Genomic DNA, 72,089 nt, shown 5'->3' with positions numbered 1-72,089 from the left:
ATGTGGCACGCTGAAATTGAAAATGATTTTTGTTTTTGAGACAAAATAACCTCACTTTTAGCTTATCATCCCGGTCTATATTTCACTCAGTGCAGAATGCTGTATCTCAAAGCTGCAATGGAGTAGTGGTTTGTGGGGTTTGATGGTTTCGAAAAATGATATGATAAAATAGACGAGTTGTCCAGTGAGGCATGTGATGCAAATTAAATTCCTCTCACAGAGAACCTGATTGAAGTCAGAGAGGGAACTGACCAAGCTGAACACAGAACTTCCACAAGCTCATCATCCTTGACTCCAGCTCCTTGGTGTCTGACTCTGTCACCGTGGAAGCAACCACACGCAGATGTGGCAAAGCTCATTTGAATTGTCAAGTCCACGGGAGCGCATCTTTGTCTCCTGCATGGCCAATCAAAATGGTGAATGGCAATCCAGTTTCACTCCATGGGACGATCTCTGATGACTCCCTTCCGTTTTTCATCTTGATGAGCAAAAACATGTTTTATTTTCAGGACAGCCCACCAGGCAGGCCCTTCTGAGGGTCATTGCTACATTCAGGTGGTCTGCGCATTCCAGCCATGTTATGATGTCCCACTGCGCATAAAACAAAAAGAGAGATGAGCAAATGGTGTTGGCAAAAAAAGATGCTTAAGTACATAACATCTATAATGGTCGTATTCTAATCCAGAGTTATATTTGTTAAGATTATTTGAACATGCTGAAGAGCCCATGCTTAAGTGGTATGTACTGCTTTACCCCCGTTGTCTCCTCACTGTCACTGCATATAGATAACACAATTCTCTCTGGCATTAATGTGAATAATTTGTGGGACTAGAGATCATGTGAAGAGCATAGTGTTCTCAAGGCAGAGGGACAGCAACATGTAAACAAGTAAACTCTTTGAACTTTTTTTTTCTGATATGACACTTTCAACAAAAGCAGATCTTCTTTTATTAAACACTCATCATAGCTTTGAACAATGTGAAATACAAAAGATTAATGTAGGATTCACAGAAGAGATGGAAACAGTAAGGAGCAAGACAGGAGATGAAGCAGCTCAGAGCATAATACCATTAGCTTTCCACTCGAAATTAGGAGCAAATCTGTCGCATAACACAGGGAAACAGTCAGGTTAAAGGCAGGCCTATGGAATTAATTCCTTCAAAAAAGAAAATAAGAAGTCATTTTATTCTACTTGTGTCCTTTGACTTTTGGATATCAAAGTAAAATTAAACCAGATAAATATTATTAAATTATTGATAAATTATTGATTAAAATGAGAGGGGTAATACAGTTTTCTACTACTGTATCAAGGCCACATTTCGTTCAGTATCAAAAGCAAGGGAACATATCTTAGGTTTATTTTCCAAATTATATGAGCGACTTAGATGGGTGTGTTCTGTATTTTTTGTGCTCGAGATAGTGACCTTCATTCTGCCCCAAAGTTCCATTTGTCAGAAAAACAGGTCAAGGGTAAAAAACAGCCACAGAGGGATATTTTATAATCTGTACAATATGCTTATGCAACGTTTATGAAAGGTCATTGAATAGGCTGACGTTTCATTATATTTAAGGGGAAGTAGTACAGCATTGTTGACATATGGGCTCAATTTAAAAGTGACCTCATAGTAATGCATTTTTTTCTGCTGACAGGTAGGCCAATATTTACCGGTGATTTTGTTTATATATCAGTGGTCAACTTTCATGGTCTGATTGAACAAAAATAATTTTGAGATCAATAATAAAAGACCCTGTTTCATTCGGAATGGAGCTAGAAGCATTTTAAGAGGAGCTCCTCTCTAAACATCAAGAAAACAGTATTGATAGTCTCTTGTTATTCACATTCACATCGCTTGTGGCTAAGTCATCAATTATTAAGGCAAAACACATTCACAGAAATGTACTGCAATGAAAGGATGACCTAAAACTGTTTTCCACACATACATAGCAACTCCCAGCTTTTATTACTGCCAAGATGAAAACACAATCTCCAGATATTAGGACACAAAATGTCATGGTCTGTAGTGCCTCAAAACAACGAGGTCTTAACCGAGATACTAAAAGTTTTTCTTTTTTCTTTTCTTTTTTTCTTTCTTTCTTTTATTTATTTATTTATTTTTTTAATTGAAGAAACCTAACCTCTCAAATGATCTTCGTGGATATATTTTCTCTCAAAAGCTCCACGACCGCTGGCAAAAATTTCCCTGGCTTTTACAATTACACAGGCACTCAAGCTACTTAAAATAGAGAGGGGCAAAAAAAATAATGTTCCCATTAACTGAATCGTTCACTTCTCCTTCAAAAGTGCAATTATTCCACAAGTGTACATTAAATATTTATTTTATGTTTTTTTATGTTTCTATTTATTTATTTACTTATTTTAATATATTTTATCTCCTCATGCTCCACCATATGTTTTGTATTGCATCTGCATTACCACACGGCATTGTTTACTCAAAATTATAAAAGCACTCCCAAATCACACAGTTTTTCTGTGATTGCAAATACATGCCTTGCACTTAAAAACCACACTTTAAAATGTAGATGAGGTTTACACATAAATCTTAGAGCAAGGATGTTTCTGTTTTAAAAGCATTAGCTGTAGTAGTCCTTGGTGGCCCCTATTCTTGGCTGTCCTAGAATGGCAAAAGGGGCAACAGTGCATTCCACAACTCATTACTGATCACCAACAGTCACCTTCTATGAGGAAGATGAAAAGGCAGAAGGATTAAAAAATGATAGAAAGCATGTTTTATTCTCTCAGGTTTTACACTTAAGGAATAAAGCAATGTGAACGTTTTGTGAACGTTTTATGAAACAGCACTCCCCCATAGTAGAAAATCTGGATGAGTTTGAACACATTTTAATGCAGCAGTTTTAAAACAATCCAAAAACAAAGAAAAAAGCAAAACACAAAAACAAACAAATAGACAAGAAATGGTGAATTGCTTCCTATTCAAGTGATGTGCTGCTTACATTTGAACAAAGAAAAGAAGCAAAATATTAGGTAATAATAAGAGAGTGAAGAACATCCTAGCTTTCTGTATCATTTTTTCTGTATGTTAAGTATTTGCAACTGCTTTAAGTATTGCAAGTATTCCTGTTAGAATGAGTCAGTGCAACCATGACAGTCACTGATTACACTGAAAATGAAAAACAGAGAAGTGAGAGTTCTGGTGTATCTACATTTAGCATATCTACATTTACATCTACATTTTACTTAGCTCAACATTACTATGTATTTTTTATTCATGAATGGAGAAATATTATGCAATCTTTCTATAGCTAAATGAGAATTATTGTTTACCATTCACGTACAATTTGCCTTGGAAACGATGTCACCTGAAAGAGAAACATGACCCATTCACATGAGCTAAACTTTAGAAGGTTAGGTGCAGGAGTGAGTTCATCTGGTTTAATCACTGTTCCTGCCACACTAACTGGTATATTAAATCCCTCTGTAGGAGGTCCAACAATGGGCAGAGAGGCCTGATATGCCCCTGCAGAAAAGCTAAATATCATCCCCCGTGTAGCCGCTGTTGTCATGGCAGGCCCTGGCTTGAATATTTACTGTAACCATGGTGGCTGTCTTAGCCTGTCACTTCCCATTAGGAAAAAAAACTGCATGTGAACAGTACAAAGACTCCACTTGCAGTGAGTGAGAAACACCGCTTGTCTCGTCCCATAGGATATCCCTGCTGAGCTCTTGATAGACTTCCAATCATCAGAGCAATTACATGGTATTGAGAAATGCATATAACATTGAACACACCTCAAAAGATCCACTAAGTGTATGATAAAAGGCTAGGACTGATAGAAAACCCTGTATTTGCCTGAGGTCTAGTGGAATAAAATTCCTCCTGTTCTGTCCATACCTTCAGTTCAGCTCATCTTAGCCTTATTAATGCAGTGGTGGTATCATGGGATATTTTCTTGCTGTTTGCACTTAGAGCATTTACATTTTATTGCCTTACCGCCATGGATGACAAACTCAAGCTGGAGTTATCTGTCAGCTCAAGGTGCTTATTTATTTTGTTATGTATGTATAGGCGTTTTGAGTGTTTGTGTTGGTGTGAATGTGTGTGAGTTATGTGTTAAGCGTGCTAAATGTCATATTTGGGGTCAGGATAACAAATGGGGAATCTCTGCCTGCTGGCCTGCAGCTAGCAAGGACCATGTTTCTGCGGCGATACTGACACTTCCATAGGGAGGCTGTTAAACTGCCCTGAATGGAGTTCTCATTTTCAAAGGGAATGGCTTGCTGGCATGATGCACTTTGTCTTACGAATACATCCCCCTCTCTCTCCCTCTCTCTCTCTCTCTTGCTCTCTCTTGCTTTCTCTTTCTATCTCCCTGCTCGGGGCGATGGACATGGCTGGCTGGCTCAGGGGAAACAGATGGCGGCCGGCAGCGAGGATGACAGGCGATGAGAGCCTGTGATGAGTCAATGACGGAGGCGGCCAGAGGAGTACTCTGTATGGGTGATGGGTGGGTAGGACCCCTGCACTAAGCCTGTCACCAGGGCCTCACAACAGCTCACACAGGGGGTCGTCCAACAGGCAAGATCCCAGCAGGACAATGAGGGGAAATGACCCAAGTCTAACTACCTACAGAGAGGGCCTCCTGAGGAATGATAACCCAGAGTGAATTGCACTACACGGAGAAGATAACTTTAGGGACCATAATACAGGCTTAACAACGAGCACACCAGAGAGAGAAGGAGCCAGCCCATGAGAAACCACAGCCTCCACAGAGAATTGTTTTGGGAGATTCTTCTCAAAAGACACATGTCTTATTGTTAAATATGGTCCCAGTGAGGACAGTTATCTAGCCTACAAGCAGCCTGCAGAATCTGAAGGTTACCTGAAAGACTTTCACTTTTACTATGCTCCGGTTATAAATCCTTATCTCTGTGATTTAAATGGATATCATGGATGGCAGTGCCTTTGGAGAATCCAGCTCTGTGTTCTCTACGAGGCGGGTCTATAAGCAAACCAGAATAAGGTAATGTAACTGTCAGCCCGTCCCAGGGCTGGGCAACTGAGTGAGGATGATACCTGACTTGTTTGATGAAGGCTTTGCTCATGGTCTCTCCATGATCAAGTACATGTACATCGTGGGCAGATTTAACACCGTGGAGAATTCCAGCCTGTTGTATTCAGCAACAATTTTATATTTCACACACAGCGATGATAGAAGGAAGAGGAGTGTTGGCCAGCTCAAAGTCAGTTAAGCAAGACAATAAGATCACTCTGTGGGGACCAATTAACTCTTTGAGTTGTAACATCTATCTTTTGGAACAGCCAGAAATAGTAACAGACCCCATCACGTCAAATGTGTTGAGGTTGTATGATGCAGTCTGAACCCCGAAAACAGAAGCAAGTAAATAATTAAAAAAACTTAATATGCAAATGCTCTTATCAATAAGTATAGATTTTTTTATTTTTTTCGTCTCTCATCCTTTTCATCAAATAAGAGTTAATCTAGCTTGAAAGCTCTCTTATATCACTGTTTAAAAAATTCAGCTAAGTGAGGAGGGTTACACATGAGAGATTAATATGCTTTCAGTAGATAAATATGCAGACAATATACGTTCATATGTTGTCCACCTGAAGGTCATAGTGAGGATGATGGAGCGGCATGAGTGATATGTCTGTGGTGCAAAGTAAAAAGACATGTAACCCAGAGCTACCAAGAATGAGTCAGTGCTTCATATGTGTGTCCAAAGTTTGTGTCTGTGCGTGTGTGCATGTGTGTGTGTGTGTGTGTGTGTGAGCGTGTGTGTGTGTGTGTGTGTGTGTGTGTGTGTGTGTGTGTTTGTATGTTAGACTGATGTTTGCAGAAGAACATAACTCTATTTTACACCATTCTATATCACTACTGAAATGTTGTTTGTGATCAATGCTTTTTCAGCAGAGGAACTGCTACCTAACTCATGGGTGTATATGGGCAGTCATGCTGTGGGCTGTAGACCAGCTTTAGGACTTTTGACTTATCTATTAGCTACTGCAATGTATTATTTAGTCCTAATAATATTCCAGGCTGTGGTTTTCCACCCTTGAGCTTTGTGTGTGTCGGTAACCCAGCCTGTGAATATCTAGCACATAATGCATTACACATGCATTCATAAGACACTGTAAAACCTTCTTAAAATCTTATAAGGTATGCATAGCCATTATATAGTTTGTGGTAGGACCCAGTAAGTAGTCAGGCTGTCCCATTACTACACAATGTATTACAACTGAATCTGTATGAATCATTATGAAATGCATATTTAGTGCATTACAACAATATTGCGGCCATGCAATTCCATGTCTTTCATGTGTTAATTACATTCATAAAATGCTTTTACAAGGCTAGGTTAACTATAGAGATGTTAATATGGTAGGTTAAAATCAATTATGTGTGCCACTTAATTGTAAAAGCCATATAATACACAAACTGAATGTGATATATATCAGCAATTCATTATCAGAATATATGGTAACTGCTTACAAAATTACTTAAACAGCAATCACCCCACGTGCTTAGCATGGAACTGAGCTATATTTTCAATATAGCAAAGCTAATGGAATCTACAACTTCCATTTTACCCCCAAAAACCAAAGATCATCTCACAAACTACATTGGAAGACTCATGGCCAAACATTTCCCATGTAACACCTAATGTCTTGACTTCAGATTGAGTGACATGTGACTGAATAGCCAGTTAAGCCAAGGATGGCCAGGATGAAATTGCTCTGCCATAGTGTCTTGGTATCAGAGTGTCACTTGCAGTGGGGTTGTGATATACTTTCTTTCTTATTGTGCATCTGCTGAATTGCTAAGTAGCAACGTGATAACCAAAGCGAATTTAGGACTTTGGGCCATGCATTTCCACTGTTTCATAGTACTTTAAAAAATGGAAAACCCACAATGGTCGGTTTCTCTCATACAGTTTGAGAGATGAAAGGGTTAATGTGAGAGAATATGTAATGACTATCTGTTTCATGTATTTTAAGAGAAATTTTCCTTAATTATTGAGTTAATACTGTAAGCACTTTCCATGTTTTCTAATAATGTAGCACATAATTCTGTTTGTGTATTTTCTTTGCATTAAAATGCACATCACATTTGCAGCACGTGCTGGTTTTAGTATATTTTAATCATACATTTAGCAAAGACAAATTGCTATGTGTTAAATGGTATTTGATGAATGTAACTGAGAATACAAAAGATGTTGAATAACCCGGTTCTCAAATTTATTTTTGAGCTCATTTGCAGTTTTACAGCTTTCACACCCTAAATTTGCTCCAGCAACATGTCAGAACCTTACAATGATGTGCTTCTTTCTTTGAGCTGTTTGTTTTTTGTTTAGTAACAGCAATTGGAATGTGATGAAAGCAGAATACTTTTCAAATCAACAGTCTGGATTTTGATGTTTTGTTAATGTGTTTAATTTAATGTGTAGGTTATGTACGGAAGGAAAAGTACAGCATTACATCTACTGACTCATGTTATAACAGCATATAACTTAGGGTATAACTTGCCAAATATCATTGCTTCATTTAAAGCCTGAAAAAGCATTTATAATGAGATGTGCATCGAGCCCACTTCAGTCAGTCATAATCAATGACAGTCCCTGACAACGCCCATATTTATGCCTAATGTCTACAGGATAACATATCAAAATGAAGCCATCATAATACATCCGTACTGTCGTACAATGATTTCTACGTACTTTGCTATAAGATGGAATGACATATCGAGCTGTGTATGTCTTATTCATGTTTACTTGCGTACACAGCACATAACACACTATAAAACTTCTGTTGTATTACCTCATGTATATTGTAAATAGAGTATTATATAAGAAATCATTCCTGGGTCAAACGGTGTTACGAACTCTGAGTATCCCAATAATGCATAAGGTATATGCAGAAGGTACTTATAGTAGTGTTTTTCTATGTTATAAAAAGATTTCCTAGAGCAAAGTGGTATATCTAAGAGATATAGCAGATACTTTCATAATATTTTGTGTTGGTGCACATATCCAAAATATCAATTCTCCCAAATCTGTAAGCTTAACGTATTCATAGATTGTTCAGACAAATGATCCAACCAAAGATTAATCTTAGTTAGCGCTGCTCATAAGAATATTTATTTATTTATCTGTGAGTTCTCTCAAGATTTTGGTGGTTTATAATAAGCACCATGGGATGGAACTTTTGCACTTACCAAGAAAAAAAAAAAAAAAAAAGAAGAACCCTGTAGTATTTTCTCAGAATTTTGAAACTTGGAATCCAATTTTTATTCTTCTTAATCATATATTAAGATCCCAGAGAGAGCTGCATAATTTATGCCACATTTCTCTGATCCTGATGCATATTCATCTTTTTAGTGACAGACTAGTCAGACCTCCTCAGCATAATCCTTTCTTTTGCTTTCCTAGCGCACCTTCCACTTGAAACCCCAGGAACATCTGCATCAAGTAATGACTCCTCTTGAGGAATCAAAAACTCATCATTAACAGGCATATGAAGGCCATATTTAATGTGCCAGAGGAATTTCTTAGTGTCCAGAGAGAGAGAAGAGAATGCTCACAACTACAGCTCTATAATCTTTTTCTTTTATGGTCAGCATGTCTGATCTTACACTCATAAATACATGCATGTCATGCTTATGCGAATTAACCAGAAAGGGTCAGATGTAAAAGGCCATTGGGGGATTCCGTTTTATTAAAAACTGAGACAAGCTTGTTGATTTGGAATGATGAATGATATATTTATTAAAAACCTTTGAAAAATTTGGAGGTCTGGTCGCAAAATTAACCAGCATAAAGGAAAAAAGGTGATGCACCCTTCATACAAGTCCCAAAATGGTCCTCATTCAATTTCTGTGATGATAAGTAAATGATATCTACTCTGATCCTTTAATCATCGTTATTAACACAAATGAACAACCAAATCATGTTCAGTTCTAGAAGGAGCCCTTCCATTCTTTGAAGTGAATTTAAAGTCCGTTTTCAGTCGACATCATCGCAACTTTAATTTTAATGTGTGCTATGTATGTGTAGTGATTTTGACATGTCTCACTGCTTTTTCATTTCAGGCTTATATTTTGAGGTAAACTTAATTTCATGCCACAGTAGGAAACTCCTACCAATAACAAGAAGAAATGACAGAAGTGATGTAGCAAGGAGTAAACAACACTTTATATCACTGGAGTATAATGATTCACTGAATGATGATCAGAACCATGATCACTTAATCTGGATGGCAGAACGCAGCACTAATTTGATAAATTACAAGAACCTGCCATTTTGGCAGATTCTCCATTTATATTTCATGATTTTGTTAATATTTAGAGCACTGGGATTTTATTAGACTCAGTCTTCCACATCTTAAAATGAATGTGTATCTATATCAGCGTTATAAACACAGGGATGCAGATTCAAGTTACAAAATAACCACAAAAAACTCTAATAAGCAGTGTTCGTTTAAACTCACGCACCCAAATTTGTGCTGATGAACTAGTCTAAACATAGCTAGGTGGCTGAAATGATCATATTTACTCATCTGTCTTTAGCTACTGTGCTGTAATATGTGTAATGCTGTGAGCTAACCTAGACTTGTGTAAGTCTAGCGTTTCTTGAGTACTAGTTAGCAAGTGACTAAAAACAAAGGTATATTTTTACAATTCAGACTTATGAAAGGGTTGAGTTTAACCTTTCAGAAAGAATGGCTCACTGACCTTTTTCAAACAGCTACAGCCAATGTTCAAGGTATGTTTGATTCATGAGACATAATCAGCTACTCATAAGCTAATGGCGTTGTGTGCAAAGTGTGTTTCTAAGTCAATGTGGGGGGAAGCTTAGTACTGGGTAGAATGCATAAAGAATGAAATTGTGCCTCTAACCTGATAAATGCTTCTTAAAATATAGAGGACATAGAGATGCAGTGAAAACAATGTATTATTAAAAACATGATATGAACAAGTTCTTGTCCAGTCTCGAGTACTGCAAGAAGATCCCTGAACAACCCAAGGATGGAATGTTACTCAATGTCAGCAATAAAAGGTAAACTAATATATTTATTATTTAGGTATAGTATTTCCTGTAAAAAACTTCAGGCCATTGACTGATGAAGTCTGTCACTAGAAAAAAAAAAAAATAGCCAGGTCTAAATCCACAATTGGTTATCGCTAACGAGTTCTGTTTGTATACTGGTACATAACAGTAATGAATATGTTGATGGTGAATTTGCTCAATGCTTAAAAATTGTTATAGGGAATGGTAACAACTGTTATTGTGGTTTGTTAGATTTGTATTGTGTATGCAGTAAAACATACTGTCATTTCAGCATGCTGTTAGAGTATTGTGAAAATTTGCACTCTTTTACCTCATCTCAAGAGTGTCTGCAGCCATTTTGTGAGACTGATGATATGCTAGTGTCCTGAAAGTTGCAAGCAAGTGTATTAGCAGTTTAGCTGCTCGGATGCTCAGATACATAGCAGAGTAGTTCTTGGTCTGTGGTTAGCCTGCACTAAGGTAAATGGAACAGATGATGCTTCAAATACATGACCTCACACAAAATTGGCCACAAAGCAAAACTTATCATTGCAGAGAGTGAGACAAACTGGAATACTGGCAGTCAGATGAAGCATAAAGTCTCAGAACCTGCCCAAAATGTCCCTCACAAACAAACAAGCAAAAAAAAGGTTTTCTCTTATAGTAGCAAATAAATACTCTGCATCTACAAAAAAGCATCTAATTCTTCACTGTTTTAATATCTTCAAAGGACAGAGTCTGCTGATGGTTCATCAAGAGCCATTGACATACCCACTTATTTTAACACAGTGGTCATACCACACAGCTAATCTGTCTATCATGGGAGAGAGGAGGTGTTGAAGCTGTTGAATACCAGGGAGAGCGAGAGAGCAGAGAGGGAAGAGTGAGAACAGATATGACCCATATTGGTGCCACTCTTGCTGAATGCACAATGAGGTAGTTTGGCTTGTGAGCACTCAGCTGGGGAGCCAGAGGTGATTGGAGATGCAAAGGCAGCTATCTCTGCTAACCCCTATTCTATTCTATTATACTTGTTTATAGCTCTTGGCAAATTGTACACTAAAGATACTTTAGCATTTTAGAGGGGAGGTGGTGTTGATGGAAAGCTTCTACTTGGCATCCCACAAGGAGTGAGAGGGTAGAAAGTGAAAATGAGGGAGCATTGGCACCGAAGCAAGGGAAGAAGGATAATAGGACACAAGACATGCAGTGAATGATTGGCTTAACTGCTTCCCTGACTTACCTTATTCTGACAGAAAGGAGTGGAGAATATGATTATTGAGACAGAACATGTGAACAGACAGACATGTGCACACGTGCGTGCGCGCACATACACGCAGACACACACACACACACTCACACACTTATAGTCATACTTGTACACCGGGTTAAAATAAACACTCTCTGTATTCCGTTACTGTACCTCAGTGACCTCCGTTATTAAAAAAGGGCTCAGAAAGAGATGGGCAGAAAGACGACGGTAGGCTTCCATTTTTATCTGGCCTTAAAATAAGCGAGGCATGCCTGCAGGGAGAAAACCCCTGATGTAGAACTAGAAATGATCCATCACAGCTCGCTCTGTCTGGGCAGTGCTGCTGATCCAACACACACACACACACACACACACACACACACACTCTCTCTCTCTCACACACACACATACATACACACACACAATGCAATCCACACAGCAGACTAACTGTGAAAGGTCAGGAGGAGGCATAAGCTTAGTGAGTACTGAGGACAGAGAGGGACTTTGAGGTTCTGTCCCCTCAGACGTTATTGGCTATAGAAATGTATAGGATGCTCTAAACAGGTCAAGTGTTTCAAAAAATTTAGTTTGTGTGATTCAATTCCCAGTGCTTCTTTTTTTACATGTGTTGTTTTAATGGAAGGCACACACAAGTGTGAGCGCTAAATCAAATCAGTTCTAATCTCTGTAGTTATTGATTTCTTAAGTTAGCTAATACCTAGATTTAAACAGAATCCACTAAATGAATTTCTGATGTTTTCATAAAATAATCTAGATTCCGTCCATCCCTTTGACTAAATCATCTCTCTGCTGTAATTAAAATACTGCCTCATTCATTCTTCAAAACAATAAAGAAGGCTTTTATAGAGGTATGTAATGACTCTGTTCTATTCTGCTGTTTTCTGCAATACAGTGCCCTTAACCCTTTAACCCTTGTTAAAGATGATTGAAAAGGCTTATAAAAAATCACTTTATCAGTTATTATCTTAATATTATGTTGAATATAAAGGAAAAAAATCTTACCTTTATCTGAGGTAATTTTAGTCTGAGAATAAAGCAACCATTAGGGAAAAATAAATTTATAAAACAAAATCACATCTGTCGCAATTATTGGCACCCCAAGAAATTTGAATTAAGGAAATGTACATGAATCTTAAGCAGTCATCAATGATTTCCTGTTTCACTGGGGTATAAAAATGAGATGACACAGGGCCCAAATCCCGTAGTCATCCATCACCACGGGAAAGATTCAAGAGCATTGCATTGCGAGAAGGCAAAAGTATGTTGACTTGCACAAATCAGGGAATGGATACAAGAATATAGCTGCTCGACTTAAAATGCCCATATCAACAGTTAGGGTAATCATTAAGAAGTTCAAGAAAATCAAAAACTATCATGAACCAGCCTGGAAGAGGATGCAAGGCTATTTTGTCATCAGCCACAGTGAGGAGGTTGGTCAGAGAAGTAAAAAAAAATCTCCAAAGACCACAATTTCAGAATTACAGATTTTGGTAGCATCTTGGGGTCACCATGTCTCCAAATCCTCCATAAGACGTCACCCCCATGCCAACAAACTGAGGTATGCCAGAAAGAAGCCTTGTCTATCTTTTCACCACAAGCAAAAGTGCTTGGAGTTTGCCAGATGCCACTGGAACTTTACCTGGGACAGGGTGCTGTGGTCAGATGAAACAAAAATTGAGCTCTTTGACTCTAAACGCTGAAGTTGGGTTTGGCATAGAAAGAAAGATGACTACAGAGAAAAGGGTAAGTACGACAAATATGTTTTTCAGAATAAAATTTATTTTGTAATCAGCTGTGAACTAATGGGCTCATATGGAATGTATATATTGTCTCTATTTGCTGAGTAAAGACAATATTTGATAAACAGTAAGGGGAACTTTCATCAGCCTTTTTCACTCATATTACATAAGGGTGCCAATAATTCTGGAGAGCAGTGTATGTCTATTTGTTTGGCCTTGTTTAGTACAAAGACCTTGGAATAAAGCTGTATAAGCACTGTTTTGTTAGTATATGGCTTTTTGGTTGGTCCTGATGTATGATGTTCATTTTGAGTGTATGGTTGTCATTCTGGAATCTGTGAAGTAATGGTTAGATTGTGCCTTATTTGACATAATTTTACAAGTGACCGCATTTTGATTCACTACCACACCACAGTGCCACCCTGTGGATACCAATGGAAAAACACCCATGTTCAATTACTGCTCAGTTTCTCTACAAACCATTTTACAGGCTTTCACTCCTGTATATACAGCACTTATTGCAGTAAAGTACAAGGGTGGTTGGTAATGAGAAGTGTTCTGTGACACACACAAATCTGTTAAAGAGAAAATTTGAGATTTGATGTTCATTAAACTCCACGAATTGACACAGATGAACAGAGAGAGGATGGACTACTTTAATTGATTGGCTGTGTCTACTTCGCACAGGTTTATTTGAAAAAATAAATCTTACCTTTACCTTGAGCCAGGGCGCCTGAGAAACTGCCTGCAACGCTATAGGGAAGGCAGCCAAACTCGGAAACAGTAATAAAAAAAAAAAAAAAAAAAAATCCTCAATCTAGAAGTATCAAATAACCGAGCTATGATTGCTTAGCGGTGAGTAAACAAACCCAGTCAAAATAAAGGGCCTCAGCTAGCGCAGGCTTATGGTCCCACATTAATGGAGCGATTTCCTCCTGAGGTACACCTGTGAAGGCATGTGCATGTGCCCTGCTAGAAAAATATTGCATTCTATAAAACTTCTCCATAAATGGCCAGGCACAATAAATCCCTGGCAGAAATATTAAGTGAGGCCGATATTTCCCTGGCTTCTCTCCAGCTTCCTAGTAAAAACCACCAGTCAGAATGACCTTACAGTTAAAGATATATGTTACTGTGAGAAAATGCAGAGGATTACTGCAAAAGCTTTGAAATGAGAGCATCCTGGTAAGAGGCTATCCAAATTTACATATGGTCCAACCAATCTAGGTCGGTTGGCTAGTTAATGTCAGATGGATTTTTGTAATCACTTGAGAAACTATTCCAATACTGTCATCACGCTTCATCATATATGAAATTATGCAAAACGTGTTTGTGAAGATAATTCATTCCAATAATTCATTCCTTATAAATGACTGTCTAGGTTGCAACTCAAAGACATTTTCAAGGACAGCTGAAGAAGATCTCTGGTCTTTTTGATGGGAGATACTTGTAAAAGCCATCTCTGCTAAATGCTACATAGAAGCACATTTGAATAGGCTCGATTCAGCCTCCCCCCCCCACCACACACACACACACGCTTCACACTCTTCTCACATCCTGTCGTGCTCTCACTAATATGGACGAGCTTGCCTCACAGAACACTAGAACACACAGCTATTGGGACAAAGCATCCCTTTGTAAAATGGAGAATCCACCCAGGAGACAGCGTACTGCACTAAATCAATATATTCCTAATTAACAGACACACAAACAGAATTCATATGGAAACAAGTTGTTGTGTACAATTTAAATATATTTTTGATATAATGCACTTCTAAGTATTTTATGTGGAAGAAAAAAAATCTCATTGCATGTATTATTAATCAAAGAAGAGAAATACAACAGGGAATACATTATGTAGCATCCTTTTCTCAATTAGCTTCATAGGCTCATAAACTGTATGATTCTTCAAAGTAACCATACTGCTGATAACCCCAAGCTGCTGATTTTTGTTTGTTTGTTTGTTTGTTTGTTTGTTTTTTTTGTTTTTTTTAATAGATTTGCCTCATGATTAGATCAAAAACATCCAGAAACTGTAGCAATGTTATTTTTAGTTGTTCAATTCAATTAAGGTCATCAGTAAATCGCTTTCATCACATTAACACTGGAACTGATAGGATGAGTTTCAGACATATTGTGTCTGACATTTGTACACATATAGTGGAAAGGCAAAAACCTGAAGCAGAGAGAGATGGAAAGGGTAAAAGACAGAGAGAGAGAGAGCGAGAGCGAGAGAGAGAGAGAATGAATGGGAAAAGAGACAGATAGATAGAAAAGGATGAGGAAAGAAAAACAGAGTGAATCTCAGAATGAGAGAGGGAGGGTTTTTCAGGGGGAGACATAAAAAGTGTTTCTGGGGAGTCAGTATGCTGGATAGGACACTGTGACTTTAAGCAGCTTGGCCCCTCCTCCATAGAGCGAACGAGCGGTTGCTGGCAGGAGCCTGAGCCCCCCGATAAACTCCAGCATCAGCCTCCCTCTAGCCGGCAGTCAGAGAGGACGCTACAGCGCGCAGGGGAAGAAAGGAGGGGACAGAGAGAGAGGGAAAGAGAGAGAGAGAGAGAAAGAGAGCTTTTGAATGAGATTGTGAGAGAGTTGATGAGAGAGTGAGCTCAGTCAATAGGAGCAGCTTACACAGAGTCAGCTTGCAGCAAAAGCCTGCAATCTCCCATTTCAGACAGAGGCTGTCGTCATTGACGACGGGAGGTGTCTCTTCTTCAGCGTCACCAGAGACTGGACTGGAGAGGCAGCAACAGCCTTGGCACCAGCAGCATCAGCAGCAGTATCCACGGAGGAGCAAGTATCAGAGCACTGTTTTCGCCTACTCCCCTCCTCCTTGCCTTTTCCTCCCTGGCTCCTGTCAGAGGGTGATTGGGGCCATTCTTCCTCCTGCCCACCCTCTTGCTGTTGCCTCCTCCTCCTCCTCCTCCACATCTTCATCCTTCACATGCTGAGCGACAGTACTGAATGAATTCTCTCCTCTGACTAAAGCAGCTTTAAGTAAGCGAGAGAGAGAAAGAAAGGGAGAGAGAGTCAGAACAAGAGAGAGAGAGGGAGAGACAGAGAGAGAGAGCGATAGAGAGGGAGAGAGAGAGAGAGACAGAGAGAGAGAGACAGAGAGAGAGAGAGAGAGAGAGAGAGAGAGAAGCGGAAGGAGGGGAAAAGAGTTTGTGTGTATGACACTGAGTGAGAATCAGTGTGTGTTTGGATGAGGGGATAGAGGCTGCAACAGCAATAGCAGGATGTGCCTGGCAGGGCTGAAATTGTCTCTGGATTCAGAATCTATGGGAGATTAAACATCCAGTCCTGGACACTGCCATTGCCTCTGACATGGGGATAGGTAAGTGAATGTTTATGTGGCATGAGGAAAGAGAGGATGTTGTTTATTGATATGTAGAAGCTGCTTTGAGGTCACTTAGACAGGAAATTTACATGTGTCTGTTAGGATGCTTAGGAGATATCCTCTCTGTCTCTTACAATATAGCTGGTGTGGTCTCTTTGCAGTACTGCTAAACCAAACTAGAAGCAAAAAAGGAGGGTGAAAGTGAGATAGAGCGAGAGAGAGAGAGAGAGAGAGAGAGAGAGAGAGAGAGAGAAAGACAGAGAAGAACTGCTTTCCTTCCTGTCTTTGCAGGTGCCATGCGAGATTCTCCACGGTGCCCTCTGGCAGCATCACCTTGGGTTGGACGTGTGTGTGTTTCCTTGGCATGTTCTTTTGTCCTCTTTAAGGGAACGGACATGGAATTTACGTCCTTCGGCCACGTATGAAAAAACACTCCATCGCTGAAGGGAGCATTATCCTGGAAGACCGGATTGTCCTGAATAGCTGTCATAGGAAATTGAATTGTACTTTTTTCCTACCCTACCTGGTATCTATTTATCTGGGCAACCCTCTGTTGATCTGGGTACAATAAGGAGAGACACAGCTCTGGCCGACAAATCAACCCAGTTACCCTAGAACCAAGCAGGGGACCGTACTCTTCCTCCTGCCTGCAGCCTTCATCTTCCTCCTCCTCAGGAGAGTCACTGTGAGTCAGGCTTGACTGCTCTCTTTGCAACCTGGAATATGTGCTGTTGATCTATCTCTCTCTCTCACGCATACATACGCACAAGCACACACATAAACACACACGCACGCACACGCACACACTTTTCTCGTCTCCTCTCTCTCTCTCCTTGTGGAGAGGAAAACGAAGGACATATCTGTCGTCCTTTCAGAATGGTCGTATCCAGGAGATGCTTTTGATGTGGACTAAATTTGTTTTTCCCTCCTTCAACTTCTTCTGTTGCATTTGAGAAAAAGAGAACGCAGTGCAGGGCACTGGGAATATCTCATTTTTTTTGGAATTTGTTTTTTTTTTATCTTGTCGTTCACCTCTCAAACACCAAAAAAAAAAAACAAAAAAAAACAAAAAAGAGAGACAAAAGTCTAAAGAGGGAGTACATACAGAAAGCGTCAGCTCTTTCTCCATTGACCACCATTGTCGTTTGACAAGACTTCACATTTCACACGTTTAGTCTCTGCTGGGACATCTGGAGTCTTTTATGTAGCTTGGATATTATGCTGTACAGGAGGGGTCAAATTAAACATTTATTCAGGCAATCTCTGACAATCTTTGCTTCTATCTTTTTGGCTGTACATCATTAAACTGAACATGATCGTAAGAGACACACACATGTGGAATTACGTAAGTTCAGTCTATAGAGAGATGATTTCAAATCAAACAATTCCTTAGAGACTCACATAAACACGCATCTTCACACAGACACAAAGCAATGAGTGAGCCTCCCACCCTCTCATCTCTTATCTTTTGATCACCAATTTTTTCTCTTGATTTCTGTCATCTGCTTGGATCCTTTGTTCTTAGAGTGCAGGGTTTTTTTTTTTCTTCTTTTTGCCTTTTCTTGTTTTTGTTTTTTGGTTTTGGTCTGTTTTTGTTTTGTTTTTTCAATGATTCCTTCACTCTTTTTTTCAACGTTGTCCGTGGAAGGCCATGGATGTCCTACATTAAGACCGAGGAGAACCCCCAGATCCGTGGAGGTCTCCTGGCTGCCCAGGTGCTTTTAAGATGTTGACATCTCCCTGCGTGGCCGGGGCCCCTGTTCGGATCAGTAGCACTGCGGCTCCTCGCGGCCATAGACATGGACCCCGGATTGGCTCGCCCCCACCCACAGCCCGCCGCCCCCTGGCTCCACCACACCCTGTGAAGGATGTCCCTCAGTGGAGCTCCGGCCCGGGACAACTCTGAGACCCCCAGTCAGAGAGAACGCATCCGCAGCCACATGAAGATGGTGATTGAGCAACTGGAAGGCATTCTAAAAGAGCTGAAGGATGTGGCCAAGGAGTTGCGGGAGGTAAGGCTCTGGTTTTGGAGGGAGGAAGGGAGAGAGGGAGGGAGGGAGGGGAGAGGAGGTGGATGTGGAAATTTGGGGGAGGAATTGTGGAAAGCTGCCTTGATGTGCTAGTGTGGCTGAGGGTAGGGGTGGACTGAGGAGATTCTATTATCGGTGACATGTTATCCCCGCTGTTTCAAAAGTCATTTACAGCCATGTACAGTGGGTTGACAGGAGGAAAATGGAGTGGATCTGCAGACAGACAGAGAAAGAGATAGAGAGAGGAGAAGGGAGAAATGGAGAGAGAAGATTCAGGCTGAAACTCAGAGGTGTGCTGGGTAGGAGTCAGGACTTGGCACTGCAATTGTTATGTAACCACTTTGTTATCAGCTGGATTCCTACTGTATTCTACCAACTACCATGGTAACAAGATGAAAAGATTTCAGCATGAATGTGCGTGCATCTCTGTGTGTGCCACTGCGTGTTTAGGAGTGAATTGGCAGAAGTTAAAAAAAGAAATCACACACAAATATGTGTGTCTGTGTCAGTGTCAGACAAACAGCTGAAAAGCTTAATGTTTGTTGCGAAGTCATGTGTTTGTGTGTATGAAATAGTAAGAGCATGTATACGTGCGTCTGTGTGTGTGTGTGTGTGTGTGTGTGTGTGTATGTGTGTGTGTGTGTATGTGTGTATGTTAGGGAGAGCCAGAGGGAGAGAGAGAATTTTAAAGGACAAAGAAGCAAAAAATAAATGTAGATATCCATATGTCCATCAATATTGAATGCAAAGACACTGGAAAGGTGTGTAGATAGTTTTGTATAAGAGAAAACATCACCAATCATCAACCTACAGTAGGATCTTTTTGTTCCTGGCAGGACTCTGTCCTTTGCAATAAGTCCTTGTGAAGCTTAATGAAATGGATTGACATAAAAAAGAAAACTGAATAGAGCCAAAGAGCGACAGAGGTGTGTGTGTGTGTGTGTGTGTGTGTGTAGGGTGTTCTAATTAAGCCTCTCTCCCTGGAGGATGTCCTTTCTCTGAGAGAATCTTTGGCTACTTTGCCCATCACGTCCACCCTTTTCATCTTTTTCGTCCGATCAAGGGGAGGATTAGGGGCTGTGCGTGCAGCCCTCAAGCAGGAACTGGGGGCTGGAGGGATGTGTGTGTGTGTGTGTGTGTGTGTGTGTATGTGTGTGTGTGGTGGGGAGGGGGTACACGCGCCTGTCTGTAACTCACTCTATCACTACAGACCCCTCCCTCCTCAAAACTCCATCCCTCTCACCTCTCAGCCTTCCAGGCAGTGTTTTGGGAAGTAGAGTGGGGCAAGGGCAGGTTTCAGTACGCTTTACTGTCCTACTGAGACTTACGCTCTCTCTCCAGGCACAGCAATGATTGATGATCATGGGACGCCAGCGCTGAGAATAATGCTACCTCCTGCTATTTATAAATACCGAAAACCATTGTTGCCCTAACAAAAAAGCTATTACACTCACACTACATGTGCATAGTACAATAAATATCAATACAGGGGCACAGTGATGCTTCTAAAAGCACAACAATACATAATGTTCGCTTGAATACAAAGAGTACTACTGATAAATCCTAATGATTTACTGGTGACAAGTATTAAGTCTTTGTTTAGGGTAACAGCGGTATCCTGTTGTTTGGCAGAAGGATTTCTGTGTTCAATGTGCCGTCAAATGCATGTGTGGCTAATGTCCCATAAAATCTTTAATTTTTTGCCATATTAGATGAATAGAATGATCAATGACGAATGTCAGATAAATCAATGATTAATAATCCCACGTACTCAAAGAGATGCTTCAGTTCTACGAGACTGAAGTGATGCTAATGAATGCAGTGAGATGGAGTTGTTTCAGGGAGCTGTGTGTGAATGAGGTACGATTTAGAACAGACTGTAGCTCTGGCAGGACCATGTCTTCACAGAGAGGTACAATGGATACAATATGATCTGCTGATCTGGAGTCAGTTAGATAAGATCTTCTTGTAACATTGTTACTATGACCCAAAATTAACCAAAAATGGTTTCCTTTTTTTTTTTTTTACTAGTAATTGTTTGAGCCAGAGTGTAATGGTACGTGTCAGCAGGCGTGTGTATGTTTGTGTGTACAACTGTGTTTCCCATTTGATTTTTTGAGGAGATGTGAACACAAGCAGGATAAAGGAAGTAAGAGGGAGAGAGAGAGAGAGAGAGAGAGAGAGAGACTATTATGCAATGATGCTGTTTACTTACATAAAACAAAACAAACCCTGGCAAGTAAGTCATCTTGTCATACTGTGATTATGTCAGACAGGAGAAAGGCCTTGCTGGCAGTTTTTCTAAAATGTGTGTTCCAGCTTAATATGTCTGATGTAGAAAGCCACATGTATTGGACAGCAATTGAAATTTACATTAATGTAATCAGGTTGATTGACATGACTGGCAGTCCCTATGGAGAGAAGTAGTGGTCACACTGAATTAAATAATCAATAGATTTCATTAAGTGAGGACTGCTTTCTTCTTTTGAATATTCTCTCAGGTCCCCTCGGTACCTCTTTTGTGGTATTGTGTAAGAGCTACTTGAGATTCTAAAGATTTTTTTGGTCAGAAGTGATTTCCGATTCATAAGCAGCCATTTTCAAAAAGCAGAATTGTCACAAAATGTACACTCATGTTGAGTTTAGAGCAAGATACAAGACTGGTAAATTGAAAACAGTAAATGACACGGGGAAATTGTAAAAACCGGGCAGTCGGGGGCGAAGTCAGAGTGTAGAGAGGTAAAGTGCTACATCTTTTAGATGGAGACAAAAAGGGACATGGGAAGCATAATTACATGGAAGCACTCATTATGTGGAGACATGAGAGAGAAGGTGAGAGGAAAATGAGGCTGCACTCTATCAGAATACTTGTATCAGTGCAAGAGAGAGAGAGAGGGAGAGAGAGAATGAAGCAGCAATAAGAAGGATGGATGCAGGGTGGACTGAACGCAATTATCTTTGCTGCAGTACCATGTGTGTGTTTTAAGCAGCTCTGGCCTCAATAAGGGTAGCTGTATCACTGACAAACATAACTGTGCTAGTATGACTGAGAATGTTCTGTTTTAAACAAATATGTATGTAGTACTCCTCCAAGAGATTTTCTTAGATGTACATAGAGTACAGCTACATCAAGCTGTCCATAAAATCTGTAATGTTTGGCCAATTTGTATAATCATGATCTCCTTTACTATTGAAAATACAAGAGTACCAGAAAGAACAGCATGTGACATAATCAGCTGTAGTAGAAAACAGTGATGGGGGAGGAGGGGGGGGGGGGTGCAGAGTAAGCTTCTTAAATTTGAATGAACATATTTTCCTCTTAAACACTGAACAGTCACCACAAAAACAGTGGCTCATTAGCTATATGTATAATCAGAAATGTGATTTTCAGTACAGACATTTGGTTAAGGTCAATTCACTGATGTAAGCATGCTGATTTTTTTTTTCTTTTTTTTTTGGATTATGGCAAACAAGACTCCTAGCAGAAGTGTGAATTCAACCCACTAGCCTCTTCCACAGTTCTGTACCATAATCTGGGCAGGATTGCATCAGCAGCAGAAGTCAGTGCCTTTTCTCCCGACCTGTGCCTCTTTCAGTAGACACTGTTCCATTTGCAGTGCTAGTCAACAAACAGTATACCAGACCTACATATCGACATGTAGCCATTTAATCAAACATAAGCTATGCATGGCTATGCCATACTGTGTGCACAGTCACAGTTAAAAGTGTTTTAATTTTCAGTATTTACATCAGACAAGCAATGCATGTTAACAACGTTAACATGTTCCCAAGTGTCTTAACGATACAACACCATGTTATTGTCAGGCAACAGAAAGTTTACTTACAACTGCGACTTTTAAGTGATGATGGTGTTAATGGTAATTTTGGTAACCTAGATAACCTCTAGGTTAGTTAGTGCAGCTGTACTTAAACATGGTAAGACACACATGAACACACGCATCACAGACGTCACTGGCGTCTGACCGCAAATGAGTTCCAGCTAATAGACCGGAACTATCCATTTTATAAAATTAAATCAGTCTTCTACACCATTACTCACTAAAGCTACAGCAGACAAAAATTATCGTCATTCCAAAGCACAGGAATATTTTAGAATCACAATAAAAGACCTGTAGCACATCTCTGGTGATGGGTATGAGTGGATACACGGCTGGCACTGGTTACATAAACAATGAGTGGTATGTTCTTACTGTCGTAGGAAGGCAAACATCTGGAGTCAGATCACAGTATATTCTGTAGCCCACCTGTCTGCTCTGGATGGAACTCCAGCCTATCAGCAGGGAGCTTTTCCTCCGTGTTCCCACAGCGGGGCTCAGCGCAGAGAAATCGGCTCGTGACACGCAGAAAGCCGCAGGGAGCCTTAAACCCCAAATCAAAGGCTGTTGCTCCTGCAGGGACTGTTTACTCTCTCCTCTCCTCTGCTGAGCTGGGCACTGGCCCACCTGACCACAGCTGCAGAGTGTAGGTTCTCCATAGGGGGCGCCACTGTGCGATGTCGGTTGTTATAGAGAGGGGAAAAAAAAAAAAAAAAAACATGAGGTTCACAGCCTACTGGTGCCATTGAGGCTGAATTATGAATACATACAAAATTCAACCTTCTTATATTTGCCAGGGGAGGTGTTAAACGTGTAATATTTTATAATAATATGTGCTGACTGTACTTAGGATTCTTGTGGTTTAAGAAATATTCTTTTTCTTTATTTTTTTTAATCTAAAGGAAGCAGATAGTTGTCTAGATCTTGCTGAAATCACTTTCCCTCCTTAAAGATATATTCTACACACCCCTTAAGGTGACACAGAGAGAAAAGAAAATATCCTATGGCCATGAAATACTACCTCAAGGCCACAAATTCACATGCTGTGGGAATGACTTTTTAAATCACGAGTACAAGATGCGGCATTCCCACATTTTAAAATCACAGCTATGACAGGACAGTGTCAGTAAAGATTTCTGGAAATGGTTGATTGGCCAAAGATTTTTTTTTTCTTCATAAAAGTCTTTCTGAGGGAACTGGATTTATTGGTAGCCACTCATTGAAAATAAATCAATCGTTAAATAACAAGTTGCTCAGTGTAGTTTGTCATGCCTTCGTTGAGTGAATTCTCATTAAATCAATAGGAAATTACAATGCAGTTGTGATTAATGGCTGTTGTGTAAAAACTATGCAAGTTATTAGTGGATATCATTGGAAGCCATTGTAGTTTACTAAAATGTCATAATGCAATTTTCATTAAAGAACGATAATATTTCATTTACATCTTCCTGATTTATTTATTTATTATATCATTTCTGATTCTACTACTGTAGTGAAACCCCTGCAGCCCCCAATGGAAAGTGAATCATTCAGAAATAAGATAAGAGTCTCAAATAGACAGATAAATAATTGTCTATATTATAATAGCGTCTATTACACCAATTTTACTGAAATCTGTCATGTAATATCACTGAATTACTGTTGATTATCTACAAAATGAAACTATAATCAAGTCCTTTATCTACAGAAATTGTTTTCATCTATATTTTTTATCTATTTTATTTTTATATATATTATGTCTATTGCTGTCGCCGGGTCACCTTGGAGCTTTGTATAAAACACACTTTTTATAGAAGTGAATTTAAATAGTGAGTGTTCTATTGATTTTTTTTTAGTCACTTATATCGTTTTTCCTTTTTTATAATATTTTCACATTTTTTTTCTTAATATGGAATGTCCAGTCGCCCATGATCTATGCTAAGATTCTCCTTCACAAAGCAACCAACTCACCCTTGCTCTGTGATACCAGCACAGTCCTCCTCCAACACCTGAATCCTCCCACTTCTTTTCCAGTCATGAGCTGCATGACATTATATCACTATGTGACATAACACCAGAGGACAGTGCTATTCACATAGCAGTACCTACAACAGCACAAGCACCTGACTGCCAGTCATCACCATAAAGAAACAAAAGGGAGACAGAGGATGTCTTAACTACCCAAAGGAATTTGGCCATTTGCATTCACTTGAATCCCTGGCCAAAACGGGTGTGTGAACAAAGCTACGACTCAAACAACGAATCTCAGCAGGGCCCCAGATTATGTGACAGTGCACAAACTGGGAGACCATAGTCATACTCAATCATTTTTAAGGCATAGAGCAGTGCATATTAATTATCTAATTAATCCACTTTTAGTAAAAGAGTGACTAAGATCAATATTTTTGTTGAATGAATGAATGAATGATGTTTTTTTGCGGAAGTGCAAGGGACTAACAAGAAAATCTGCCAAAACATGTTGCACACGTTCCCCTTTCCTCTGGAGAACACTGAGTGCCCCTGAAAATATAACACTTAGAAGTTAAAGCCTGTCTGAGAAGGAAGTGCCCTGGTTTACCCTCTTCTACTCTGTCTGTGGCTTGGTAGTGCCCAAGGTTGACTACCCACTTTGATCCAAGCCAACTCTCTCCGTTGCGGTCTCCCAGCAGGCTGGTGGAGGCTCAATTTGCTGGAGATTAAGCAAAGGATTTGGCCAAGCCCTGGGCCTGCAGACACACCCGCTATAGCAGACCAAGGCCTGCCAGGAGGAATCAGACTCATGGGTGAGTGAGGAAAGGAACTCTTCAACCTGCTCCACCTGCTCCTCCAGCCTGCCAACAATCCTAGCCAACCCAGTTCACCCATTTTTCTCAATTACTCTTGTGCCTGTCTCCTTGTTCTTGACCTCATTTCTATGCTCAAATTAAAATCTCCAATTAATGTGAGCTACATTCCTCTAGCAAGGCTCATAATTTAAAAAAAAGGGGAAAAAAATTAAAACAAAAATAACACAAGAACACTACCTCAGGAACACTGTGGTAACTTAGGAGACCCCATTGCGTACTGCTCCTACATTCAGCGGTTACACATAATAGTGTCAGCCTGATTTATTCAAATGTAGTGTACTCACAACAGCGTAAATGTCATTAGAAAAACACAGTAGATAGTAGATTTGATGGAACAAATCTCATCCAGTCAGATGAAGTACAGAAAAATAAAGATGAGATGAAGAGAGATAGATTGAACATAGTGTACACCAAATCAGTGATATCTGAATTTGATGTAGATCAGTGTGTCTCAGTATTCTTTCCATTCTACTCATAGAAAATATGTATGTCACATGCAAAGAGAGAAAGCTGATGTGTATATGTATATGTAGTTCCTCATTACTGCTACATGCTGTTCCATGGCAATCCACTATGGTATTGACTAATCTATTTGTCCCAGTGAACTCACTGTATAGCTATCTATTCAGCTCATCTTCCTTAAACTCTGCCTATTTCAGAGTTTGGTGAATGATTAAAAATCGAACACATTAGGAACCCTATGGTTTAAAGTTAGTCAATGAGCTTCAGTGCAGTAAACCAGTGGTTTTCAGCCCAGTCCAATAAAGAAAAAATTAAAAAAAAAAAAAAAAAAAAAATCAAAATTGGACATTCTAAAGCTGGACAAATAAATAAATAAATAAATACAGACCAAGGACATTTCCTATCGAGCATCAGTGTAATGAGTAGAGAAGATCAAACTGTAGTACTGTCTTATAATGGCCATGCATCATCTGCACATGGCACTGGCTCAACTGTTACTGAATTTCATCCCTTGGACTGGATGTAGCGAATTGACCTAGTTTGCAGTGATCCTATAATATGATTGTTCAGAGAAAGCTGCATCCAGAGCTTAACCATGGGCGATGCACATATTGCAATGAAGTCTGAAGTTTTAAAACCCATCAATCACAGATTATTATCCTTTATTACATAAGCGCATATCAAGAAGACAAAAAAAAGTGTAATAGCAATGTATGATTTTTTTTGTTTTTCAGTAAGGACAAATCATGAAGCAGGCTAAAACGTTAAAAAAAAAAAACAAACAAACAAAACTATGTATTAAATAAAATAAATGTATATTGAAGTATACCATTCTTATGTTTTATTTATTTATTTTTCAGTGGTACTTTTGTTTGGAACCAGCCTCTTCACTATGCAACACGGAAAGTTTAGCACTGAGAGTTGTTCAGTGTGGCAGACATATATATATTTCATTACTTTCACTTGGTCTATTCATATATATTAAATAATCTTGCGTGATTCAGTAGCATTAAATAGTGCTACTACCAAACACAGTACAGTTAGTGGTAAAATAGTAATAGTGCTGCATTTTGCTAACAGTAGGAGCAGTTGCTGACTGTAATTTTGATGTCAGTAAGTTAAGGATAACATATCTCACAGTAGCCTGTGTGAGTTCATATTCACCTTGTAGCAGGAGCCACACTCAGCCGCCTGGTAGTGCATGCATGACTACCACCACTGTCAACAACAGTGGAACAAAGGTGTCAGCTATGGGCCAAAGAGAAGAAAACCTTGCAGATTAATTATTCAAGGGCTATAGTATAAAGACAAAGTGAGGGACAAAACATGTCAACAAATTCTTGACATGGAATGGTTGCATCCCAAGCCTCTTGGACCCACAAGGTTGACAAAATGTCAATTTCACAGAAGCCTTGGGGGTGCCCTTTGCTTCACCTTCTACTGTCACCCTTTGTTTTGTGTCTGTGCCATTTCCACAGCCCTACAGTACAAAAGAATAGTCTCCATCTGCACCTATAACAGGGCCTAGTTGTGCGTTCCTGAGTATATATTTGAGTGCATGTCTGTAGAGATCTGTAGAGTATGCTGCCAGGAGTAAGCTTTAACTTGGTGACATGACAGAAAAATATACAGATTCTCCAGAGGGTTCAACATCTCTCACTTGGAGTAGATCGCTCCTTGGATTTTTACGCTTTCTTTGTGTGTAACCCCAGTGCAAGTCGAGACTGTCAGCGAAACCGTTTCAGCGTCCTTAGTTCAACTATGACTCACTAGGTTTCTCGCTTCTGGTTTTGGTGCAGTGATAATTCAGTGAAAATTAAATGGATGATCCAGGCTTTCTTTCTTTTTTTTTTTTTTTTTTTGCATGATTCTGCTTCATGTACAGCAAATGTCACAGTTCATTTAATGAAATTAAGTGATGGGAAGGCAATGTCAGCACATTCTTCCACTTTTTTTGCAATATACCAGCTGTGATGTATCAGTTACACCCAACAAGACTGGCCATCATATAAATTGGTAGTAATGATCTAAGTTGATATAATGAAAATATGCTTTATGAACTATTCACACTTCTAGGCAGCATGCTCTCAACTGCCTGTTATCACAAGGAGCAAATTCTAGTGAGCTGTTGTTTGAGTACTATTTAATATGCCTGCTAATTAGCATTCCTTTTTTAGATAGAGTGCTCTGAACATAATCTTTCATAATACTGATGAACGAGAAAACAACATAGTCATGAAGAACAGTTACAACAATATCCCATTTTCTTTTCATTAAACTTCTAATATATGTTTTAAATGAAAGATGTGCATAATAAAGGGAGGTTTGTCTCTGTGAGCAACACTCCAGAGTACATGCTCTCACAAGTTACTGCCAAGGTATAACGATAGGAGGGTTATGACACTTCAAGGTGATCTCCATGTCCTACATAAAGACAAGGGTGAGTAAAGAGTGAAATGGGAGACGACTTAAGCTGAGTGAGAAATGATGAGAAGCTTGGGCAGCCATGACCGTGGAGACCCATTCTATGCTAAAGTTCTCTTTTTGTCATATAAATCACAGCCTGACCCAATGCTTTCAGAAGAGCGTTTTAGAATTCTGCATGCATGTCACTCACCAAAAGGCAACTGACATAACTAATTGCTGGAGCCATTAATTCCTATGCTTGTTTGGCAAAGAGCCTCAGTAGACATGGCTTGAATAAATGGTGAGAGGGAGGAGACAGTGACCTCAACAAGAACAGCTAAGGTCATATTTTCATTCCCACATAATCATGATATTGGCTGAGATGGCCCACTATGGACAGAATCAGTGGACTGGGAGAGGAGGTAAAGGAGAAGATAAACAAATCATTATTTATTGCTTTTTTGAGACAGAAAAAGTCCTGAGGTGAGAAGGTTAGAGGAAATCAAGTGGACAGGGAGGAGGTCGTCTAAGAGAGAGAGAGAGCAAGAGAGAGGGAGGGCGGGAGACTGAGAGAGACAGAGTGAGTGAGAGAGAGAGAGAGAGAGAGAGAGAGAGAGGGAGTGCTATATAGACAAAGAGAGAGAGGTTTTGTGACACAGAGCTTATCACGTTCTCCAGACAGCAGTTCCTCCCCAAGCTACCCTCAGAGTATTGTGAGGGACTGAGCAGTTCCTCTAGGAGCGGGAACTAGAGGGTTGGCGTTTCAGCCCACATTTCAATGAGTATGACTCATGCACAGATGCATGACAACACAGCCTCTGCCAAGCTATTAAGCACCTCTCAGTTCCAAGACCTCAATGAAAATAGACAGCACATGCAAATTCAGAGACTAATAAGCATCAAGCACTTGCACCTATCTCACAAAACTGATGTTTTTTTTTTGTTTTTTTCTGTCTGGCAAGACGGTGTTAAACCACATCCTGAAAAGCAATCAAAATTCATCTAGAGCAGTTTCTTCAAGAGCCACTTTTCGTTAAATACAACAGTGATCTGCATCCCTTTTGCCTCCAGCTGTATGAAATAAGCATCAGTCTAGACTGGTACAAAGGCTTTTCTAGACAAACATTAACAAATGGAGCATTATGGCTGAAGAGCTGCCCATCTTCCAGATATAGAATTGCCCTGTAGACAATTGTTTACAAGAGAAAGTCACATAATTACATGAACATGGCTTAATTAAAAGCGTTCAAGACTTCTAAATCATAGTGCCCTTTGTAATGTTTGTAGCATTTAAATCTTTCATGTCCTTCTAGATAAACTGCGGGATACACTACTTTAGATACATATTGCTGCATTTCGAAAGATATTTGGTTGAATTGTCAAAATCCTATATTTACAGCATATATAGTCATGAAAATATACACTCAGTTTACATTAGAGCAACATGGTTGTGAAACGGTGGAAAATGCTTAACTTTTCCCCAATGTTAGGATAAACCATTGTTAGGATAAGTTGCTTAAGATCTGCACAACCGCAACTCAAAGTGTACTCTTTATGCAGACGGGGCCAGATTAAGCTATAGTCAATCCAAAACCAAATTAAGCTACAGTAAATCCAAAACCACACACACACTTAGGCACTGAATCTTGTAGGCACGTAATGTCGGTGGTACTAAAGATGCTTCTGACGTTGGTTTAGCTGTGGGACAAAAAGAGATGATGCAAGAATAAAATATGTAAATAAATAAATTGTTCTCATGCTTCTTGTGTGAGGCAGGTTGAGGGTGCTGTGGGCATGGGTAATGCTGTGCATGTAGGTCAGAGAGTCCATGCTTTACTGTATTGTAACAACTGGAAAATATCTACAACTGGAAAAGGCCACAAGAGCCTGACTAGCAGCAATGCATTAATGCTAGCTAACTCTCAGCGGTGACGAGTCACCACCATATAGTGGCCATTGACTTCATGTCAAAGATACTTTGAGCTGGAGCTGGGAATAAAAAATATCTTTTGAACATAAGACTCCCATCATATAGAATTGTGAACACAAGTCTCCAGTTTTGACGACTGACCAATTAACTCTTAGCAAGAATTTCCTTTTTAATTTTAATCTTAGTTGTCCCATGGACAATTAGAATTTTTCAGTAGAATGTAATGGTTGCTTTTAAATCTTGATCTTCAAAGTGTCCTCCCAGACCAAACCACCTTCAGTACAAATGCTGAGAACAGCATTTGTACTGCTTTAAACAAGAGTTTTGGACTGGTATAGTTACAATATGAACCAAACCGTGGGAAGTCCAGGTAACTTGATATGGCCTGAAATGCTACAGTAGTTGTGATTTGGTCAAGATCAAGTTTAATGTTCACCTAAAATATAAAATAACAGTAAAGGAAGATATTGACTAGTATTTAAGAGGGAGCAATAAGTAGGCCACAAATTTAAATGAAACTATAGCCCACTGTCAACTGGTTGTATGTGAACAATCTGTGTACCAGTCTAGACTGACTCCTTATTCAACGGTCTATGCTCAGGCGTAGAATGCAGCTGCAGTTAAGACTGTGAAAGTAGTTTAAGTCATATACTGTCTTTGTAAATGCAGTTTGGAGTTCAAGTATTTGTTTCAAATTGTGCACTGGTTTGAAATGGTGTTATTGACTGATATGTTTCAATGTAAAAGTAAATCAAAATAGATGTAATGGAAGTTACTCAAATGCTGTAGTAAATCATCAGTGAAGATAAACACAGGCCTCCAATAATTAATGAGTCTATCTATCTATCTATCTATCTATCTATCTATCTATCTATCTATCTATCTATCTATCTATCTATCTATCCCTGATGTAGAGGAGATGAACCTCTCTCCTGTCAAAAGACTTGATTCAGGTATCAACATGATTCTTTGGCTTATTTCCTACCACATCTGATTTCCTACCCCGAGGTCAACAAATCAAAGCCAGCTCAGGGCAAATTGATCACACTGAGCAATGTATGTATCCTGCTCATTGATATGATTTATATTACATGCGTGTTCTCCTTGAAAGGCTGCACATCTTTAAACAAAATCCAATGTCTTACCTGTTCTTGTCAGTCTGGAAAAATAAAAATTTCGGCTGTACTGTATTGCTACTGCATTATGAAGTGTTAAAAATGTAATGACTGTCTGACCAATGCTAAGGCATATACTGAGTGATTTTGCAACCCTGCTGGAATAATGGAAAACTTCATCATAGTTTCTGGTTGAATACACTCATAATAATCTCAAAAGAAGTTAAAAAAACAATATCAGAGGACTTTTTCATCCAGTAGCCTTTGCCTCATGCAATCAACTGAAAAGAGTGAAACAATGGAGTCCATTCTAAACTTTCTTTCCTCACATCTTTTCAGAATAATGAAGGATACGTATTGCACTGTAGTTGCTTTTATAGTTGTTTCTATATGTTCTTGTTTGTAATATATTAGTTTTACCTTGTCTTTTTGTCCCATTTTTCTGGAGAAAAAATAAGTTGAATTTTTCAGATTTTGTGTGCACTAGTACACTTAAAGCACTGAGAAACGTAATCAAAAACTTTATGAAATGCAGAACATGAAAATTTTACATTCCATTTTGTTCAGTCAGATAAAAATGAGTGTGTAAAAAACTTCTAGGAATGTGTGTTTCTGTGGTGATACACTGAGCAGTTCAGCTACACAAAAAGAATTTATAGGTAAGTTGCTGATTTTAGATGGGTAGCATATGGTTAATACTGGGCTGTAATTAGATTACCCCATGACAATTTCATATATTTTTAAACCAGTTGCATTGTTATAGATTTAATGATCTCTTAAAAATCTCTGCTTGAACTCTATAACACATAACCATTTATTGTAATCGTGACTTTTTCACAAACAAAACTTCACATATTGATGAAAGTTGTCACAATGTAAATTCAGTGCAGTTTCTTCTGGTAGGTAATTGTTTTCTTCTTTATTACATTTGTTCAGTGTTTCATAATTCAATATTTTATGATTCAATATTTTATGATTTGTAAATTGTCATTTAAAATAATGTATTTAGTTGCAGATTGTATTAATTTGTTATAGTATATTTGTAGTCAAGACCACCATTATATATTCCCATGTAATGAACAAATGTGGTTGCTAAATTGAATTGACATCTTTGTCCACCATTAGATTCTCTTGTCTAGACCAGAAGCAAACAAACAGTCATGTTTCTGTCCTTCAGAAAGTTCTATAGTCTATGGCATGCTCGTATTTTCCACTGTAGTATCATTTTCAAAGCGTTCGTTGACAAACCTTGATGTGTACTGCAACATAATCTTCTCCCAACTGTTATGTAAATTACTTTTCCATTTTGGTACTTATCACACCATGTTAGCAACATCAGTGCAATGTTTTCTTTGGACCCCTTTTCCTTCTGCTTTGTGAGGTCTGTTGAGAGCCCTCTTATTTAGTTTGTCAGAAATACATCTCCAAAACATACCCCATTCCAGTCAAAAATTGTTTTGTTTGTAGTAAAACAATTTTAAATGATAGAGATGGTTCCCAGTTTAAACTTTAAACACTATGATGACGGTTGTTGATATACGGTTTTATTGTTTTACTTTTCTGTTGTTTTGCACAGAAGCATTTGGTCAAGTAGAGTCATTTATTTTGTGGCAGTAAGTAGTAACACCGGGTTTTGTGGGTGTCATATCTTTCATGGCAAAACAATTACACTGCTGACTCTAAGAAAGTGTGAATGTGGACAAAGTGAATCACCAAAACCGGAGATTTCTTAAATAGTGCAAGTCTTATATATCTAGTGAATAGTCCAACAGATCTGTTTAAAGAGTTCTGATGCTACATTGCCTTGACACACATGGTAGACACTTTCCCTTCTACATGTCGCCTAGCTGTGAATATGTCTCACAAACTCCTTAGCAGTACCACTAATTGATGTCTTGAAAAAGGAAAGAAGGGGAAAAGAGAGGAGGGAGGGAAAGAGATCGGGAGACTTAGAAAGAGAGAGAGATAGAAAGGGAGAGAGAGAGACTGCTGTCTCACATTGGCATGTCACCTCAATTTCTCAAAGCTGCACCTGTGGGAGATCTCACTCTGTCAAATGTTTTCCCGAGCTGGACGGTGAATTAGCTGGTCGGACATCTGGAGGGGAATGACAACTTCATAGCTGATGTTCACAAATGACGTGCAAAGAAAAATCAGACTATTTAATGAGGATGGTGGACCTGCAAACGAACAAAGGAAAAGACAAGATTGCGCCTTCAAACCTTTCAGCCTTCTACAGTCGCCCTTTGCATTTGATTGACAGCCAGATAAAGTGGCCTTTTCCTTATGGTTAGTTTTACCATCCGTCTTTCCCATCGGTGTGACGAGAGGTCAGTTGACATGTGGCTCTAGGGGAATGTACCTGGTTTGAATGAGGCCATAACAGCTGTCAGCATGAAAATTAGACAGACATTGTACAAAACAGAGACTCCTGCCTCTGCAGTCCTATTGTTGTTCTCTGGCTCACTGCAGTATATATTTTTTTTTTGACTGAAATGCTGAATAATAAGGTGGGGGCAAACACATCCATTTAAAAGAACAAAACTATGTGTAACTAGTTTTCTAGTTCAAAGTACATTTATTTTCTGAAATGCGAAAAAAGTGAGCAGTATTATAAATCCAAATCTACTTATTGGGTCGTAGTGCTCTACATGGGGTCCTTGCGATCTTCAAACTGTTGTACATCCTCAGTCTAAGCCCAGCATGATGTGCAATCATTATAAGGGCAGCCTTCTTAAAACTGGAGAAGATAAGTTTTTTTTTTCTTAAGTCAAAATGCCAGGCTTTTCTCTGTTGGCTTCCTTCAGATAGAAGCCCGAAGGCAAGCCATCCACATCAAACAGTTTGTCATTCGTGACACCAAATCCTGACCCAGCCTTTTTACCGTTCACAGACTTATGAGTAATGAAGTTCGACCATTTGCTTTTAAAAATACACAAAGCAAGGGCTCCAAATCCAATATGTCTTGCTATTCAATTCACAAGAATGCTATCTTTTTATTTGGGAGACTTGCAAAGGTAGAGGATATACTATTGATCTTTTCTTCAAAAACACCAGTGTGTACCCTCATTGAATAACAAACTTTGCAAAGAAGCTAATATGTTATGTTACATTTTCAGTGCTGTACACTGAATTATGGAGGTGTTTCGACCGTATATTTTTAATTGAAAACCATCACTAATGAGTCCTTTGTATCCTGATAAAAACCTTTCTCTCTGTACTTAAAAGATGGAAGTCATGGCCCAAACCATGGACACTGTTTAAGCTATGCTGACAGTTTTCTAGCTAAGTACATTTGTTTCTTTGCATATGTGCTAGCCGTGATGCTTCAACAGTTAATTATAAAATGGTCATCACCAGCTCAGCCAATATGTGAGACAAGGCATCTTGTGTCTTTGATCACATTGCTCTCAAAAAGCTTCTTTTAATACATTTAGTGTGAGATCTCAAATCTATGGTGCTTTAGGCTTTTTTTCCGCATTTTCTTTAAATAGACAAATAAACAAACAAAAACACACAAAAAAAGGGTGCAGAGAAAAAAAAAAACAATCCATTCAACACAGAAAGATTTGGAAGAGAGAGGAGATGATTTTGCTAGAGGCATCATTTCAGTAAGAAGCATTAAGCCATTCGATGAGGAAAGGAGCTTTAAAGAAGAAGCACAACAGCAGAGCCGTTTCTGAAAGGACAAGCCAAACCCTCACTTGGCAGGGCCTTATGAGATTGTCAAAATATCTGTCAGAAATGTTTCACGCTTCAAGACAACTGGTAAAATGTTCAACTCTGTAATGGGAGCTGATCTCAACCAAGCAATTCGAGGAAACAGACGAGACACCTCGGCTCCGTCGGAACAACACCAACCGAGCGTAAAATGCTTTATCAGGCTGATACAGAAATATCAAGTTACCGCAGATTTTCAAACACATACTGATACACACATGCACACACACACACACACACACACACACACACACACACATACATGCACACATGCACACCCATATGTATGGGTACTCAGAGAACAAATATCGGTAAAGGTTTGGAACAACCACATAGACAGCGTTTACGCCACACTACATTTCCCTTTTCTGTTCCCTTTCATGTGCCATTGCTGTACGTGGTGCGTGTTGAAAAGGTTTGATGAGTGGGCAACATGAGGACGCAGAGACTATATTTACAGCTGAGAGAGCGGAGGCTGCAGCCCTCTCAACATGGAAATTTCTGCCATCCTGGAAATAGACTGACACTGGCCCACTTTTTCACCATACGAAACGCATGAGGATAAGTGTTGAGCCGCACTTCAGAGTAAACCTTCTTTGAAGGTGCTCTGCGCTTCCATCGGGTCATGTTCACCTGGGAAAATGTATGACAAAGACTACCTCAGCAAGAGCTCTCCCTTCTCCAAGTCACCTGACAGACAGTGATGACTCTGATTTGAACTTCATGTTTCCCGGGGATTCCTGACATTATTACAAACAGTTTTGACTACAGATAGAAGAAAGTGAAACAGTCATTTTGTTTTGACTGCAAATGTGCCTCGAGTATGACGTGCAATACGTGGTGAAGATAAAGTATGAATGGCACAATAGCACCATGAAGAAGGCATAAAAGATGCATGACGAGCCATGTATGATTTCATATAGACTCGTGTCACGCTTTTTTTAGTGCTGGATAAGATAAACAGCACTTTGCAAGTTTTCGTGTAGTAACAACAGGCAGCTTATAAATGCCTAATGCAGTTCAGTTATGATTCTCCACAGGCTAAATTGGCTATAGAAACAGTTTTTGCGATAATAGTCATTAGTATAACATGATTACTGATCGACCTGGAGAGATTGCAATGGCCATTTGCATTTTTAAGGGTATGTCTTACCCATGCTACCTTTAGAAAACTCATCTACTGTGAACACTTATTAGGAGACAAAAACAGAGGACCTGAGTTTTGGGTGAACAGTAAATTCACTGGTATTACATTAACTACAACAGTGTTTGCTCATCACTAATCCAGATAAGAACATCATAGACTCCTGACTTTTATTTTAACACTCATGAAAATGGTGAAGGGATAATGGAACAATTGATGATAAGTTATATATAAATATAATACTGATGCAATACAAAGGAATGTTGATGCTCAACATAAACCTTATTTTAACATTTGTGAATTTGCCTTAAAGTAGTGATCTATAGTCTGACAAATACTATGGGTTTTTATTGCTTAGCTAATGTTTTCCCCTTATAGAGTCAATATATAGGATTATTTTCTGAGCACACACCTTACCAAGTGTGTGATTTCCTAAGTATGTGGATGTACTGAGTTCTTTCTCCACATCACTACATCATGTCTGTGTCATCCTAATGTCCTTTAAAAGGTCACAGAAGTCTCTAGACCTGGCAACAAAGCCACTAAGTAGATCGTGCTACTTGCAGTCTTTTTATGAGGAATCAGTTTTGAGTCAACACAAATCGTAATCCATTTCATATTTATCGCTTCTACCAACCCCACTATTCAAATGATTGCTATGACCAAGGAGGTCCAAGTTCACACACATTTAAGTCAAGCATAGTGTTTTGCCTGAGGCAACGAGTTGCAGTCTTTTAATTTTTCTTTTACCTTAACCCCTGAGGTAGTATAGCTTCAGCCTGGACTGCAGCCCTCTTCCATCAGAGACCAGGCAGTGAGCCTGGTCTTGTTTTCATTGGCTATATTTAGACTGGTCTGCTCCTCTACAGATAGAATGCTAATCAGGACACTGCAAAACCAGAGACAGGGCTGAGCTAGGATGGCAAGTGGCGGACTCATCTTTCTGCACTATTAAGTTCCCATTCAGCTCATCAAACATGTGCTGTAATCTTGATACCTAATCACTCTGCATTCCTCACTTCACCACCTCCAATCAGTGATATTGCAGACATAGTGTATTAGACGCTGCATTACTCTATTTCTATATTTTTTAGGGCAGGAGAATTCTATGATAACTGTATCGTATTCACTTATTCTTAAACATCAGTGTGGTTATTAAATATTGCTAAGCACCAGATGGATAATTTAAAGCATGCCAAACTGTTAGTGAGGAGAAGTGTAACGGAATGGAAGACTGTGCTGTGAGTCTGCAGTCTGGCTCCTCTGGTAGCTGACTGCTTTGTCTCTGTACAACAAGGATAACACAGCTTTTCACAGGGTTTACTGAGCCAGCCAACCTCCTCTGACTATCTTACTCACTCTCTCTCTCTCTCTCTCTCTCTCTGCTTCCCTCACTTTTCCCTGTACCCCCACCTATACAACTCTCTCTCTCTCTCTCTCTCTCGCTCTCTCTCTCTGCTTCCCTCACTTTTCCCTGTACCCCCACCTATACAACTCTCTCTCTCTCTCTCTCTCTCTCTCTCTCTCTCTCCCTTTCTTTCTGAAGAAGCAGTACAGCAGATGCCAAATGAAAGCATTAGGCAGAGGAGTGTATGAATACAGACACATCTGCATGACTGATACTGTATCCAGGCAAGGATGTGCAGAGCCAATTTGGACAAGGGAGTACGTTATACTTTCTTACCTTATACTTATTTTAAATCACCTCAAGAAACTGTTACTATTTAATTTTTCAGCATCAGACAAATAGCTTACTCCAACTAAACAAAACTAGAGAATATTGAATTGTACGAAGGTTATGTATACATGGTTGATTAGTATTGACCTTGTGGATTAATTACTATGTCTTCTGCTTTTATGCACTGAGTAAAGATCTATCTTCACTACATTACTGTTTGTCTCAGCCAATCATTGTTGGTTTGTTGTGAGAGATGAGGAGAAAGGATGACAAGCCATACGACAGACCAGGTTCCCTCTGGGACTCGAGGAGCTCAGTAGGAGTTATCATAAAAAAACATAACATTTCCTCTCCCCTGCTCCCTCTGAGGCACTCTCCTTGAGTCCCCTGACTCCTTTTAATAAACACTCTCCAGGCACTGGAGTCAGTCACTTCTGCCTGGAACTGGAACTATGTGTCGCTCTTCCCTGACCATGTAAGGGAGAGGGGAAAAAATGAAGGTAGGCAAAGGGAGACAGGAGAAAGGACAGAATAGAACAAATAAAGGACACAGAGGAGAGAGAGGAGGAGTGGATAAGAGAGGGGGATGAGACAAAGAAAAAGAGAAGTAAAGAAAAATTGTGTTGCATGTGTGTGCATAAGAGAGGAACAGAGAGGGAGAGAGAGAGAGAGAGAAGGAGAGAGAGAGAGGGAGTGTCCAGGTGCTTTATCATCCCAAGTGACAAGTGCACAGCGGGTAGGGAGGGTAGGGGAGGCGAGGCGAGTGTCCGTGTGCAATCTGCAACCTGATGGCGTAGGCTGGCAGCGGTCACTCCAACGTCCGTCTGGTCAAGCCCATTTATATCCAGAACATCTGGCATTTCTCCAGGGGAGCCTCCAGTGCCTTTAATTGCATTTGTGTTTAGGACAGGGGTGTGGAGATGGGGTAAAAGCACTTCAATTACATTTACATTTTGATCAGTAATAAAGCATGTTACCGCCGACTGGGAGCAAAGCACCAGAATAAGCCAACCAGCCAAACAAGCAAACAAACGCAATGTATGAAAATATCGCTCTGGCAACATGAACAAAAGAAATGTTTTCATCAAAATACCATTATTCTGATCGAATAGCAACAGAGCAAAACATAAATACATCGCTTTTCAGATGCATCATCAAAACTAAAACCTCATGCATTATGTCATCTATTTTTTTTTTTTCTTTTTTTGAAGGTCCAACCTCCTCCTTCCCCAGCAGGATCTTGGCTGTTGTGCTGAATGCATCACCCTCTGTATTATACAACAAAAATGATTTCCTTGTTGCCTACTATAGGGGAGCAGATGAGAGTGCTCACTGCTTTCTCTGCCTGAACACAAAATAATCATCGAGGATTTATGTTCAGAGCTTGTATCAAATTAATTGTGCATACAGGGAGGAGGTTCAGGAGAGTATCTCACAGAAATGGATTTCACCTTGTCAGTGTACGACTGTTTGGAAAAAAAAAATTGCATGCCCTGCCTTTTAATGTACTGATTCCCTGTGGAAGACAATTCTGATGTATTTAAAACTGGAACATTTACATGGCACGGAGCCATGCAAATGTAACTGCCAAAGTGAAATATAATGAAGTGGAATACCAATGTAAAATGTCTTAATAAGCCGTCAGATCACCAGAAATCCCCAAAATATGTGCAAGTGTATCATGATAGATTTCTCCAAGCATTGGGTATTCTACCAGAGGTGTGCGACCCCATTGTTCGAGAAGGTATTTTACTAACTGGTGTTTTGTTTGTGGTTGAAAATACTACCACTCAGTCCTGCCCAAATGCTGATTGGAGCTAAGATCAGGTGGCTTGCAATGGCCATGGAACATGTTTTACATGATTTTCATGCTCATCGAGTGACTCAGTGATCGCTTGTGACCTGATGACAGTTCTGGAAGAGACCACTCCCGCTACAATGGAAAGCCTTCATCACCGGCTGGTGATCACTTAGAAATGCTGTGTATTTATTAGCATTTACCATACCCTCTAAGGGGTTGAGTGGACCTAAACCATACCAGGGATAAACGCACCCCACATCGTGTTGAAATTGCCCAGACCCCTCATTGTGCAATCAAAAAATTGAGTGTATAGGTTTCTTGTGGCGTATGCCACACATGCACTTATGCTCTTGTTCAGAGCAGAGAGGAGAATGACTAATATGAGCGTATGACCATTTTCCACTGCTCAGTACACTGCTTCCTGTGTACTCACAAATGTACAGTTTTAGGTATAATAAGAGGGTATATGCCAAAACAAAGTAGTCTCAATGAACTGTTCTTGATGAAGTTGCTTGCTTACTCCCTCCCTACACTGATATTTGCAGTCAGATGATTCAGAATTGCTTGGCTGTTCTGCATACACACCGCAGTGAAGGGGTGACTGCCTTTGGCCGCAGTTGACCCTTGTTGATGTCTTTGGATTTACATGCTGGCATCATCTCTGCCTCGTGAAACATCATCAGATTGAGCACGTTATGTCACTGAAGGTGCTGACGAATACGACCCAACAGTCACCTCTCTCTCTCAAAACTGAGATCTGTTCCTCTAGCCACGGTAAATAACGAATGACAAGTCATCTACAGCATTTTCATACATGACCCTAAGTGTGGTGAGACGATAACTGTTCAGTAAACTCCTTTAAAACACATGCGTGGCAGCGTTTGCTTTCAGCACTCTTTGTGTTCCTCATATGCTTGAGTGTTTTCTTTAGTTTGGCAGTTATCTTATTTTGGCATAAGCACAAGTGTAAATCACCAGTCCAACAGCCTGGTCCAAAAGCATGAGGGATTCTGTGATTCAACCCAAAGTACTGTTGGTCTGGGTGTTGTGTACATATTTTGCATTGCATGTGTGTGTGGGTGTGTGAGTCGAGTGTGTGTGTGTGTGTGTGTGTGTGTGTGTGTGTTTGTGTGTGTGAGTCGAGCGTGTGTGTGTGTGTGTGCGTGTGTGTGTGTGTGTGCGGTCATGCATCAAATTTAAGAGTACCTTGCATCGACATGCATAGAGGTGTTAGGGTAGTCTGCAAAGCACTGTGGCTCCGAGCGCAGACGTCGTACTTGCTCTTATTCCAGCAACGCTGAGTGACAAGTCCTTATCCAATAGAGAACATTTTCCATTTTTATCACTCACACACACACACACACACACACACAAACACACACAAGCACACACAAACCCAGAGGCATGCCCATATGTCCTAATGTTGCAATTACTAATGCAACAGTGGAAAATAGTAACTCTGTCTTTCAAACATTCAAAAGCTTTTTGATAAGCTTGGAAACAGAGAAGAGGGATGCACAATTATTTTGTAATAATTTTGGTATTGATTACTCTAAAAAAGAGAGAAATGTAAAGTCAACATCAAAACTGAAATTAAACAGCTTTGTGAGATGTTTTAATAGGCTAACAGGCCACCATAAACCCCCAGAAGATGTACTAGAGTGTCTGATCCAGTACATAGACACACACAGACAAGCCCAGATGTGAGTGTCCATATGTTGTAATATCTTTGCAGCAATGATAAATAGTAAATCTACCTTTTAAACAGTCAACTACATTTGGAGTAGCATGAAAACAGAGAAGGTATACAAAATAATTTTTGTATTGATTACTCTGAAAAAGCAAGACATTTTTCTCTGCAACCATATGTTTTACCTTAAACCTGCCATCAGTATCTGTGTCTGAGATGTGCCACTAGAAGGCTGCTGTCTCACACTGTTCTCAGTCATGTAGTGGTTCCTCAGAAACTGCCGTGTACGTTCAATTATTTGCTATCTGAGAATAATGAGGCATGTTTCCACATTGCCAACAGAAATGGCACAGTGTTATCACACACACTACTGAAGTCTTAACAGTATTTTGTAAAAATAGCACATTGCTCCATGTGAAGTTCACTGATGTCATAATTATATATCTGGTCTTGATGATTCTAGGCTTCTAATGTTAAATGAACTCTGAGAGAGTTTAAGTAAAACTGAGGGTGTTTATATTATCCAGCAATAAGCATGGGGAACACGAATGACTCTCATAGTCGACATTGATGGTTTTCTGACCACATATGAAAATATCGAATTTTGGTTCTAATTTTGCTCTTTAGTTTGAAGCGAGAACTGCATAGCATCTGTGTGAGTAATAGTCATGACCTTCATAAGCACTATTTTTGGACTCTCAGGTCAGAAATTGCGATGTTGTGCCACCTACTTCATGTCTTCTCAGTGCTATAACTTTGTTAGCTTAAACGTGTGACTGTTAGCATATGTGACTGGAAAAAGCAGTTGCCATGTATCACTTATCAAGGTGTTCTATCAGTCTCTTGCACCTGACTGCCACCCCTTCTTTGTTCTAGAATGGATTAATTACTTACAACGTTTTTTCTGCTGTGTGAGACATTTATCCATGCACCAATTACTTGTTTGCTCGACGTTATGCTAATGTAGACTAAATTAGCCCTTCAGCAGGTAAATACGAGTCACTACATGTTGTGAAGAGCTGGTTTTGCACAGGCTCTTGCAGTAAGAGCACCGAATATCACTGTTTGTTCAAGAGGAACCTGCACTTCTGTTCCGTGTGTTTCACAGTGCTCCGTGCCTCTTGTCAACACAGTGCAAGCTCACGCAGTATGTGAAAGCTGTTCACCTCTGATCTCACTTCACATTGTTCATAATGTAACAGCCAAAAAACAAACACACACTTGTATACACATGTGCACAGAAAGGCACGCATGCGCACGCACAGACACAGACACACACATACACACACACACACACACACACACACACACACACAGGCTCCAGTGCGTTAGAACAACAGCAGAGCAATCGTCATAATGAGAATAACAACAATATCACGAGAAGAAAAAGGAGACAGCATTAAAAACCATAGTAGCATTTTGTACAGGGAGGAAAACGGGGTGAGCAGGGCAGTATTTGGCAGAGGAGTGCCAGAAAAGAGCTGACAGTAAAACCCCCGTAAATCCGCTGGGTGGTTTTTTTTTTTTCTCTCTTTTTTTTTTCCCTGACTCAGAGGCAGAATGGAAGTGACAACGGCTTGAGGGGCCAGAGCGTGGCGGCTGGAATACAAGAGCAGAGGGGCGAGAAATAAAGAAAGAATGTGTCATGTGAGGGGAGGAGGCACACAAGCAGAGGCTGTCAGAAGCCTGCTGCTGTCTGCAGATTAGATCCGCGGCTATTTAAAGAGACCACTTGATGAAGCAGTGGGCTTTAGTGACCACACTGGACACCATGCACCGTAGTATGATGACATCAGCGACAGATGTGTTTGTCAAATGGTCAGAGATCTCTGAGACCTGCTGCACTGGTCGATGGGGTTCGGATCTGAATGTTGTTCTGTTGCTCTATCAGTGGTGAACGTGGCTGGTTTCTTTGGTTTGGTTTTACCATAGGAGACTGGCTTGGCTCTTTTTTTGTTGTTGTTTTTGTCTATGTTTTTGTTTTAGTTTTTTTGTTTGTTTGTTTTTGTTTTGTTTTTTTCTTTTTTATGAAGTGTCGTTGTGAGTTGAACTATGTTTTTTTTTTCTTTTCTTTTTATCAGAAGCCAAAACTTTTTAGCAAAAGAAAATGGAGACTGTTCTGTTCACAAGAGTGGGTTCTTGCATCCCTCCCACATAGTGTATGGGTTTTTCATAGGTACCAGTGAAGGTCTTCCTCCCTCTAAAGGCTGATGGTAAAATGGTGGATTTGATATCAATGCAGGTCAGTTGTTCACAGTGAAAAAAAGCCAAGGTTAAATGAACATTTTGGGTGAGAAGTAAAATGAGTCACTGGCCAGCACTGAGTGGTAATAGAAGGAATAATTCAACAAAATTTTCCCCTCCTCAGCTTTGGTACTTGGAAACGTAGTATGTGATTGTGCCTTGATGAAAATTGGTATTCTGGCACTGTTTCGATGTGAGTGTGTGTGCTTGTGTATCTCACTCTCTTTCTGTCTCTCTCTCTCTCTCTCTGATGCTCTCTCTCTTTCTGTGTGTGTGTGTGTGTGTGTGTTTGACAGAGAGAGAAAGACAGAGAGAGAGAGAGAAAGAGTGAGATCCCTGTATAGATTGATTAGAGCACTGTCGGCTGGGTCCTGCTGTGTTCCCGGTCACATCACTCTTGGCACTGACTGAGCTCTCCTCCATGCTTCAGGACACTATAGCCCACACACACAGCCTTCAGCCTGACGGAGGCAGAGCTGCAGAACCGACACCCCTTGGTGCCATTCCAAACCGTCGGACCTCAATTACGCTGTAATCTCTCCCCCTGCCCCATCTCCTCCCCCTTCTCTCAAAGATGGGCTCCCACTCATTGACTTAACTACAGTTTGTCAGTCCTTGTGCTCTTTATTTCCACCCACCTTACGGATGAACAAGTTTCCATTTGTTTTCCTTGTTTGTTTTTGTTTGTTTGTTTGTTTGTTTGTTTTATCAGTCTCGGTGAGACTGCTACAGCAGAAATGTTGAAAGGTGTCAAAATACACCGGAGCAAAATTCTAAACTTATGTGAATTCTTTTTTGTAGAATAGACTTGATTTCATTAATTATTCATGTGGCCATTTCAAAACCAATACCGGGACCATTCTGCACCATACAATTATTCACCAATGCCATATGGTCGCAGACACCGAATCAGAGAGGACAGTCCAGGGTGTGTGACAGCGGTGGACAGATAGAGCTTTATCACAAAGTGAAGACAGCTCATTCAGTGGGCAGTCAGCACACCTCTCCATAGACAGCCCTGCTCAGGGCCTCATGCTAGCTGGACCTGCTAATTGGATGCTGTGTCAGACTTGGCGCTTTTTTTTTTTTCCCCCACTATGCCGGTTTTGACCCTGTTGGAAAGATGAATATGCTTTACATAGAATAATACATCTCCATTGTTCATTCTCTCCAATTTGTGTCAACAGCACAGCAAAATGGCCCTTCTGCTTATGCAGCCTAGTTGCACTTTGAAGAGAGAAAGGGAAAGAGAGAGTGAGCGAGGGGGAGAGAGAATAGAGATAGCCAGAGATGGAGAGAGATGGGAAATTACTTTTGCTTAGTTTCTTTTTTTTTCCGTTCACTGCTTATCTCTCTCAGTTAATTTGCCACTTTGATACTCATGCTGAAAACATGTTGGCAAAGGAGCAGACATCACAGTTGGCTTCCTCCCCTTTTTAACGACGCATGAGAACAAATTCAATATAGCCATAGCAAACTTGAGTGAATCTGATGAGTGGACAGTTTGGTCTACTTTGTGGCATTACTGTAGCTGTCTTAGTCATGTTGTGTCCTGGACCTCAAGAACTGAATAGGTTGAATACATGATCTTGGATACACTCTCCTTGAGAGAGCTTTTGGTCGTCTGCAGACTTATAGGTTTATACAAGTTTGTCTCCTAAACAGTTACCATCGGCTCTGAAAACGATCTTCAGTGCTTGGAGACACAGAATATCCAGTTTAACCTATTTCAGATTCCTATGATAACAAAATATAAATATGGAGTGCTCACATTAGTGTTTACTCTTTCATGCTATCTTGCCTGTTGGTTAAAAGAACCCTAGCAGGAGATAAAATTCTGTGAGAGTTGGTAAGTGAGCACATTTGTTTCTGTTAACTCTGTGACATTGTCTATCTTACTATTCAGACTGGCACTGCAGTTTATGTCTGTGACCGACTCCACACTATGTATCCCACTGGGTGGTGCCACACTGTTCAGCTGTATACATATCTGTATGTATCCCACTGGGTGGTGCCACACTGTTCAGCTGTATACATATCTGTATGGGTGGCAATGTTCTAGATATCTTTATGCATGTCACGTCTTAATATCTGTCTTAATGGGTAGTTTAAATGGGTGGAGAGAAACTCATAGGTAAGTCTCACATTAGATTACAACATCCTGTCCACGTAGACTATGTACATAGGCATACTACATGCACATGAGTAATTGCAGCTTTTTTATTTTAAGTAAATACACTCGACATCTGCGTGTATGGCGTAGCCCACTATTTTCATTTGTACAGAGTAATAAATTTGATTATGTTCATCATAAATGGTAGTTCATGCCAAACTCAACCCAGAAAAGATGCCCAGCAAGTATTATATGATATGTTAAGGTCAGCTTTGCCCTTACTCCCCCGAGTCACGTACTGGGAGAATACTTCTTTCCGCTCTGTTAATATGCAGTTGCTCTAGTACGAGGTCAGTTCCTCTGTTCCAGTTGAACTATTGACACTGACTGTGCTGTACAGTCACTCACAGAATGATGGCCTACCCATGACAATGAGGATGATGACAGTTCATTTACAGCAGCCAGAGTTTCTAGTGGGTGCCAGAGGGGTGTGTGCGTTTAAGGTGAAATGTGTTTGTGCGGAGGGTGTACAGGTACATGATAGGACAGATGGTCCCTTCAGGGGACTGCAGGATGTCCCCTGGTGATTCTGTTTGCAAATAGACCCACACAACATCTCCTGCCTCCTTCCTGCAATCTACGCCACGTTACGGCAGGCACTTTAGGAGCTGACAAGTCTGATAAAGGTGCTGGAACTTCACTGACGTCCTGCCGCATACAAGAAAGAGGGGAGAAAGCGAAGGAGACACTGTGTGACAGATTTTGTCTCTCTTTGAGACGGGCGTCCTGCAGATTGTCACAGATAGACGTGGCGGAAAGCTGGAGGCAATGACAAATTGTTTTGAAGGGAAGAAGTAAGAGGAAGTCGTCTCAATGCCGGCGTTATACATCACCTGAGCTGGAGTTTGCCCCAGCTGTTGGATTTCTTCACTTAAAGTCCATGGGATAGCTATTAAGATGTCTTATGCATTTGTGTAGTTGATTCCACCGATGTTCAACAGAGTTGACTGCTCAGCTTTTTGCACTGGATTCAAGAAGCTAAAATAGTGAAAAGCAAATTTAAAACTGACAGATTTTGGACAGAATAGACAAGTCTCATGCTCTCGTGAAGTCAAAAGATCATTTTAAATTAAGTAGGAAGACTTTCAGTATTCTGTATTATAGTTTGGATGTAGTGCATGGCTAACTAACAGGACATGCAGAGGTGGTTTTTTGCATGCTCAAAATATTGATACCAAGCTTTGCCCAAATCCAGCTGAAAAATGCTGCTGGCAGTGAGTCTCCTCATTGATCAGGACAATGCCCTGTCACGTTTTATCCTCTTGGGAAATTACCTTTATTTACCAAACAAGAAAAAAAAAGGGGGGGCGTTAAATAAGCATTTCTCTATTTAAACCAAAACTGACAAAAAATAAGCTTATGCAAGATATCTTAAACATACCTTTGCAATGCATCATTTAATATTACCTTTAAAAATCTACAGACCAAACCAAAGGCTAAGTAAACAGCATGACTTGGATTTGTTTCCACATATTGAGGTCTAATCAAAAAGAAAGGAAGAAAAACAACCTTTGGTGGGGAAAGCAAGAGGCATTTTAACAGTTGCTTTTGTTTCAACTGGACACCCTCCACTTTATAGGCAAATTGTGACATGCTCTCCAAAAAATCAGTGCATCATTGATTGTCAACTGTTTTTGCCCGTGTTGGGGTTATGATGACTACAGAGACCTTGACTCGAAACAACCGAAACAAAAAGAAAACAGAAAAGAAATGGATTTTCTGCAGCTATGCCTCTCACCATGTGTAAGCAGCATGGTGAAACTAAAAATAAATTGCATAAATTGTTTTTTTCTCTGGGCTTCAATATTTCCACTTTGGTACGGTCGAGCAAGCCACATTTGTTGGGTAATGATATATGGGCCTCGCACAATAAAACTAAATGGGAAAGCTCTGCCATTAAAATGGCACTGCAGGCCAAAGCTACAAAGGGGGCCCAGAAATGCCAGCAGCAAATCGATCTGATGCCCTGTGTTGGTAAGAGTGTCCAAGTCTCCTTCACTGTGTTTCTTGCTCTGCCTTTATTTAAAGCATCCATTTTTGCCCATGAATGACACAGAGAGCAAGCCACCACCCCTGTCGACAGGACATTGTCAATGTCTGCATCAAAGGTCAAAGAACAAACTGTTACTCTCACTTGTTTTCACGTACTTGTCTTTACTTTGAAAAGTATAAGCATATTACGAGGATATCCTCAGACGTTCTGAGTTTGGTATCTTTTGCAGCATTACATACACTGTTATTATACAAAATGACAGTCAGTTCTTTCTCTGACATATTAGGCTGCGTCTTAATCTCTCAAACTATATTGGGAGAAAGCAGAGCCAGTATTTTGGCCTCTTTGAAAACATTTAAATTTACTCTATGCAAATTCGCCAACAGTAAGGCATAAGATGCATTTTCCCTTACCCCCCCCCCCCCCCCCTCTCTCTCTCTCTCTCTCTCTGACTCTGACTCTGACTCTGTCATACACTCACTGACTAATACTTAAAAGGTTTTAAGAGCTGATGAATGTGTCAGGGGAGAGAGAAATGTATGTGACTTAATTAGTGTCTAATAAGCTCCTATTAAGTCCTCTCTTACGTGTTCCCTCGCCTTACTTCCAATTAAGTTGTCAGTGACAAAGACCAGTCTGTAGATCCAAGCATTGTAATGTACAAATTATTCTCTTTTAAGCCATCATTAGGTGTCCTAAATAAGCCACAGACTATTTTCTTTGAAACATATCCAGAAAAATGTTTAATTGGTTTGGTTGTAAAAGCTGAGGATGTGCTAAGATATAACCATACAAACTCAGCAGCGAAATGAAAGATACCATCTGAAAACAAATGCAGGCAACATGTCAGATTCATTTGGCGTGACTGTGGCAGAAAATGCATGACAGCACTAGCATCAGAGATTTATTTACTTATTTCTTTAATGGCTTGGGTTTAACTATTCTTGCTCCCTTCCTCTCTATCTCTCCCTTCCTCCCTTTTCCCTTCTCCCATGGAAACTTCAGACTCACAGGGCAGTGGATGCCCTCCCGCACATTTAAAGACAGAGTTTTGCTCCACAGCCACTGAGTCATTAAGAAGGGTTGGTGTGGACACACAGGGGCTGCTCACAGTGCTCTCATTTTCCAGTGTGTGCCCGGCATGACCTGCTGGCACTGTGGCCCGCTCCGCTTTAATCCGGCCCGTATCTCAGGGAGCCAGACATGCAGAGGAGGCTCTGTAGCGTGGCAGTTCCATCTACTTCAGGTCATTATGAGGAGCAGGGCTCAACGCTGGCAGAGCCAATGAAGAAGAACCCTCAGTAAATGGGCAGTGCACAGTGCAGAGGCTGCCTGTACGCTGCTACTTGGCCACACCCCATTTCCCTGGCAGAGAAAAAGTTCTGTTCTCTGGCTGACAACTTACAGGTCTTGAGCAAATTTAAGCAACTAACATGAACACGGCTTTCGTTTCGTGTTCTGTTATTAATGTAATTAGTCCAATTATGAATGTAATTAAAGGAATGAAGAGCACTGAAGAAGTGCTAATGGTACTACATTAAATCAGCTGAAAAAGTTAACATTGCTTGCCTATTATCGGGAATGGAAAAAAAAACAAAAAACAAAGAAATGCCAGATCTCAGTGAGTAATTAGGAATGGTACGTACGCAGAATTGTTGGTGGTCTATAGGGGTGCTGTGACTGCCCAGCCCTGTAGTTGACTGATGGCCATTATACAGATGGTTTTAGATTCTGTTTTTGATTACCAGCCGTCAAGTGGCCCCATCACTACCCTCATAATGATAATGTTTATAAATATGCACGCCATCCTAAGGTCTCCATGAAGTGTTTTTGAGGAGAGATGAAAGAAGAAGTCATATGCCTAATGAATGCTCAGACCTGTACTCCCATGTATGACAGGATAATTACCCACAAACGCTTCTAAGGAGCACTTCAAAGACCTAATTTATCCCCCAGCAGAAACCAAGTGACACATCTAACCAATCAAGTCTGGCTGACCTAGATTAGGCACTTCCAGACATGCTGACCCATCCATTTCCCTTAATGTTCACTCTGTACACACATACAGACACACACTCACACACAAAACATCACATTCCATTTTTTTTTTTTTTCATTTTAGACAGTAATAGCACCCCATCAGACATCTTACAAAGATTCAAAAGGCAAATTATATGTATGTGTGTTTACTAACAGCATGCTATTTTATGACAATGAAAAATAATCCTTTTAAGAAGATTTTTATACTTCCAGGACACGCTGAAATATTTATATCTAAACATAGCAAAGCAGTGGATTGGCACTGTAACTTTTCTCCGATGAAACAAACAAAAAAATATAGAGATATATTTATATATTTTCTGAGCAAGTTCTGTGACAAAAAAAAAAAAATTGCCTCTCAAAATGATATGAGGGGATGATGAATTTGTCTCAGCGGGATGTGATAAACGGCTGCTCAATGGAGTCTGTGCGCTGAACACTCCTTATACACACAAACCAAGGAGGGCTAAATTGAGTGGAAAGAGGCATGGAGCAGCATACGAAGGAAGCTTGGGAACGGTGTGAGCTAAATACATTAAAACAATATTTGCCAACATTTTGCTTTGGAGTCAGCGTGCAAGGCCGTTGTTGTAATTGCAGAGAGTCCATAAATGGCATGAACACTCCCTGACTATGGAGTTGCGGTGGAGAAGCAGCTTTGGAAAGATCTGTAACATGCAGTGATTCAAATGACATCACGTAACCCCATTGCGAACATTCCACACTTCATCCAGAGAGGAAGATTAATGCTTGAGGCGTTTCGTTACATAATTAACCAGTGATAACCCTGAAAAGTTTACTTGGCAAACTTTTTGAAACAGGCACAGGGGGAAGCTGTAGAGAGATTGAACGTACACATTTATTTATTTACACCCTTGATGAGGAGGCCTATTAAAAATGTCCTTAATGAATAAGTAATACAGGTATCAAGCTTTCTTGTTTTCTGAGCTCCAAGCCCAAATATGTCATTACGTTAGAAAAACAAAAGAGGTATCTTCACCCTGAGTGTTGCACAACCATGATTAATAAAGTTGTGATTGGAAACCGTACACTTCATGGAATTTATTTATTTATTTATTCATTTTTGCGCTACATTTACTAAGACAAAGGCATACATACTTTCTCATCACTGAGGTGTATACACAAGTACCCAGGTGCTGTCCTGAAAATAAATTAGTGTCTATTCTTGCCTGTGAGGCACTGTAGCTGAACCTTTCATTTGAATGTGTGTATCCACAGGGTAGAATGAAACTTGGGATACAGAATATATTCAGTGTATTTGCAGGATAAATCTTGATCCTCAAAATGATCTCATGCAGAACCTTTAGCCCCCTTAAGATGTATAATCATATATAAGATCAAATATAAATATAAACAGTTGTACACCAAAGATGAAGGCTGAGAGTTGTATGATCGCAATAAATAGCATTAGCTATAGCTGAGCAGCTAAAGTAAAAGGCTGAGCGGTGAGGCTGGTTCTTCTAGAACATGCCAGTACTAAATATCCACTTTCTCCTTATGACATTTCACTGTCTGCCAGAAATAAATTCAAGTCACCCATCCAGTCTCTGCAGATCAAGCCAATAAGTAAGACCTATATAAGACATGTATATAGCACCGTTATTTATGAATTGTAGACAATACATGTTTTAAAATGACTTCAGATTCAGGGTTGCAGCCCAAACTTGTAGTTGTAATTCAATGTAACATGGTGGATGACATACCACCTTTGGTTTGAAGTCCGCATACACAACCAGGGCAGAATTTGAAGATATGAATTCTGTCTTTGTGTCAAAATACATCAGCATCACAGCTGTGTATGCTTTGAGTAAGGTCAAGAGATTCATTATGAGTAATGTTAAAACATTTAAATCTATTTTAAAGACATGAACAAGAAATGAAGTAAAGCCAAATGTTATATGAGATATCAAGACTTCTTGTCATTTTTTTCTTTTAAATCAGAACTTGCAACAGCATGTGGGGCTCTCCTTGGGAAATATATACATATATACATGCCATGAAGTATACATGAAATATATACATGCCATGAGATCAATTCATTCATTTTTACGTTTACCCAGTGACAGTGTAGAGGCTTTGCTAGTTGTCTTTAGACCAGTGTCACAGCTCATGACATACTGTGAGCCTCTATGTCTGTGTGTGTGTGTGTGTGTGTACATGTGTTATGCATATGTTGATCTAATGAGTATTTCTGTTAGAAAATGATTGGTGTAAATGATTTATTGATTTTCAGTTCCTTGATTCAAAAAGAAAATTAATTATCATATTCTCATGAAGTTATTGATATTCAGTGATATACTAGTATGAGTGGAAGGGGCAATGACACGTGCAATGGCTGTAATAATATCAATAAAAGGGAAAAAGTGAAAGTGTGCCACCATTCTCGGAGCAGAATTATTAAACACTGATCAGTTATGGTGGTCCAGTGTCAGAGGACGGTGCCAAATTTACAGCATGCTTTGTCTTTGCATGAGGATCTACGTTAAACCAAAATAAATGACTGCTTCTATTATTCCAAATACCTTCTTACTGCTATAATAAATAGCTGTCTGACATTCCATCTGAATACTGAACATCATTTGAGCAGGTTGATGAAACACAATGGGAGTTGCATTTTATAAATATTTAAATTGATTACTGTTTGCAACATTTTACTTGAAGCTGATTATCCTTACTTGAAGAGAGCATTCTCTGCACAAGGGATTATTCAAGACTACTAGTGCATCAGAAACAAATTTGCTTTATTTAGCATGTGTCTAAATACTAGTTGTGTGATAAGACTGCATGGTAAACAGTGCATTTTTGTCAACATGCAGCTCAAACATACATTTCCAGATTGGTTGGTCTGATGTCAATAACACAGAGCAACACAACATGAAACGTTAACAAAAGTCCACAGGTCAGTGGTTTTGCCTGAGATGACAAGAGAAGAAAAAAAGCATACAAGACAAACAGCCCGAGTGTTTGTGTATGTTTTCCACCACTAGATGAGTAGTTGGCCCAGGAAGGGCACCACTGATCTCTATTCACGGATCATTGCCGCACTGCTACAAATACCATTTTGCAAGAGGCTTCAGTGGAGTGTCAACTGTCACTCTAGGTTACACTAGCCTCTCTCCAACTGCCTTGGCTGCATGTTACCCTTCCAGAACACAGCACTGAGTGCTTTTCTGTTTTTCCGACCCTCAATTACTGAGTCCAATCATCACAGATAGAGTTTGGCTAGCAGGCTCGAGGTGGCATTCTCAATGTACCTTCCAGCTCTCTGAAATGACTCCTGACTGTCATGTAGAGAGACTTTGCACAGTTACGATCACTGCACGATTCACTACAAAATGACTGTTGACTGCGGTCATGCCCTCTAGGCAAGACTTCATTTTAGGAAAAGACTGGGTATATGCTATAGAACATCACTGCATCTATCTTCCAAGCAGCATTTTCAATGCTACCAGCAGCCAACACCTAAACATATACATAGATGTAGCAATTCATTTACAATGAATTACATTTTATACACTGCTACCATCAACAAAAAAAAAAAAAAAGAGAGAGAGAGAGATTTTAACAAGAATGATCTGCAGTCTGCATGCCTGCATCCACGAAAACCTTGTTGTGAGGTTTGACACTTTTCATCCGCATGTGTGGTGGTATATAATATGAGTCTGGGAGACAAACATCATCTGTAAGCAGAGGAAAGTGCAGCACTGAATAATCCAGCTGCAATCGGCACCATGAACTGACAAAAGGATGTGATTTTTACTCTATAGACTGTAATTACTGTTGCGACTCTTCATTGTGCTCTTTCCATTTAAAACACAGTGTGTCCCTTTGCTAATGACTTGCTCCTGATGTGTTCATTCATCCTTTACGCTTAGGCAATCTGTTTACCCAATAATTTACTCCATAGCCCACACGCTGCATATTTTCTTCTCCTGGAAGAAAAGGCAAAGGGATTACTGTTCATTCTTGCTGCATTGAGCCCATCTGTGACCTAGAAAGATTTAGTGGACCCTTTAAGCTCCGACTGTTATCTAGCTAAATTACTCCTCGCACTGGAGGCAGGGGATACTATATCCAAGAGGGCATAGGCGAGGCGAGCTCATTTGAATGAGTTTGTTTAGCCTGGGGAACACTTTTTCCTTTGTCAAAATTGGCAAGGTCACAATGTACTGCCAGGACGGATGAAATATCTTTTTTTCTAGTGCTACCGCATAACCATCAACAGTTTGCTTTGCGCGAGTTCTTGTATCTTATGTCGGAAGATGTCACAGGAACGGGCTCTGTCAACGTGCATTCGGCGCTTATGTTTTCCAAGGGATTATGTTTAGTGAATTACCGTTTGAATGTAGAATTACAGGGTATGACGGTTTTCTTGTTGTAGCATATTGTGTCACAGTTCTAATTAATATTTTAAAAGTGAGTCATCATGTACCTGATAAAAAAAAAAAAAGACTAAAATTAGGTCAGTGTCGCCACTGAAAGAGACTCGTGAAATGCTTCTGACGGCCCAGATTTTTCAAACACATTGATTAAATTAAATCCCTTTTTTTCAGGATGAGTAATGAAGTAAACAAAGCTGTCTCGTCCCCTGCAGGCAAAACCATTCAACACACATCAGCACCCTTATGAGAGTTAAGCCTACCCCTCCCTGAGTAAAGGCCCATGTATCACAGACTTACTGTTAAGTACTTAGTGTGTCCAGGCTCACCTAAAGGCTATGGGTTTACAGGAGCTGTTCAGGTGCTCCTGAGAAACACACATGGCATTACCAGAGCAGAAATACACATCACACATCGATACACACAAATTAACGCATGCTCGAACATATTTCATATGCTAGTGTGGTTTGAAAGTGGGTATTGCACAAAAAAAGTGAAAGAGCACATCTGTGGTATTTTTTAACAATAAATATAGTGCTTAATTTTATGCACCTTAATCATAGAAAGGTAAAAAATTTCAAATCAATTTCAGGTTTGAGCTGTTTAATAATAAGAGCAATAATTTGAAACCCCATGAGTCAATCTAGAGTGATAGTCGCAAGGAAAAAAAAAACTTTCTATTTTTTTTTTTTGTTAAAGAGTCGCAAACTAAGAGCATGAGCATGTGGATAACACTAAACATAATGCCGTAGAAGTCTCTAGATCATACCAGTAAACCGTCAGTGCTTTCACATTGTAAATAAGGCCAGTCATATGTGCCCACAGGTTAAAGCATGAAGGTTTTTACATCAGTTCAATCATGTGTTTTACCTGTGAGTTTTACTTGTGCAGTAAAGAGCTTGTTAAGCACAGTAAATATATACTTCATTAAACACCAAATATCAAGTAAATCAATTAAATATGGTCTTGCCATAATCTCTGTGTAGAGAGCAATTTAAAGCTCTTTTTTTCCCCTTGGTAATCATGATCTATATCACAATGAAAGGCAACAAGCCAGCTAAATGACCAAAAATTTTATCTGAGCAGAAAAAGATATTGTGTAATTCAAGTCTCAAGGTACTATAATCATTTTCCCCAACAATTCAACCTGTATGTTACCAGACTGTAAATGTGTTATTCACTTTGAACACACAGTAAATATGATCTTATCTAAATGGCTTCGCTGAAAATTCAGTACATTGAGTACATACTGCTGTTTTATTGACATATTTGTACACAACTGTAAACGTATAAAGATAATGATCATGGGCCAATACAAAATCATTACCAGTCCTTTACCCTTGCTCCCTTTCTTATGCAGGTGGTGGGTCAGATTGACAAGCTCACGTCGGACTTCGATTTTGACCTGGAGCCTGATGATTGGACAGTGGCCACAGCTAGCAGCACCTCTAGTAGCGAGCGTGGGCTGGGTGAGGCTTTTCGACTGGACTTCCTAAGCCAGGATGTACTCTCAGACAGCTGGGAGTTCTGTGGCTTTCTGGAGGCCTCCTCGTCAGCTCCAGGTCGCAGACCGCAGAGAGAGGGGGATCCAGAACCAGAGCTGGGTCAGTCAGCCACTGCAACCCCAGCCACAGCCAGCGTCTATTCCCAGATGAACGGGGGCCTCCCGATTCCCAATGGACCATTGATCATCACACCAGATTCCTCCAGTGAGGAGGCATCCAGCTCCACGCACAGCCAGAAGACTTCCCGCACCTCTGGCACTCGGGAAAGGGTGCGATTCAGCGATAAAATCCTCTATCATGCCTTGTGCTGCGACGACGATGAGGAGGAGGAAGAGGAGGTGGGCGGTGATGAAGACAAGGGGGACTGCGGCACACCAGAAACGGACAGCGAGCCCAGTCCGCTGGCCTCATCTCCCACTCCACCGCTCTCCTCCTCGGAACATTCGGTCCTTTACAACTGTCTGGACCCATCCACAGTACTGTCCCCTGTTAGGGTGGCATCAGGCGGGGCTCATACACTCCCCAGAAAAAGTCTCCTTAACCCAGGCTGCCGGAAAAAACTGCTCCGCAATAGCAGCACACAGACTGTCTCAGACAAAAGCACCCAAACTGTACTGCCCTATATTCCAGCCAAACAGAAAACAAAGGACCACTGAGAATACTTTCAGCATAAAAAAAGAGAAAAGAACAATTAAGATATTAAAGAGGACTGTATACTATTTAATATTAAATACATAGATAATAGATTAAAACACAAATCAGTAAATGACTTACTAAATAAATAAATTATATATGGGAAATCATTTGACTGCCTAAAGTCATTTTAAGGCTCAGGGAACTAAAGGTACAGTAGAAAACTATCACATATGACTGTATGACGCCATTGTGATTTGGGAGGACCGAAATGACATACGCCTGAATGGGTTGGTATTGAAAAGAGTGAAGTTTTTATTTAGGCTAAAACAACATAATACAGCGATTCACACAGACTACAACTAATGCTTTACTCAAGTGTGGATGATAAAGTGTTGTACATTCTGTGTTTTCAATATTCCACAAACTGTAAAGACTACCCTTCTGATATTTTGAGTCAAGCATCAAAGAGAGTTTGATGTAGGCATAAAGCCAAGCTCCTAGTAGTACAGTAACAGTTTAGATCATTCCTCTCTGGCTGCCTGTTAATCAAATAAATCACTTTATTAACTCATTGTTCAGTGCATAGGATGAGGAGGGGGAAAAAGGGAATAATTTGGAGTGCCTTCCCTCCACACAAAGACATTTTGACTCTTTCTCAGCCCTGTGAATAGGCCAAGGTTGCCGAGAGCAATGACTTGAAACGCAGTCCAAAAAGTCAAGATGTAAAAGGTTATATCTGTCCATTCTCAGGCCCAGTGGGGGATCGTGACTCAACAGAGGCGTGTTTTATTCACGGATATGATGCCAATAGTCTGGCTGATCGATATGGCTGCTAGAAGGTTCTGTAACTGATTCTCTCTACTGAGCATGTTGGCCCTCTCTTTACCAAACTACCCTCTCTGTCAGAGCTCAATATTTACCCCCTGCAAGGAGAGAAAAAAGAGAAGGAGACAGGGAAACGATTCAGGACAGGGTGGGGCGAGAGTGGCCGAGGCATTTCCAAGAAGGTGTGAGTGGGAGGCAGAGAGAGAGAAAAATTATACATTAGAGAAAATGGAGTGGCAAATGAAGGGCAAACTTGCCTAGAAAATGACCATCTTGAGACAGATTGTTCTTAATTACCCCCCTGAACATGATCATTTACTTCCCAATCACCAACTGCTGAATCATCTCCCTGGGGTGGCCAGTGCATTAGTTCCTCTGAAGCTATCTATCCCATGATCCTTCATCTTGTAGGCTCTTAAACCTCCAGCATCTAGTGCTCAATTCAGATTTCAGTTACGAAGCTTGGATAGGGCTAATAGGTAGCAGAAGTCTAAGGTCTCTGACAAAGCAATTATGGTATAAATGTGTCCAGAACTAGAGGCTTCCTCTGCTCGGTGATCAGACTGAGTGGTGTTTTGTACGTAAAATTAGAGGGATTTTAGTTTCTGCAGATACCAGGGAGCAGCACAGAAAAAAAGAGAAATAAGCATAATGCAACATGAAATACTGGTGAAAAGTTAAACCCCCAGTAAACCTTAATATAGCTAAAAGAGGACTGTTGAGACAAAAGATCCCCTCGGTATGGGTAAAATTTTAATATGATATAATTGGTAATTTCATGTGTTACTTTTATGCGCTTGCATTGATTTATGGATGTTTATTCACAAACATAAAAAAAAAAACAAAATGAGTTTAAATGCACTCATGTTACTATCTTATGTATAATAACACTGTTGGATCCACAGACATGTCCGTATTCACATTTTATTTTCAAAAATTACTTTTAATGTAATGTCACTTGGAACGATCTTTCGGAGAGTGTCAGTGTTCCCTTACATGTTCCGTTCTCTCTTAGTTTGCCAATTACAGAAGGGGCAGGTGTTTCAGACTATAAGCTATTAAAGGGCTCTGATATAAAAAAAAATCAATGGAAAGAAATCTTTTACTTCTAATGTGATTTTAATACAGGAAAGCAAGGTAAGGCAGTATCAGAGATGAGAGTGGTGTTGTTATACATATTAATTAGCGTAGCATCTCTGAAAGTCTAAACTAACCGACTGCGACTTTGTAAATTACTTATAATATCTTAATGAGAGTTAAGTGTCTGCTCTCGGAACCCAGGGTTGATAAGAAGTGTGTATTTCCTGTAATATTCATAAACTGCTAACTCCTGATTTATTTACTGTTTTAGGCTGTTCGTACAGTATTGAAGAAGCTGAAAATCCTCTAGAAAAAATAATTACTTCATCATCCTCTTTGATATGGTAATATTTGTGACTTATTATGCACTGAAAGTTCTATACACGGTGCAATGCCACCACATTTTCAAAACTACCAATATGCGAAACATAATTTTGACCAGTACAAATGAGGTAGGTCTGGTTCTGGTAATAACCACTGAGGAAGACTGAAGATGGGATGTAACTGAAAATAAGATCATTACAAGAGAAACAATCATATTTTTAGCTCAGTTTCTTTTATTACAAATGCCATGGTAAGAGCAGACCTTCATAAGCTTCCATACTACATATCTGCTCAAATCAGTGAACATCAGACAAACTCTGAAGTCCTTCTATAAACATCTCTCTTCCATTTGGAAACACAGTAATTTCCTACAGAGCATAGTGAGGGGAGCATATTTAGATAATTAAGTAGCTTGCTAATAAATGAATCATGACTCAAACCCTGAATGTTGTTTGGTCAGTTTAGCTCAAAGCACTCATTTCCCAAATAGGCATGGCAAAGTAAAGAGTTCAAAACTTAAAGACTTCAGAATCATAGATTAAAGAGAAAATGATGCTGGCATAATTGTCATGCATGGGCATCAAGCTAACTATTCATTAGTAACTGTAAAGATTTTAATCTGGCTTGTCTGAATTTAGCCACAAGTCAGTAAGGTCAAATGTCAAATCCATTCTCTTCATATGACTGGATAACAGAGAATGCTTAGAAATTCATTGCTGTTATCAGCTTAAAATGGATACAGCATCTGTCACAGAGATTCTCAGAGTGCGGCTAAGCTTACGCTTGTGTTTGTGTCAGCTAATTCATTCCGATTTTCATTTGTCTTGTGTATTTAATGTTCAAGAAGCTTTGCTGTGAAAGATGCATCGAATAACAATCAATGGATCACACCCCACTGCTCCAGCTGCCATTTTCCCCTGAGTTAGATTGAAGACCAACAGGTCATCAGACTCATTAACATAAACAAACAAAATGGTTGCCAGTGCTGCTGCACATAAAATGCATCCATCACAAGAAATACAAACAAAGCCCTTCTTCTGTCAACCACGCGTTCACAGTCGACAATAAAACTCTGTGCTGACTGCTGTATCATTGTACGAGGACTGTTATGGAATATGATTGGCTGTTTGGGTTGATTCAGTAACAGAAACAAATGCCCTGGAGAGAAGTGAGTTCACTTTTCTTCTCTAATTGCACTAATGCTTGTCTCTGTACAAGAGATGAAATCAGGTCATATCCAAAGAGGGAGGGAAAAAAAAAAAACAGGGTATATTTACACTAGTTCTGCTGATATAACATGAAGGTGAGGGTTTTTTTTATTATTATTATTAATTTATTTTGAATCTTGAAAAAGATACACATTTTCCCTGATTATCTGAATTTTGACACCATTTGTTTTATTCAGTTCAGTGAACACATGACAAAGCCCCAGCGAGCTCACAAACAAAACATGCACAGTAAAAAGTTACAGGATTATTTAGCCAATTAAACCGCATAATGAAGTGCAGTTTACCAGAATGATCTTATTGAACTTAGCACTCTCGAGATAGATATCAACACTCCATCTCATTACAATGTTCTCTTCACTGTCCTCATTTCTGTATTACAACGGGATTCAGCGTTCAATTTATATTTGTAATCTCTGAAATATCTTTATTTTGTTATATCAGTAGAATATGTGCAATGGTTCTCTAAAGGATTATCTTGAACGCAGTGTTCAGGTTCCTTTTAAATTGGGAGCAACACATGTTGTAGTGGCATCAGAGGTGACTTGGCTTGGCTCCTTTACTGAGCTGAACTTAGAGTGGATGACAGATCTCTGTTTTCACTGCCGAATGGGATGGCTCCATGAAGCAGGGAGCTCAATATAGTCACAGTGATTACTATGGATTGGCTTATAACGGGGCCTCTGAGGGGTTTGATTTTTTTTTTTTTTTTCATCTCTGTCATTTCTTTCGTGCTGCAACCAGAACAAACTATTTCTATTCCTTTCAGCTCGCTCCCCTCCCCAACCCCTCCTAACCCACCGTTGCCCACACATTCCAATTTGTGACATCTTTGAATGCTGTCCTCAGTAACTGTGCTTTGATGTTACATGTGAGTGAGACGGTCGTAAATTGAGTCTGCAGGGTTGCTCTCCTACTAACGCATTTCAAAACCTTTTTATTTATTTTTTTTTTCCCTTTGTGACCATCAGACTCCCTGGCTATATGAGAAAAAGAAGGGGGAAAGGGGGGATTAGCCATAACCCTCTGCCTCAGGTGTCTAATACCTGATGAGTTAATAACCCAACAGATATATCATTACATAATACTAACTAAATGGTTAGGCCATTGTTTAATTACCAAGTAGCATTAGGTACTTGAGAAATCAACACAGGCTAATAATGTAGACTCTCAGATATTGAAGATTATATGTACCTGCGGGACGCAGGTTTACTGCAAATGATTATTCGCTGATGAGTTCATGCTGCATATGACTGGACATTAAAGAGTGCTAAACAGTGAGGAGCACAGCTGGGATATTAGTGCAGTAAACCAAATGAAGGTGTACTCAGAAATGAAAATCTAATCAAGAGCTCAGATGTTCAACACAAGATGCTTTTTCTATCAATGCTGCTGAGTTTCTCTGAGCATTCTCTGTGTTTTGCGTTGTTTCGAACTGAAAAAAAAAAACCCTTTAGTGTGCATTCCAATGCTACTGCTGAGTCTGGGTAGTTCTGAGGAGCAGCTCTTCATACAAACAGACTGGAAACTGCCAGGAGTCTGTGAAGGTGAGCTGGACAAGGCCACTGGCAGCATCAATCACATTTTCATTGGACACTACTATTGATTAATGAATAGCCATAGAGTAACCACAGATAAGACCTTCAAAGCTGATGGAAGGCATGGTATGACAGGGGCACAGAACAGATACTTGTGTGTAGAAGTGTATGCGTGTTTGAGTGTTTGTCTGTAGCTTTTGGACTGATCAAGAATATCTTTTGAAGATTTGAAAAACCAAGTGTTGATCAAATGTTACAAGATTTTATTTTAGTCTTTGTGAGAGAAGTCATTGAAGAAAAAGAAACAACATTCAGTTGCAAATAAAAAATTCCTCCATTTCCAGATTAACCATATTCAAAGAATTTTTGAAGGGTCACTTTACTTCTTCCTGATTTCAGAGATGCAGTGCACTGACTGGCCATTTGAAGTGGGCCTTGAAAATCCATTTTAGATGTAGAATCCATATTAGAGCTGATGAGAATGATTACAATGTCCAAGCCCTGAGTCCTGATGACTGAATAGTACGGGTGCAATCATTAGAGGGGGAAAAATCTGGAGAAAAAATCTTCTTTTACCACATAACATTAAAAGTGTGTGCCAGTTCTCATTTGAGCAGTGTGAGGCAAATCAAGAGCTGCATGAATTCCCTACTGTCTAATTTAAAAGCCACAAAATCCAGCATTACAAAAAGAGTAAGCAAAATCATCATACAAACCAGAGACAGGTCTATAAACAGTTTGCAAAACACTGAATAAACGTTTTGAATGTTTGTTTTATTTTTAAAATATTTAAATCCAGTATTAGATCCTTCTACCTGGAGCACTCACTCTCACTCACTCATTTTCAAAGCCACTTATCCTAATTAGGGTTTCTGGGGGATGCTGAAGCCTATCCCAGTGTTCATTGGGCAAAATGCAGAGAAACACCCTGGACAGGTCGGCAGTCCATTCTACCTGGAGCATCTCCCACAAAATACAGGACAAGCATCAGTGTCCATCGAAAGTATTTTAAGTAGTACGACTGATGTTTTTTTTTTTCCCGCTAGAATCAGCATGGCTTTATTAACAAATGCAATGCCACATGTAATGAGACATATAACATATCAAATTAAGTCATATATCATACACAAAACCTTTAACATGAGCAAACTATTACCATTCCTATTTGTCTTCAGAATCTGAAAATTATGTCTTGCCCAAGCTAGCTACCATGCACATATTTTGTTTGTTCATTTGTTTGTCTGTCTGTTTGTTTGTTTGTTGTTTTTTAAAGGTGCAAGGCTTAACACTCCACATGTAACTTGCTTTCAACAGCAAATTCTGATCTGACAGGGCACAATAGAATTGAAAGGAAACACTGTACTATTTTCCCCTCTGCACTTCACAGCCTGTCAGCCTGTCAGCATTTCAGTGGCATTAACAGGTAGAGGCCGGCGAGCCAGAATTTTGCTGACAGTTTTTTAAGGCTGGCAAAAAAGAGTTAAATGGTGATCAATGTGTGTGCAGTGCATGGAGCGGTCCCCAAGAGTTCCTCTGCCAACATTAAAAACAATGTTTTTCTCACTCTCAGTTTGGCTTTTCTTCCATTTCAAAACCTGTTTGGATCCTTCTTCCGAAGGTCCTCCACACTGATTAAAGTCAATGGGCCTCATTTGCCAACTGTTCCTCAGAAGAAATTTGTTCTTAAAACCCACACACGCAGTTTTCTGACATTCACCAATGTTCTCTTATTTGGGATTTGTTCTTGGGCAAGAACAGAATCTACGCACATTCAAGAGCACACTTACGCACATTTCATTGCTGACATGTTTGTGCAAAATAATTATTTATTGCATTTTCTTAAATTCTACAGTTGTATAATATTATAGGATTTAAAGTATAATAATAGTTTTATCATTTCTAATATTTAATAATTATTTTCATTATTTTACAAAGCATTATGTTTTTTTAAAATAAATAAATCCCACCTGAAACCAGACAGGTTGTAAAGGAGGTGTGTGAGAATCAGTCAGTTTTACTTTTACATATGGATAAATATTAAAGTACCCGGACAGAGCAGATGCAGCCATTGTAGCCCTCGCTCCCATCTGCTACTGTACGCACCTTGCATTGAACCATTAAAGCTGGAGCAGAAGTGATGGTTCAAGCTACTTGTTGGTTGTTAGAAAAGAACTCAGAAGTATGAGAAAAAAAGTCGGAATTGCGAGAAAAAAAGTCAGAATTGTGAGGGGAAAAAAGTCAGAACTGTGGGGAAATAGAGTAGGAGTTCCAGGAAACAAAATCAGAGTTCTGCACAATAAAGTTGGGATTTCGAGAAATGAAGTCACAAACCTTTCTTTGCGTGGCCGAAACGGGCTTCTATAGATTTCTATTTGTGCACACGGCCCTTCAGTCTCATGCCCTTTTATGGGGATTGGCGGGGCATGAACCTATGCTAATTAGGAACAACTGGCACGCGCTTTCAATTTACGATGACAAAGGGATTCACCATTTAAAGGACAAAGATTTTGTGGTTTTAGAATATGTCATGAATCAGACATAGACTTTTTCTTGGGACCTTTCTCAAGAACAAATTTAAGAAAAAACTTAGGAAGATATTGGTGAATGAGGCTCATTTTCATTATAGACAGTGCTCTCTTCTTTTTGTCTTTCAAACTAATTACATCTAATTTGTTAACTGGGTGAGAGAAATGATTGTACAGAACTCCCACTACAAATCGTTCTCTACTCCTTGTGTTATGTGTGTGGTGATAGAAGGAAAGGGCAATGAAGGTGAAGTCTCTTTCAGTATTAAAAAAGAGCCTTGGGCTGCTTGAATGCGTCACAAAAAAGCATGCTTAACAACACAGTAAAACTACAATAAACTAAGCCATTCTGCTTCTTCTTCAGTGGCAATTTACAAAATTACACTTAAGAAATAATATCTTTTATAAGTGACTTTTGGTTTCCCCGTTGGCAACAATGTTCCTTAAAAGACAAACAGGGTTCATAGCAAATCCATTTGCAGTTTTATCTCAGAAGTCCTATGGCCTTAACCTGACTTGTGTTGCTTATGGTCACAGTAATGTCAGACCTCTGTGGCCTCCAGCGCTTCAATGCTAGAATTCTAAGGTTGGGCCTCGGAGAGCAGTATTGTAATAGGTAATTGGTTGCAGCACAAAAGAACGGGCAGCGAAGTATATCACCACCTCGAGGCCTCAAAGTGTGCTCCCCTACTTTTAATTCCACCTTTGCTCCCCTCACGTTAAATTAATTCAGTCAATCATAGCTTTAATTGGATGAATTTAACAGTTTCCCTGAATGCGAAGAGCAAAGTAGGTCAGCAGCTTGATGGGGGTTCTTGTATGTGTTTCACTGCAGTGCCTTGCCAATACATCTGAGTGGTGACCATTCTCAAATGAGAGCAATTAGTCAAATGTCAGGTGCTGCTCCTGTTCACGTAGTGGCTTGCTGACAAAGAAGCTCCAAGATATGTCAAAAGATTAATAGCTGTGGGATTTCATTAAGTCGTTTGCTTAAAAAAAAAAAGAAAACATCCTGAAAGATAAACAATAAGTAATTAAAACTTTGGCCTTTTGCCTTAAGAAGCTTTCATATCTAGTCCAGTCAATAACATTTAGGAAGTGGAGACCAGCTGTGATTAGATCATGTAAAATATTGTTTTTAAAATGCTTAAACAATACACTAATGATTCAGGAAGTAAGACTACAAGATTTTAAATTGAAAATGTCTATGTGCACATAAAGGTGAAATTACAATGTCAAATTTACAGACCCCAAAAATGTACACGGTTATGCCAAAAGGAGAAATTCTGGATGTAGAAGCCTAAACAGAAAGATTTGTTTTAGCTTGGCACTTGTTCAAAAGTGCATTTTAAACTAATGGTCAATGGTGTCCACTCTGCACTCACATAATGTACCCATAAAACACTCATGATGGTGCCTGAATTAATTCTGCATACTGAACGCCTCGTAAAATACCGCCGTGGTTTGTGGGTCGGCCTGCTGGACGCTGGCAAGTGTTTGTGTTAGACTCTGGGTGGGAGAGCATGTCAGGAGTAAATCTCAATGCCGCTTGACTGATCTCTAATGTCCAAGCCCTAAGTCACCACCCCCCAGCAGGCTGGATGAAGCAGCCTCTGCCTGTGCCAAGCTCCACGATGGATTCAATCAATATTATTTTATGTGCAACAGACACTTAACAATCAAGCAATAATACCTCACGGAGATCAGTCAATCTCACCAGCACACACTCGAGAGTATACTTGCGAAATTCCCACAATTTTCTTTTGACACATTCCATGCTTCAGGTAACGGTTTATAGGGTGATTCAAAAGTACTTCACTTCCATTCATAAGAGTGTGTGCCAAGAGCCTGTCATCGTGAGAAAGTGGAAAGCTAAAAATGAACTTTAGTGCAAGACCGTGAGCAGCTTTTTCAAAAAAAAAAAAAAAAGAAAAAAAAAGTCCAGAGAGCTACAAATCTTTGGGTCAATAATAAAGTGAAGAGAAAGTTTTATTATCTTTTATACCACTGTAGCGCCTTGGTATCACACTATGATCTTGATTCATGATATGAGCCTGGTACCTGGTACCTGACCCTGATTGTACCTTTGCCATATAAGGAGGGATACAAAAGTTTTGTAATTTTACTTATTGGGTATAAAAAAAAAGTGTTAAGCTAATTAATTTAACATCAGGCTAGGAAAACACAACCTAAAAGATATCTGAAGACTTGAAAGGTCTTTGATCACAGCAGAGTACAATTTTTTCATACTTAATTTATTCATTAAACTAAGCAGTAACTTGCCAATTTGCATCACCACTAATTAGTATCAGAGTCGTTGCCCCATAAAGCAGACTGTGCCATTGCTTGAGGCCTCCACATGTGTGTGGTTTTTTTTTTTTTCCTTTTTTCATGGCCCTCCCATTTCGTATTGACCCAAAGATCCCATCTTGCATGCTTAACGCTAGCATGGGTCGGACGGTCTATTTAATTCGTAAGTAATTTAAGACCAAGTAAAAATTGCCCTGTCCATTACTACAGAATTATTGAAACAGCAGTGGCTCACAGGCCCATCAAAGGATCATTATTATGTTTGACAGAAAATGCCAGAGCATGTTATCACAGAGGCATGACACATAGGTATATTAGTCATTATTGACGTTGACAGAGCAGTAGCATCTAGATAACTAAGTATTGAATGTCACTGAGTTACCTTGGATGAATGGAGAAAGTCAGCTTTAGTTGCTCAAAAATCAAAAGTAAGAAAGAAATGACACATTTTTTCTATTTTAGTTTATTTATCTTATTTCATTTATAATAGCCTCAAGGGGAAAAAAAAAAACTTTGTTGGAAAGTTACACGACCATATGGCAAGTCAATGAAAAAATGCATCATTACTGCAAGGAAGAGGGTAGAGATGCTAACTGCTCATAAGAGTTTTATTTCACCTGCATAATTAGGTTTAGAATAGCGCTTGAAAGTGTGGTGTGCTCAGCCAAAGTTTTACATATGACCCTCCCCACTGCAAAGTTAAGCAATAATACCCCAGTCTTTCTGTTATAGTATACACTCAATTACCCATTTAAAGTAAACAGGCGAGTTGACAGTAAAGTCTGACCTGCTCCAAATTTAGAAATTAAGTCATTAAGAAAGCTTTAAATAGTATTTATATATTTATTTATTCTCAGTACACATTTTAAGGGTAGAAACTGCAGAAATAATCCATCAGAAAATAACATCACTCAGTCTCAAATCAGTCTAAACTGATTGTTGATTTTTTGAATGACAAAGTGTTTCATGGCAGAAACATGCTTTGACTCTATGAAATGTCTTACAATAAGAAAGGGACTATTTGTCCTAATAGCATTCTCATTTTCATTAATGCAAAACTGTTTCAATGAGGTCTGTTTTGTGACTGACTGACTGACTGACTGACTGACTGATTGATTGATTGATTGATTTTCTCATTCATTTCTTTTTTGAACAAGGAGGGACGGCTTGATGAAACCTGTAATGTCTATAGCCTTAGCTCTAGTCTATAAAATTTCATAAATCCCTCCCTAATTTCATAAGATGTTTAAAGTTCCAGCCTAATTATTGGTGAGATAGGATTACATGGCCCTAAAACGTTGCTTTCTGAATAAAACGTTAATTATATATCACTTGAAATGATTCATAAACTCAATGTCAAGTGTCAGTTAAGGTCAAAGTTACTCCAAGATATGCTAGCCAGAATTTTTATCCTGACTTAATTGGATTACTTTTGAATCTCTGAATTTAGTTTTGTCCCATTCTTCATTTATAACAAAAGATAAGTTTTAGATGGAAGTCAATGCTATTATACAGGTCCAACAACGCAATGAGCCTTAGCTAGATTATAGATTTAGGTTTCCTGGCAAGATATGTCTGAACATGACTGAAAAAAATATATTATGGAAAACAAAATCTTAGATTATTTAGGTGAATCCATGTGGGCCAGTTTAAATCTAAAATATGGTCGATTCTTTAGGTTTTGGGGGTCAACAAAAAGGTTTTTTTGTTTTAGCTTTTCTTCTTTGGGACCTCATACAGTTAGAATTCAAAATTTGTTCTGAAATTACTTACTCAGTGAGCCATTTAAGGGTGACTAATGGTCATTTGCAATTCCCTTGTGGCCCTTGGTGATAACCTGAGATACAGCAAATCTAATGATTGACATTTTGGCAGTCCTAAAATGGAAATAAGCAAATGTAGCAGCTCTGGGTTGTTGGCGTTGTCTCGTACCTTCATTAGTTCTGTGGTCGACTCGCCCTAGGGGACCACTGAATGAAGACTGTAGATCTCTTCTCACCCCATTACCGACCATTTCCTCCAGGTTCGAACACTAGCAGACACTGTTTTTAAGAGAGTAGGAGAAAGGAACTTGGCACGGTAGAAGAATACATTTCTGCTTAATTAATCCCATTCCTTACTTTAGGTATTAAAAGCCAATGGTCTGTTTAACAACTTTCTGCGACACTAAACGGGCAATTAGTCAGAGCCTAATCATTTTTCATACATTTTATGGATATGTCCAAGACAGACTGTGTTCCCTTGGGGGTAGAAGGGAAGTCATTGGCCAACACCTTCTACCCCCCCCCCATTCCCCACCCCTAGCCTCCCATTGTTCACAAGTACTATAGCATTAAGTCATTCTTCAGCAGGTTTATCATTAGAGTAGTCATGGTCCCTGCACAGTGCACATGCCCATTGTTTGACAGAACTAAAGAAAAAAGAATGGAAAGGATCATATGATCATTATTCAGGGAGAAGAAAGGCAGCCAGAACCATAGCCTCAGTGGTATCAAAAGTCAGATCTAGTAAAAAAAAAAAAAAACTAGATCAGTAGTAAAGCATTTTCTGATAAAGGATTCTGGCTCTGATACTCTTCATTGCACTCCTTTGTTTTTGTTAGGAGGAAGCAGCTTTCTTAACGGCTTAAGCGAGGACTAGTCAAATCATAGCCAACAGTGTCTTGCTGGCAGGCATTCGCTGGTGGGTATTTTAGGGAACAGTGATTTGCAAATGGTGGTGCTGCTCTGCTGTTTGTTATCAAATGGCTGGCAAATCACACCCACGTTTAAAGAAAGGGCCGCCCACTGCACAGGTGTAGATAGATACTCATGAACAGACTCTGTTCACTGAATAAGTACAGCTGGTGTCCTTCTTATGCCAGATTCCTCACTCGATTTTTTGGCTGATGGGCCAACAACATGCCTAAGATAACAGAAGCAGAATATCTGAAACAACCATGTGCAAGAAACAAAAATGTTCACCTTTGCTGTGGCATTTATGTATGCCAACACCAACCCAAAAGTGCAGTCTGTAAATAAAATCAGTTAAACGCGACTGCTTGTACGGACAACTCAGAAATCCACCTGTGCAATTAAAATCTGATAATCATCCTGTATATTCAGTTGCAATGCAAAGCACCATTAATTTCCCCCCAAGCATTTGAACACATGGGTCTTTTGTCCTTTTACAAAATTACAATTGATTTATACATGGTGTATTCAGACTTCATTCTGCATTCATCTCCAGCTCAGACTGTCAGTGGTGAGACTACATCATCAGAGTCTGTTGATAACATCCAGTGTTGGACTGCTTGGCCTGACACCTCACTTCATTTGTTATCAGCAACTCTTTCATTTCTTCTCTCCCATCAACCCTCTCTTTTTGACAGAGAGGGAGAGTTGACAATCATGGTTATCCATTTGGAAATGTTCAAGGTTCCTTCTGTGGCTCCAGCAAGACTACATTTGATCGTCCAAACCTGTCTGCATCATTGTGCTTTACAAAATCAATTGAGCATATCAATCAGTCGCCAAAGAGCCAAGGCTCTGCAGCAGGGCCTCAGACACAGATGGCCGTCACCCCCTCCATCAGCCCAGTCTCTCAGAGCTGATTTGACGGTTCCATGCCATGCGGCCAAGCCACACGTCACTAGAGATCCTGTCTGTGTGTGGGTCACTTCATTTAACACTGACATGATGAACAGTGGCCACAGTGACTGCAAATAATAAAAATCAGTTGTATGGGACTTTATCTGTAGACACACAGCCTAGAATTTTGATCTGGCATCTCTACCTTACTATCAGTGAGCTGGAAAGAACTAAAGTGTGGGAACAGGTGCACAGGGGAAGATGGTTAAGGTGAACATAGTCAGAAAACATGCTTCAGTACTAGGAGACAGATCACCTCCATTTTAAGTGCACTTTTTCTCTAGACCTGAATTGAATTTCCCTTTCCCTTGAAACAGGCATGAATTCACTGAACCGTAGAGCTTAATGTCTTCATTTGTTGTATGTATGTCACTGTATGTTGTATGTATATCTTCATTTGTTGTACGTATGACACATATGTACACATGAAGAAGGAATGTGATTCGTAAATTTGTTGATATAATACACTGACATAAATTTCACCTTCACACTATTTCAGATATGCCATAAAGATGAGATGCTCTGACGCTGACAGAGCTGTTTTTGCTTCAAGATTCTTACAGTGGCTGCTAGATACAAAGGTCAGAAGGTCAGGTTTCACAGCACCAGGGGTTGGCCATGTGAGTGCTGTCGGGAGGTAGACAGAAAGTGGAGACGAATGAACAAAACGAGCAGAAAAGGACAAACAGTAAGATCATTGTTCTGGATCATTCATTTTTATCTAATGAAGTGGGTACATTTATACAAAATCATTTTTTTAGATGATAAAATCATTTATTTTACAGGCAAAAACTAAATCTTCTGATCAGCTTAGTTGTAGTGAGGAGATAAAGTAGAGTCACAGATAGCAGGAGGCTGAATAATTCAATTCCTCTTCTCTGCCGGTACATAACATGATGGAGATGGGTTGAGATATCTGCTACCATTGCATCATACCTTTCGCCTCACAGGACGCGTCATATGTCAGCGGCACTGCCTTTTATATGCTTAGTGGAGGATTTCACAACCCAGATCTGGATAGTGTTAAGATACACGGTAGCTCTGGATTATTTCTTGCTTTCCATTTTTACTTTTTCAGGGATGGGTAGTGATATTCCTGCAGTGCCCACATGATGATGTCCATTAACAGCTCTCAGTTAAGACATTCATTCATTCATCCATTCATTCATTTTCTAAGCCGCCTATCCTCATTAGGGTTGCGGGGGGGTGCTAGAGCCTATCCCAGCATTGGGCGAAAAGGCAAGGGAAACAGCCTGGACAGGTCGCCTGTCCTTCACAGGGCAGGCACACAGACAAACACATTCACACACACATTCACACCTAGGGGCAATTTAGTATCTTCAATTCTCCGGGAGTTCCAGAAACCGGAATCAGGAGCTCCTGGAGGAAACCCATGCAGACACGGGGAGAACATACAAACTCCACACAGAAAGGACCCTGGCCGCCTGGCCAGGAATCAAACCCACTGCGCGGTGACAGTGCTGCCCACTGTGCCACCGTGCCACTCTGGTTAAAACATGCATGGTGAAATTGAAACAAACACAATCTCTTTAAATTAAATAAAATCTGTATGAAAGATAAACTGTTTAAAATGAGCACAGTACAGAACTGGTGAGTATAAGACAGTAACACAAGCATGATGAAAGCAGCAAGACAATAGCAAATATAGCAATGAACACAAAAGCAAGACAGTAAGAATAATAGTGGAGCAAGAGACATGAAATGCACAAAACAGGGGTGGGGGGCATACCAGTCATTTAAGCTGCTCATAAATTTCCTCAAAATAGCCCTTTTGTAGTATTATGCCTCTCTCCTTCACCAAACCCCACCTACCCCACCCCACACCACACACAGACCTCCTGCTGATGTGTGTTTGTCTGTCCCTGACAGGGTAGAGATGACACTATCACGGCTCCAGGAGATTGGGAGTGATGGCAGGCCTCACCGATAATACCGCTCTTATTCATGTGCTGTATTTATAGAACCTGCTCCACTGTGGACATGACGCATAACGTGCCCCCTCACTGCCGCCCATTGTGCGGGATTGACTCCGGCTCCTCGCGAGCCAGTAGCTGGGCTCCGCCGCCGCACGTGTGGGATTAGGAGTCATTCTGAAAGATGATACATACTCTAATCACCAGCCTTCTCCTCTTCTGCTCGTGATACAGAGCAGATCAATGCCTGCTTCGCTTAACTCCAATCATGCAAGCAACCAGAGTAGCATGCAATTTTCTGGCCCGCTCACCCGCATACACAGAGTGCTCACACAATAATGTGGCACAATAGAGAGTGCAACGGATACCACAGCATTTTGGGTTTTTTTTTTTTTCCCTGTACTCTCAAATCCCGAAATTTTAGTCTCAAATTTAATCGTACTCATTTGCGCTCCTTGAAAATCTTTTCATTCCAAATTCATAATAAAGCGGAATACATTGTTTTTGTTACTGAATTTGAAACATTATTTTCCTGGTGGCCTGTTTATCACTCAACGAGCGTAACTTATTTATTTATATTTACCTTTTTGGTTAATCCTCTAGCCTTTAATTAACATACAAAAAAAAAATTTTAATGGTTGCTTTTTATCTTCATTATCATGTACCAAAT

General features: G+C 39.8%; 1 protein-coding gene across 1 annotated transcript; it reads left to right on the top strand.

Moving 5' to 3' along the window:
• The first annotated feature begins 18,268 nt into the window (after nt 1-18,268).
• On the top strand, nt 18,269-56,048 carry insyn1 (inhibitory synaptic factor 1). Its single transcript, XM_030766911.1, has 2 exons — nt 18,269-18,412; nt 55,248-56,048. The coding sequence occupies exons 1-2, from the start codon at nt 18,269-18,271 to the stop codon at nt 56,046-56,048; spliced, it is 945 nt and encodes a 314-aa protein (XP_030622771.1).
• Nucleotides 56,049-72,089: the final 16,041 nt, after the last annotated feature.

This window comes from Chanos chanos, chromosome 2, assembly GCF_902362185.1.
Source record: "Chanos chanos chromosome 2, fChaCha1.1, whole genome shotgun sequence".
Classification (NCBI taxonomy): domain Eukaryota; kingdom Metazoa; phylum Chordata; class Actinopteri; order Gonorynchiformes; family Chanidae; genus Chanos; species Chanos chanos.
This window is presented reverse-complemented; position numbering and strand designations above follow the sequence as displayed.

What these genes read in the sequence shown, in the direction of transcription:
- insyn1 (XM_030766911.1), top strand. Translation starts at nt 18,269, where the DNA reads ATGTCCCTCAGTGGAGCTCCGGCCCGGGACAACTCTGAGACCCCCAGT. An exon ending in TGGCCAAGGAGTTGCGGGAG is followed by an intron (nt 18,413 to 55,247) that starts GTAAGGCTCTGG and finishes TTTCTTATGCAG; the next exon opens with GTGGTGGGTCAGATTGACAA.